The sequence below is a fragment of the Scyliorhinus canicula genome, chromosome 3 (assembly GCF_902713615.1).
Source record: "Scyliorhinus canicula chromosome 3, sScyCan1.1, whole genome shotgun sequence".
NCBI classification, from domain to species: Eukaryota; Metazoa; Chordata; class Chondrichthyes; order Carcharhiniformes; family Scyliorhinidae; genus Scyliorhinus; species Scyliorhinus canicula.
The window spans coordinates 214,982,850-215,054,938 of record NC_052148.1 but is presented as its reverse complement, the minus strand read 5'-3'; positions in this window follow the sequence as shown (position 1 = coordinate 215,054,938).

The following is a 72,089-nucleotide window of genomic DNA, read 5'->3' as shown; positions in this document are numbered from 1 at the left end:
TTGAAAGACAGATGCACTAACAAGTAAAGGTCTTAAACTGTGTATTGACAGATACTGTGCTTGATCCCAAAGGTTTCAAAGGACGAGACAGAGGTCGAAGCCAGGATTGTCAATACCGGAGGAAGAAGGAAGAGAAAGAAGAAGAACAGCAAAATGATGGAAGCCCACTTATTACTGTTTAATGTCATATGTATATGTGTGGAAACAAGACACGTTTCCCCCACAACCCCCACCGTAAATGTTAGTACAGCAAACCCCCAGTGCTCAGCTCTGATCAGCGAGGTTCAGACCTGGTGTACTAAATTCATGACGTGGTACTCCATGTCCTACATAATCGAATCACTGTTGGTGATCGCGATCCTCATCGTCCTAGTGCAGACCCTCAGGTTGAGGAAATGGAAGAGGAGAGCCTCTCGTTCCAGCACCTCACCCATCTATAGAGTGCAATCCCCCATCTTCGGATTCCACCAAACCCCTCAACCCCTCACTGATTACAACACTCTGTAAATAAAATTCAGCCATGTATTATATTGTTCCATACTCGACTGCCGAGTTGGGAAGTGTGATGTTGTGGTGTGAATGGTTAAGGTTTAGAGTGATTAAATGTTTAAGTTAAGGTTAAGGTTAATAGTGATAGGTAGAGGTTCCCAATTGTAGTAATGCATGTCCCTTTTGACATAGGGCCAAGTAGAAATGTTAGTTAAATTTTTTTTTCTCTTCTTCCCATAGTTTAGAACAGAGTAGAACAGGAACTGGCAAGAGGTCAGAACACAAGGAGGCAAAGTACATAGGTGATCCTTCACAATAGTACGATTGTGAGGATCACAAGGAGGGAATGTAGCCATGCTGGCCACGCAAAATGGACACTGAGCCAAACTAAAATGGAAGGCTGCTGGGAAACAGACAGTTCAGCCAGAACAGCAGTCTGCAAAGAGCAGTTTGCATTCTGCAGCAGCAGAAACCAGTTTGGGCTCAGGTGAAAAGACCTTAGCTAGGTGCAAATGGCAAAACGCTTTGCATGCTAATGAGGCCATCAGACTTGAACACCCACACAATAGATACATTTGGTTCTGAATGGACACATTCCAATCAAGACCCAGACATCGAGGCACCAGAAACCTCCGAACAAAAGGACATAAGAAACGCCCCCTCCATCACGGAGACCCCCTCGCATTGGGGAATTAATCCAGTATCGATAAGAAATTGATCCAATAGGTAGAGCCCGCCCGAGAAGAGGGAAGGACAACGGAACCCCTATAAAAGATAGGGACCTCGTGTTGTCCGGTCTGTTAAACCCGTGCTCCGGCCCCGACTGACACCTGGTATCCTGACTCCAGCCGTTGAGCACCAGCCGCCGAAACCGTAAGTTCAACGCTCGCTACGCGATCCAAGCCCACTAGACTCCCAAGTGCCAGAACGCTTGCTGAAGGCTGCAGACAAAACCAGGACGAAGGCCTCGTTCTCTGACCTTGCCTGTTCCTGTTAGATAAGTATTCTGTTTGCTTATGTTTAGTTGTAGCTTAGTCTCTTAGTGTGTGCATGAGTATTTATTATTAACTGTATAATAAATATTGATCGTTTGAACTTTACTAATCGGTGTATCGTCTTTATTACTTTGAACTTGACCTTGGAATACTTGTGACGTTGCCTATACGGCAACTGGCGACTCCAGAGCTAAATAATTACATAGAACAGAGCCTAGCAGTGTTAAGCACACGTCGAACTCGGAGGCGTGTTAATACACTCCAATAAACGCGTTTTACGCCCATAGTAAAACGTGCAACAATACCAGGTGAAGAGATGCAAACGGATGGTTTGGAAGCACCTTGACCATCTCAGGAGCAGGAGGACAGAACAAGGCACACCCCTTCAGAAGAAACGTCTTTCAGCCGCATCCCTTCAGAGGGTTTTATGAACTTTGGGGATGAAGGATATTCTCACCCCACAAGAACGACGGGGATGACCCGATTAATCTCCACATGAACATCATGGTGTGTGAGCTCCCCCATTGAGGAACAGAGTCCGATCAGTCAGCTAGTTAATTCAGTACCCTTAAAGCCCGTCCAGGTAGGAACCTAGCCGCTGGGTAGCGCTGACTGGAACTGTTACTTGTTAATACTTTCCTTTTGAAAATAAACCATCTTTAAGACTCCCCTTTCCAGACCCTTCAATGGCTACTAAAAATATGCTCCGGCCTTGCACCTCCTTTAAATCACCCGGGAGCTTGGAGAGCGTTTCGCTCTCTGTTGCTTTCTCCATGGCAATGCTTTAGCCAATTAGAGTTGACTTGCTGGCTAATCAGCACCCTTTTCTCCTGTGGTATTAATTGTGACTGTTTGAAATTTGGCATTTTTGCATTTGTCCTGACGAGTACAAGATGAAAAGCCTCAGCAACATGTCTCTCTTTTCAGCAATATTCCAGATTTAGTTCCTTTTATTTAATTAATCGTATTTGAATTTCTGAGCTGTCGCAGTGGGATTTGAGTTACTAGTGCTATAACATAATCACTATTGTTCCTAACAGCGGCGGTTAGGAACTCTCAAATAAAGAGCACTACGCTATAAACATTTCACAGAAGGTCAAGAGACACCAGCTGCAATAAATGAGGTTTTACTCTGATGGGGCGATGACAAGTTTAAATATCCAACTGAACTGCTGTTCAAACTTGTGTCTGCTTCCCTCTCAGCTTCCCTCGCCCTGGGAAACCCCTGCTGGAGAGACTAAATTTGGAAGAGAGTTAAAATCAATTTTAAAAAGTCTCACGAATGTCTCCTAATGATCTTAATTGTACAAATAGCTACCTACAGGTTTGCAATGGTTACATTTTTGACTTCAGCAAATATGTTTCTTGCTGCCATCCGAACTGCCTCCATTAAATCTGGGCATGTTGGGCCCAGATTGCAATCCTGGCCCAACCCCCCTCCCCCCACCCCCCAACATTCTTTCAGACCATCCTATCTTCGGAATTAAAATCTACCCCCCCAAGTCTGGCAGTAAATCAGGATTTCAATCACCTAGATTAAGTCCTCGGATGTTTCACCATTGCTAAAGATGGAAGACTTTAATCAAATGTCAGAAAGACAGTCTCCAGCTGATTCACTCAGGTTCACACAAAGGCAATGAGACAGCTCAATATCTTACGAAATGCTGGAGCACGACCCAAAATCTGTACTACATTGCACAATAGCCTGACTTTCAAGGAACACCTTAGCAAGAATGCACTAAAGTAAATTCAAGAAATTAATTAGCAAGTTAACTGGTTTGGAGGGGGTGGGTCAGTGCACAGCAACATTCTGCGATGGTGTGCTAGCCTTTATCAGTAGGGGGATTGAGTTTCGGAGCCACAAGGTCATGCTGCAGCTGTAGAAAACTCTGGTGCGGCCGCTCCTGGAGTACTGTGTGCAGTTCTGGTCACCACATTATAGGAAGGATGTGGAAGCTTTGGAAAGGGTTCAGAGGAGATTTACTAGGATGTTGCCTGGTATGGAGGGAAGGTCTAACGAGGAAAGGCTCAGGGACTTGAGGTTGTTTTCATTAGAGAGGAGAAGGCTGAGAAGTGACTCAATAGAGACATATAAGATAGTCAGAGGGTTAGATAGGGTGGACAGTGAGAGTCTTTTTCCTCGGATGGTGATGACCAACACGAGGGGACATAGCTTTAAATTGAGGGGTGATAGATATAGGACAGATGTCAGAGGCAGTTTCTTTACTCAGAGAGTAGTAGGGGTGTGGAACGCCCTGCCTGCAACAGTAGTAGACTCGCCAAATTTAAGGGCATTTAAGTGGTCACTGGATAAACATATGGATGAAAATGGAATAGTGTAGGTCAGATAGGCTTCAGATGGTTTCACGGGTCGGCGCAACATCGAGGGCCGAAGGGCCCGTACTGCGCTGTAATGTTCTAATGTTCTATGTTCTATTCTTGAAGTGATTTGGATGTTATCTCAATGCCATAATAGGTGACAAGAATACGCTTCATGTTCATGGAGTGACAGAATTAACTATCCAGTTTCCAGTTTGTATGGATGGAGAGTTCTGAGATGTGTAGCAACTGGTTAGAAATTAGCCTTTGTGACCTCCTACTTCAGTGTCCAGTTAGGAGGCCACATTCTTGCAGCTGCATCTGTTGACAAAGGGCTGCCCGGTTTCCTAACAAACTGACACAACTTTCTTCACTCAGCGAGTGAACGGTGGAGCACTTTGAGTGACAAGCTGGACTTTGCAAATGCAGTCAAAATAAATTTCAAGACTCTAACAAAAATATATCCATACAATTGTGGTGTATTAAAAATCAAACTTTAAATAGTGAATTTGTGCTCATGGGAGGTAACCTTGATAAGAAAGGATGCAATAGGTTAATGGAGTACTGTATTTTTAATGAAATCATTTGTTCTGTCTAGATAGTTCCAAGTGATTAGACCTAGCTTTTCAATTATTCATAACGTAAAGAGCAATTAAGTACCATTTTTATGATGCTGTTATCGCTTGATATAAGTGGGTAAACAGTGAAAAATAAATGATAAATGCCAAGAAGGGAAGACTTCAGGAACAAGCCAGTGGTTGATAGAATAGATTAACCAAGGAGACATTTATGGGCCAATTTTAATGAAGCAGCCAAATCAATCAAGCGGATTATCAACTGTGAGCTGCAATAATAAGATATTTAACCACTTGACTAGGGCAGGGGAACCCAGGCAGATGCTTACCTTAAATATTATTGATGAATGGGAGATTGTGGATCGAGGGACTTAAGCCTGTGAACCAGGCACATTCAGGAGTGAGAGAAGGACACAATATGAGGGTGCCTTGGCAAGAAATGTTTTTTTTCTAAATGGAGCTACTGGAATGTTCACGCTGGTTGCAACACTGGTGGTGCAGATAGAAACCTCTGTGCAAAGCAAAAACTCTCAAATCTGCCTTTTTTATTTGTTGCTTGCAGTATGCCCAAGATATTATACTGCTATGTGGTAGGTTTTCTGTTCTGAGAACCTACAATATCCCTACAATATAATGTGCTCAAGACAAGTTTGGCCTATAACTTTTTGACCAACTTGAGCTCTGAGTTTGGGTATGAAATAACACCTTCAGGCTAAAAAAAAGGAAAATCCAAAGATGTTTTAGAAGTATATTAAGGGAAGGAAGGGCGACATGTGATGCAGTGGTTAACGCTGGGACTACTGCGCTGAGGACCTGGGTTCGAATCCCAACCCTGGGTCACTGTCCGTATGGACTTTGCACATTCTCCCCAAGTCTGCATGAGTTTAACCACCACAACCCAAAGATGTGCAGGTTAGTTGGATTGGCCACTCTAAATTGCCCCTTAATTGGAGAAGAAATAATTGGGTACTCAAAATTTATTTAAAAAAATTAATGGCAAGAGGATAACCAGGGAAAAAGTAGGGTCTGTTAGAGACCAAGGTGTAGAAATCAGGAGGGGGACTGTTATGTATTGAACAAATTAACATTGAGAGGGAGGAGGTATTAAGGGCGGCATGGTAGCACTGTGTGACCGGCTTGGGTCACTGTCTGTGTGGAGCCTGCATATTCGCTCGTGTCTGCCTGGATTTCCTCTAGGTGCCCCGGTTTCCTCCCACAAGTCATGAAAGACATTCTTGGAGGTGAATTGGACATTCTGAATTCTCGCTCTGTGTACTCAAACAGGTGCCAGACTATGGCGACTTGGGGATTTTCACAGTAACGTAATTGCAGTGTTAATGTAAGCCTCCTTGTGACATTAATAAAGATGATGATTATTATTATTATTATTAATGGTTTACGTGGGCTTAAATGTGAATAAATTCCAGGGCCCAGATGAGATGTATCCCAGGTTGCTACAGGAGGCAAGGAAGGAGATTACAGAGACCCTGACAATAATTTTTTAATCTTCTTTGGCCACAGGAGAGGTGCCAGAGGACAGGGGGACAGCTAATGTGCTACCATTATTCAAGAAGGACGATAGGAATAAACTAGGAAATTACAAGCCAGTGAGTCTAACTTCAGTGGTAGGAAAACTATTGTAAAACACTCTAAGGGACAGAATTAATCTCCACTTGGGGATAGTCAGCATGGCTTTGTTAAAGGGAGATCATGGTCGGAATTCTCTGCCCATTGGGATTCTCTATTCTGCTGGCAGTCCACCCCCGCCCGTGGGTTTCCCCGGCAGCATGGGATAGTTTTAATGGGAAATCGCATTGACAAGTGGCAGGAGTGTAGAATCCCACTGCCAGCAAATGGAGCACTGCCAAGAAACACATAGCTGGGGGATGGGAGAATCCCACCCCATGTCTTACAAATTTAATTGAAATTTTCGAAGAGGTGATTAGGTGTGTAGATGAGTGTAGTGCAATTGATGTAGTCTACATGGACTTCAGTAAGGCTTTTGACAAGATCTCGGAAGGGAGACTGGTCAAGAAAATAGGATGCCATGGGATCTCGGGCAATTTGGCAAATTGGATCCAAAATTGGCTTAGTAGCAGGCGGCACAGGGTGATGGTCAAAGGTTGTTTTTGTGACGGAAAGCCTGTACAGTCGTGTTGCGTCCCTTTCTGTTTGTAGGGTATATTAATAATATGGATGTGGAAGTAGGAGGTATGAACAGTATGTTTGCAGATGACACAAAAATTGGTGGTGTGGTAAATGGTGAGGAGGAAAGACTTAGAATACAGGACAATATAAATGGGCTGGTTAGATGGACAGAACTGTGGCAAATGCAATTTAACCCTTAAAAAGTCTGAGGCAATGCATTTCGGGAGGACTATCAAGGCAATGTGTAGTAGGACCCTTGGAAGTACAGAGGATCAGAGGGACCTTGGTGTGCATGTCTATAGATCTTTGAAAACACCAGAACAGGTTGATAAGGCAGTAAAGAAGGCATATGGGATACTTGCCAAGGCACAGAATGTAAGAGGAGGGAGGTTATGATGGAGCTGTATAAAATGCTCATTAGGCCACAGCTGGAGTACTGTTTCACCATGGGTATTGCTGCATAAATGTCCTGTTTTAGTTCCATGCCTGGTATAAGAGTGCCATTAACCTTAGTTTTCCAAGACCATCCTTCCCTTCCTCCTCCCCTTCAAATAAAGGTGGCATGCATAATCTACAGAACCTTCCTGATTTCCATTCCATTGGTATAAATGGGTTATAAATTAAACGGGTTCCGAAATGGATGGGTAATCCTTTGCCCCAATTTACTGACCAGATGGTGAAGTTTAAAAATATCCTCACAATTCTGCTGAGATTGCCACAATTCCTATGTTTCTTCAGAGAATGTTAATGAACAGTCGATTGTGGACAACATTAGCACCATGATTACTCTCCAACAGCTGGTCCCTTTGAGGAGAGGGTGTTAGTTGAAGCACGAGCCAACAGAATGTCCCGCCGCCTTATTTAATGAGTGCTGACACACTTTTTAAGTGACAATCAGTTGTTCATTCAGCCTCTGGATGGCCATTCCTAGCACTGATTCAAACACCTTTACCAAAATAGTGTCCTTTGCTAATTGAGGGTGAAAACAGCATTGGGCACCTTGGAGGCTCTTTATTGCCTAAAGTATTGAGATAAAATCAACCTCAGCATGCTACTGGTCACTAACCTTCAACCAGATTGGTTTTCAGGCCATGCAGGTCAAAGGTTGCATGAGCCAATGTTGGGCTTGTCATTAAAATGACATGTGCACCCTCATCATGTCAATGGACATTGCACAGCTATTTAATTTTCGGTCCTGTTCCTTTGGGGTAGGTGGCATCCTAATCCCTGAAGGGGGGCACGGAAGCATGGTGGTTTGCAAAATTGCTTCACAACTCCAGGGTCTCAAGTTCGATTCCCGGCTTGGGTCACTGTCTGTGTGGAGTTTGCACTTTCTCCCTGTGTCTGCGCGGGTTTCCTCCGGGTGCTCCGGTTTCCTCCCATAGTCCAAAGATATGCAGGTTAGGTGGATTGGACATGCTAAATTGCCCTTAGTGTCCAAAAAGTTTAGGTGGGGTTGCTGGGTTATAAGGATGGGTTGGAGGTCTGGGCTTGGGTGGGGTGCTCTTTCCAAGGGCTGTTGCAGACTCGATGGGCCAAATGGCCTCCTTCTGCACTGTAAATTCTATGAAGTAGTCAAATAAAACAGTAGTGGGGGAGTGGGAGACAGTAAGAACACACCACAAGGACCCATCACTCATGCCATCTTAGAACATAGAACATAGAACAGTACAGCACAGAACAGGCCCTTCAGCCCTCGATGTTGTGCCGAGCAATGAATACCCTACTCAAGCCCACATATCCACCCTATACCAGGGTGGATCCCTTATATCCCTGGATCTTATATCCCTTATCCAAATTATTTGTGATGGGCAGGAGGTAGATGAAAATTGGCTCTTAAAACTTTTTTTAAAAATAATTTTAAAAACAATTTAGAGTACCCAATTATTTTTTCCAATTAAGGGGCAATTTAGAGTGTTTAATCTATCTATCCTGCACATCTTTGGGTTGTGGGGGTGAAACCCACGCAGACACGGGGAGAATGTGCAAACTCCACACGGACAGTGACCCAGGGCCGGGATTCGAACCCAGGTCCTCAGCGCCGTAGGCAGCAATGCTAACCACTGTGCCACCGTGCTGCCCGGCTCTTAAAACTTAAATGGCATTTTTGAACAGGGAAATTATGAAAAGCTTAGGAAAATTAAAGGAGAATGTATTTAAAAAGGAGGAAATCAAGCTCTGGGGAAGATAATTAAAGGAATAATTTATTTTGGATTTACATTTTCTCAATTCCCTTTACGAACTGAGGATATTCTTGTCTAAGTAATATCCACGCTTTATATTTTTCTGAGATAAAGCCAGGCATGGTTAAAAGTAGCCTCCCATGTGATCAGAATGTATTTAGATTTGTTTGATTCACTGTGCACAGCTAACAACATGCATTAAAATGTATTCTTTGCATAATAGCACACTCCATGATGAGCTCTTTAGAATATAATTGTCCCAATTCCAAACTCTGAGGAGAAAGCTTTCAGCATGGTATTGCTCACAGCGTGAGCTAGAACATTGGAAAAAAGTTGAAGATCAGGCCCTTTAGACCCTCAAGTTTGTTTCCTTGTTCAATTAGTTCATAGCTTATGTGCAAGACAACTCCATTTCCCACCTTTGTTCCATATTCCTGCATGCACTTATCCAATCAAAAGTCTATTGATCACAAACTTGGGAATTTTAATTGGCCTAAGTGATCACAGCCTTTAGGGAGACGAGTTCCAAATTTTCACACTACATTTTGTGAAAAGGTACTTTCCGATCTCACTTCTGAATGCTCTGTTGTTCTGGACTCCCCAGCAAAGGGAACAATTTGACTGTACGACAAATCCCTTTATCAATCGTAACCTACCCTCATAATTTAACCATTTTAGTGATGTGTGTACATGGGCACCTAAATCCCTATGCTCCTTCGCAGTCCCTGGTCCCTCAACATGAAGAAAATATTCTGATTTGTCTTTTTTACATCCAACGTCGATTAAATGAAGAGAATTGTTTATTTTGACACCCACCCTGAAATCTGACGCTATGTCACTCACTCACACAGCCCACACACAAAAACATTCCAGGAAGGTAGAGTTGAAGAGTATAGTGCAATTTTGCAGGTTGTAAGCAAAATAACAATTCATAATTCACATTACTGTCTTGTTTAGAAAATACACATTGCAGGTCTGATGAAGAAGACATTTTCACTTCTGAAGGGTAGTCTAGGTGAATTCGATAAGAAGGCAAATGGAATTTTGACCTTCATTGCTAGAGGGATGGAGTTTAAGACTAGGGAGGTTATGCTGCAATTGTATAAAGTGTTAGTGAGACCACACCTGGAGTATTGTGTTGAGTTTTGGTCTCCTTACCTGAGAAAGGACGTACTGGCGCTGGAGGGTGCGCAGAGGAAATTCACAAGGTTAATCCCAGAGCTGAAAGGGTTGGATTACGAGGAGAGGTTGAGTAGACCGGGACTGTACTCGTTGGAATTTAGAAGGATGAGGGGGGATCTTATAGAAACATATAAAATTACGAAGGGAATAGATAGGATAGATGCGAGCAGGTTGTTTCCACTGGCAGGTGAAAGCAGAACTGGGGGCATAGCCTCAAAATAAGGGGAAGTAGATTTAGGACTGAGTTTAGGAGGAACTTCTTCACCCAAAGGGTTGTGAATCTATGGAATTCCTTGCCCAGTGAAGCAGTTGAGGCTCCTTCATTAAATGTTTTTTTAGATAAAGATAGATAGTTTTTTTGAAGAATAAAGGGATTAAGGGTTATGGTGCTCAGGCCGGAAAGTGGAGCTGAGTCCACAAAAGATCAGCCATGATCTCATTGGATGGCGGAGCAGGCCTGAAGGGCCATACGGCCTACTCCTGCTCTTAGTTCTTATGTTCTTATGTATGTAATAGCCACAGCCAGATACCAAAGTCATTTTAGGATTTTCTCAAAATGATGGACTTTCAGCAGGTCATAGTTGCTTGTACTCTCTTTACCAGTAGGTTAGTTTGCTGCATTGGTGGACCCAAAATGGAACCAGCTTGGAGACCTTGCAATGTTACAGCCTCTGCTTCTTTTATGGTGTAGCGTTACTGCTGATCCTGTCTCTTATTTTCTTCAATCAGCATTTTTAAAGATTACAAAGAGACAAATATGGATGCCTCATCATGTCATTCCTCCCAGTGGCAGGTCCTATTCCAAAACTGTTGGAGGTCTTGGGCCGATTAGCCACATTCTGGTTTGTTGCTTTATGATTATCTTGAGGTTTGGGGGGTGATGAGGGGGGTGAGTCCAGGTGGGTTAAGACAGTCATGTGCTTTGTTTCAAAAAAGACCCATTCAAATTGGGAATGTCTCTTGCTGGTCTCAAATTATTTGTAAGTAACAACTTTTCATCTGGGATATGCCCTTTTTTCTCTGGTTAATGGTGAGACATTTTTTAAATGCACAAGCCAGGTCATCTGATCTCACAGTGGTCATCTTTGATGACATTGTCATTTAAAAAAATAAAAATAGACAATTTCTAGAGTCTACATTAAATAAAGTTTGTAACTTAAAGGTTATGAATATGATATGTATTTGCTGAGCATAACAGTATTGAACAAGTCATGTTTGTTAATTCATCGGTCCCTTAAGGTAGCAGGGCAGGTGGATACAGTGGTAAAGAAGATATATGGTGTATTTCCCTTTATTAGCTGAGGTTTAGAGTTTAAGACAAAGGAGATGATGCTGGTACTGTATAAATCGTTTGCGAGGCCACAACTAGAGTATTGTCTTCAGTTGCGTAATTCACATTACAGAAGAGATGTGATAACACTGGAAAGGGTGCAGAGGAGATTTACCAGAATGTTGCCTGGACTGGAGAGTTTTACTTATGAAGAGAGTTGGATAGACTGGGGTTGTTTTCCTTGGAGCAGAGGAGATTGAGGAGGTACATGATTGAAATGTATAAAATTATGAGGAGCATAGATAGAGTCGACAGGAAGAAACCTTCCCCCTTGGTAAAGGAATCAGTGACCGGGGACATATATTTAAAATAAGAGGCAAGGGATTTAGAGGGGATCTGAGGAAAAGCCTTTTCACCCAGAGAGTGGAGGGAGTCTGGAACTCGCTGTCTGAATGGGCGATGCAGGCAGACCCTCATAGCATTTAAGAATTATTTAAATGTGCACTAGCAATGCCAAGGCATACAAGGCTATGGGCCAAGTGCTGGAAAATGGGATTAGAATAGTTAGGTGGTTGTTTTTGACCGGTATGACATGATGGGCCGTGAGGCCTTTTCTGCGCTGTGCAGCGCCGGCTCTAGGGTTGCTGGCGCCCCGGGCAAGCTGAACTTCGGCGCCCTTGGGGGGGGCGAGGCCAAGGGGGGGGGCGGGGGCGAGGCCGAGGGGGGGGCGGGGCCGAGGCCGAGGGGGCGAGGAGGGGGGGCGATGTGGGGTGGCCGAGGAGGGGCGGACCCGAGGAGGGGGGGGCCGAGGAGGGGCGGGGCCGAGGAGGGGCGGACCCGAGGGGGGGTGGGGGGGGCGAACACGCGGGGGTGGGGCGGACGGACGCGGGGGGCGGGCGGACCCGAGGGCAGGGCGGGGCGGGGGGGCGGACCCGAGGGGGGCGGACCCGAGGGGGGAACGAGCGGGTGGGGGCGGACCGAGCCGGGGGCCGCCCTGGGGGCGGGCGGCCACCGCGCATGCGCTGGTTGGCACCGGACCAACTGCGCATGCGCGGGACCCAAGTCTGGCGCCCCCGAGCACATGGCGCCCCGGGCAACAGCCCGAGTTGCCGGTGCCTTGAGCCGGCCCTGGCGCTGTGGACCTCTATGGCTCTATCTCTAACTGTGGCAATTTGATATCTCATCCGTGTGCTGGGGCCAATGAAGCTGAGCCTTATCTAATTTTCAACTGACATCTAGATGCATGTATTTGCATTATGGGTTAATAAATAGTTGTTAGAGCACACCAACATTTTTCCTTCTTTCCTGCACTTGGATGTAAGAAGTAACTTTACTTCTATGTTGTCCTTGGGGCATGGGGCGGTGAGTGGGTTAGCCAATGGTGCCAGTTGTTAAAGTGGTTGCCCTAAAATCTGTGTTTATTTATTTTGCATAATTAAAAAAAAGTCTGCAGAACTAATGCAGTGGGTCTTGCAATAAAAGTGTCCCTATGTGGTGGGGAAGGCCTCCCACCAAATCGGTTTGACTATTTATTTTACATGGCATCCTTCGAACTTTTCATTTCAAATGAGAGCTGAGTGCCTGGGTTGCTGCTTGAGCACTTATGTGATTTCCTATAATTTCAGGCATTTCTAAACTTGACATGGAGTTGGTGCACAGATTTAAAATCTTAATGTTTCTTGGTTGCATGGTTCACTCCAGTTTGAATTGCACATGAAATAGCCTTCAACTATTTGGAAAAATTTAACTTGATTGTGTATGGTCCATGCAGCTTTGCACTTTTACATGAAATAGGAAACATTTGAACTTCTGCACGTGAATTGTCGTAAGTAAATACTCTGGTTGTGAGACTTATGCACAGTCGGGGAAGTTGATGATAATGCAAAACTTGAGATATTGGCTTTGTCACCTGTTTAAAACTTTTCATAACTAGCATCCATTAAAATTGTTGAAAGTGTTTAAACAAGTAGCATATCTGCTATTGCTTGATGCATATTATCACTAAATCATAAAATGAGAAAAGAATATGTTAACATATCGGTTGTTACTCATTCATGTGTGTACACCCAATGTGCATAGTGTGTCTTATCCATTTATAGATGCTAGCTGATATGTTGGGTATTTTATATGGATTTCCAGTATTTGCAGTACTTCCATTTTACAACACAAGCCATCTGGATGTACATGTTCGGAGCGAGTGTCAGAATGCGGACAGAATTTTTCCTGACAATATTTGTTATTTTTAACAAAAGTGCCAAGTGCACAGTTGTTGTGTAGGTGTTTCAAAATTTGCCAGCAATATATAACTGCTTATTTTTGACTGAAACATGTATTTTTCAACCCCGTACCTTTTGTGTTCTCCTGGAGTTCCATTATTCACAAATCACACACTGTGCCCTCTCCAAAGGAAAGCAGGGTTGTTCTGCTCTGTTGACCTTCCAGCTGTTGTTAAATTGTGTATCTTAGTTGCCTGAACTTTCACTTTATGCTTCCAGTGAATTAGGTCCCCGCACAAGTGGAAAAATTACCCTTACTGCGTATGAATGCAAAAGTATATTTCATACCAATAATTTAATCCCTCAGTCCCCATGCCAGCTCCAGCAATGCATCCTTCCTCATTGGGCCACTAGCACACTAATCAAGAAAATTCTTCAGAACATTCTTCAGTAACACTTTCCCCTCTCCTCCCTTTACACTTCTACCATTTCGGTCTATATTAGCATATTATGCAACTGCTGTGCTCCTGAATGTCATTCCTGATCCATTTAATCAGTAAAATACTATTTACTGACTCACAAAAAGTGCTGGCTCCCAATCAATCATAGACAAAGCAGTCAGACTCTTTGCCTAAGTCTAACAGACAACCATTCCTTGAATTTGTACAGCACTTTTAACAGAGTAAATCATCCCATCATGCTTTACAGCAATGCAACTCAACTTTTCACTGGGCCACATCAGGGGACATTTGGACAAGGAAATTCTAAGATGCGTCTTCAAGGAGGAAAGAAAAGTAGTTAGTGAGGGAACTCCAGGGCTTTGCTATTGAAGGCATGGCACTAACAGTGGAGCAAATAACATTGGAAATGTACAAGAGACCAAGATTATAGGAGTGTAAAGACCTCAGAGGTCTTTTGGGCTGGAGGAGGTTACAGAGATAGACGGGGCAAAGCCATGGGTAGATTTAACAACAAGGAAGATAATTTTTAAATCAGTTGCATTATGAACAACCAGACATAACAACAATTATTTTTATTAGTGTCACAAGTAGGCTGACATTAACACTGCAATGAAGTTACTGTGAAAAGCCCCTAGTCGTCAAACTACGGCGCCTGTTCGGGTACACTGAGGGAGAATTCAGAATATCCAATTCACCTAACAGCACGTCTTCCGGGACTTGTGGGGGGAAACCGGAGCACCCAGAGGAAACCCATGCAGCCATGGGAAGAATATGCAGACTTCATACAGACAGGGACCCAAGCCGGGAATTGAACCTGGGTCCCTGGCGCTGTGAAGCAACAGTGCTAACCCACAAACTTCTACAAAGTGCTTCTACAAACCATCTGCAGTTCAGTGGCCTCAGTGGTGAAACCCGGATGCTTGTAAAAATTGTCCACGGCAAAGAGAGGTAAGTGCATTCCATGCACTAAGTGCATCCCAGTCATTCAGGCATTGCCGACAATGCATCCACATAGGCAAACACCGCACAGGTGGCATCCACAGTGGAAGCCTTGGGTGCGAGAGTCACGGCCATGGATCAGGATGTCTAACGCCTGTGGCACAGTGTGTGGGCTGTGGCTGAGGCTCAGGACAGGGCAGCCATGTCAGAAGTAGCCATAGCGAAGGCCCATCCGGGGTCCCTCTCCTCCAGTTGCAACCTCGTAACACCCCGGTGTACATGTCCGCAGACGACACCGACTTCTTGTCACTGCTGTCAACGGCAACCTCCACCATCCCAGAGACACTCACCTTGGTTAGGCACTTTAGTGAAGAGGCTCCAGGGACACTATCTGGTGCGCACCACACACATGCAGTAGTACATCAGGTGGAGGTAGGAATCCCTGATGGTCTGGGCAGATGGTCTGAAAGCAGCCCGACCCCAGGAACTAGCTGTCATCCAGACACATCTTGCGATTCTGGAAAGTGCGGTTCCATCAATGTTGGAGATGCAGGTGCAGAGCGGGGCGCTAGATGAGGGGATGTCAGATACCATCCAGTGCCTGCAGGTGCAGTTGATGGAGTCCAGCTGCCTGCAGGTGCAGGAGGCGCTGCCGATAATGCATGTACCCAGGCCAACAATGCGGTGTCGATGCCTTGGGAGCGAAGGTCACGGCCATGGGTCAGGATGCCCAAGGCCTGGGGCACAGTGTGTGGGGTGGTGACTAAGCCTTAGGATAGGGCAGCCATGTGAAAAGTAGCCATGTACTAGGACCACATGGACCTCTCCGTGGACAATGAGAGCATTGGCCTGGTACTGGCTGACCTGAGCCGGATGCAGAGGGTCATTGAACAATCGCTGAGGGATGTGGCACAGTCCCAGAGGGATGTGGCACAGTCCCTGTGCTCCATGGCCGTGAGAATTGAGACCCTGGTAGAGATGAGAGTGAGCCTCCAGGACTGGCAGTGGCAGATGGCGGGGAGCCCCATGGGTTAGGTGGATTGGCCATGCTAAATTGCCCGTAGTGTCCTAATAAAAGTATTGGGGGGGGGGGGGGGGGGGGGTTGTTGGGTTACGGGTGGATACGTGGATTTGAGTAGGGTGATCATGGCTCGGCACAACATTGAGGGCCGAAGGGCCTGTTCTGTGCTGTACTGTTCTATGTTCTATGTTAGGTTCGCTCACATCCCCATCCCAATGAGTATTCCGGGCTTTCTCCAACTCGCTATATCTTTTATGAACCTCTTTAGAAAACCTATAAAACATTCACTCAGAGTGCGTCATTTTCCCACCGCGTTGCACCTGACGCTGATCCGGACGGACCAGGTAAATTGCGGGAAAGGCCCAAATCGAGATTTGAGCCGTGCGTGATCGATTTTGCAATTCACCCGGCCCGCTCCCAATGCTGAGATCCGGATCTCGACCCAAAATGACAGGAAGCTGGACTCCATCAACTGCACCTGCAGGCACTGGATGGTATCTGACATCCCCTCATCTAGCGCCCCGCTCTGCACCTGCATCTCCAACATTGATGGAACCGCACTTTCCAGAATCGCAAGATTTGTCTGGATGACAGCTAGTCCCTGGGGTCGGGCCGCCTTCAGACCATCTGCCCAGACCATCAGGGATTCCTACCTCCACCTGATGTACTACTAATTTGCATTCATTTCAATTTCAAGAGTCATCCGACTCCCCAAAGGGATATCGCGGGGGCGCCATTTAGATCTCGTCTTCAAAAAGGAGAATCTGGTGCAATGGCTACCGAGGGGAAGTGAGGAGGTGAGTAGCCCTTGCCAATGCCTTGGCATTGCAAGTGCACATCTAAAAACTTTGTAAATGTTATGAGGGTCTCTGCCTCCTCCACCCTTTCAGGTAGCGAGTTCCAGACTCCCACCACCCTCTGGGTGAAATATTTCCCCTCACATCCCCTCCAAGCCTCCTGTCCCTTACCTTACTGTGTGGGCAGCACAGTAGCATTATGGTTAGCACAATTGCTTCACAGCTCCAGGGTCCTAGGTTTGATTCCCAGCTGGGTCACTGTCTGTGCGGAGTCTGCACGTTCTCCCCATGTGTGCGTGGGTTTCCTTTGGGTGCTCCGGTTTCCTCCCACAGTCCAAAGATGTGCAGGTTAGGTGGATTGGCCATGATAAATTGCCCTTAGTGTCCGAAATTGCCGTTAGTGTTGGTTGAGTGGGATTAATGGGTTATGGGGATAGGGTGGTGTGGGCTTGGGTAGGGTGCTCTTTCCAAGAGCCGGTGCAGGCTCGATGGGCTGAATGGCCCCCTTCTGCATTTTAAGTGCTATGTACATCTATGTATATCTATGCCCCCAGTCATGGACCCTTCCAATAAAGGAAAATGTCTACTTTATCGATGCTCATCATAATTTAATCGATCTTAATCATGTCCCCCTAAGTCTCCTCTGCTCCACGAAAACAACTCCAGTCTATCCACTCTCTCTTCACAGCTAAAACTCTCCAACAAAGACAACATCCTGGTAAATCTCCTCTGCATCTTTTCCAGTGCTATTGCATCACTCCTGTCATGTGGATTCCAGAACTGCACACAATACTCTAGCTGTGGCCTAACCAATGTTTTATCCAGTTCCAGCATAATATCCCTGCTCTTCATTCTATGCCTCGGCTAGTGAAGTCAAGTATGCCATTTGCCTTCTTAACCACTGTATCCACCTGCTCTGCCACCTTAAGGGGCCGATGTACATGCACACCAATGTCCTTCTGATCCTCAGTGTTTCCCAGGGTTCTGCTGTTTATTTGTATTCCCTTGTCTTGTTTGTCCTGCCCAGGTGCATCACCTCACATTTATCCAGATTGCCTTCCATTTGCCACTGATCAGCCCACCTGACAAGCCCGTCAATACCCTCCTGTAATCAAAGGCTATCCTCTTTATTCACCACCCCACCATTTTTCATAACATCTGCAACCTTACAGATCAACCCTCCTTCATTCATATCTAAATCATTTATATAAACCACAAACAGCATGGACCCAACACTGATCCCTATGGGACCCCACTGAACTCAGGCATCCAGTCAGAAAAACACCCCTCTACCCTCTGCCTCCTGCCACTCAGCCAATTCTGGATCCAATTTGCCAAGTTTCCTTGGGTCCCATGGGCTCTTATCTTCACTATCATTCTCCCATGTGGGACCTTATTAAAAGCCTTGCTGAAGTCCAAATAGACGACGACAAATGCATTTCCCTCATCTACATACCTGGTTACATCTTCGAAAAACTCGATCAAGTTGGTCAGACGTGACCTCCCCTTAACAAAACCATGCTGACTGTTCTTGATTAATCCCTGCCTCTCCAAATGCAGATTAATTCTGTCTCTCAAAATTGCTTCCAATGGTTTCCCCACCACTGAGGTTAGACTGACTGGTCTGTAATTTCCTGGTGTATCTCTCCTTCCCTTCTTGAATAATATTACCACATTGACTATTCTCCAGTCCTCCGGCACCTCTCCTGTAGCCAGAGAGGAATTGAAAATTATTGCCAGCGCCCCTGCTATTTCTTCACTGGCCTCACTCAGCAACCTGAGATACATTTCATCTAGCCCTCGAGATAGTTCTACTTTTAAGCCTGCCAGACCACTCAGAACCTCCTCTCTGTCTACGTTAATTTTTTAATTTTATCACAGTCCTTCTCCCTGATTTCTATATCTATACTGGCCTTTTCACAGGTGAACACCGACACAAAGTATTCATTTAGAACCCCATTTATATCCTCCAGCTCCACACACAAATTACAAATGTTGCCCCTCTCAACCATGTTTCAGTGACAGCAAGGACATCATACCCCCATTTTTAAATTTGTACCCTCAACTCATCTGCCTTGTTCGTCAGACTCCTTGCATTAAAATAAATACCATCCAATCCAATCCAGATATGCTGCAGCTTCTCTCATGACTGTGGGGAGCCTCTAGCTTCACAGCTGAAACTATTTCAAAGGAAGGGTTAGTTGTGACAGCAAATCACACTGCTGAACTTTCAAGTGCCTCCTTGAAGGAACAGGTGCCCTGTCTGAGAGGATGATGAGTGGACTTTGATGCCTGAACAATGCGCCTGTACTCCAGGGGGGTCAGCACCATAGAGGCAGCTGCCAACAATCAAACATGAAAGAGCACTGCCTCATCACTGGAAATCCTCTTGTAGCCAAAGGGTAAGGGCGAAATTCTCCGCACCCGCGGAAAGTCGGCAAACGGTCGTAAAAATCGGGACCGTTTTACGACGGTCGCGAAGGCTTCATTTCCCGACCGATTCACTTCCTGGAAATGGGCTAGCAGCGCGGCCGCGTCAATTACGTGCGTGATGACGACGGAACGCGACGACGACACGAACCCGCCCATGTGACGCCGCCCGACGCCGTAAAAAGGCGCGGGCGACCACAGAATCTGTCGGGCAGGATGTCGGAGCCTAGGCGAGCTGCACCTCGCTTTATTGATGCAGACGTCGAGGCGCTGCTCGATGCCGTGGAGCAGAGGAGGTGCATCATCCGCCCGCGGAGAGGGCATCGCCAACCTGCCAGCACGGTACGCCAGGCCTGGCGTGACGTGGCTGCTGCCGTCAGTGCTGTGGGGCAGACCCCTCGCTCAGCAGAGCAGTGCCGAAAGAAGCTACATGACCTCACCAGGTCTGCCAGGGTAAGTGCCATGAGGGTGCCCCCTAGTCACAACCATCCCTCCCCCTTAACTGCCCGGGGGGGGGGGGGGGGGGGGGGGAGAGGGATTGGGGCAGAGTTATTTGAGGGTGTTTCACAAAGTTGTCACAGACCCAGCGCTCTGGCCCCGAGGAGAGATGCAATCATCTGATGACAACTTGCCCCCCCCCCCCAAACTGTGCCAGTATCAGAACGGACTTCTGATACCTACCGTTTTGTAATGATCTACCTATGTTTCCTCCCCCAACAGGCCAAGGCCGGTCATAACCACCGTGAGCGGCACAAGACTGGAGGGGGTTCGCCCAACATGCACCCCCTCAGCACCTTTGAACAGAGGGCACTGGACCTTGTTGGGGGGTCTGCCACCCGCGATATCGTGCAATGCGAGGTTGGCGGAACTGCAGCAAGTGAGACAACCCTCCCTGACAAACACCCTCCCCCCCCCATCCTCTGTCCCTTCACACACCCTGCCCACTGGGACACCTCCCCATCCTCTGTCCCTTCACACACCCTGCCCACTGGGACCGTCCAGCGGCCTGCCGAGCAAATCGAAATAACCCGTCTCATTCTCTTCCCTAGGACGTGATGCCGAACGACCAGGGCCGTCTGGCTGCAGACGGAGACAGGAATCTGCTGCCACCTCACCCGGGGCCTCACAACAGAGGGTGCCCGATCAGCGGGCAGCCCTATCTGCCCCAACCCAATCTGCGGACCAGGACGCACAGAGGGTTCGAGGTCCACCACCACCACCAGAAATGGCCAGGGACAACCCTCCTGTTGCTGAGCGGCCCCACACCCTGGACGAGGACCTAACCATTGAGAGCGTCGGGCTTGCGGCACTGCTTTCTCCCACCACATCCATCATCCCAGAGATACACACCCCGGCGGGCCTATTCAGTGATGAGTCTCCTGGGGCACAGTCTGGTTGGCACATCACAGATGAGCAGGTACAGCAGGTGGAGGTCGGAGCAACAGAGGGCCCGGACTCGCGGAGGCCAGACCAGGCCCAGGATGTAGCTGGCTCCCAGACGTTTTCGGAGTTCCTGGAGTTTCTCAACCCACCCGCACAGCCGATGCCTCAGGAAACCCAGGGAAACAATGACGGGATGAGCAGTCCCTGCCCCTACCCCCCTCCCACAGCTAGCCCACGCGGGCACGTGATGGAGTGTCAGTGACAAACTCAGCGGCCACCAAGGTGGATGGTTCAGCTATTGCCATGGGTCAGACTCTCTCTAACGATTCTGAGCTCACAGCTCTTCGCAGAGCGGGCTGTCATCATTCCACATGGCACTGATCACACCCGCTGACACAGCCATCAATGTTGTGCCATTCCGTCTGGACCCAGTGATAAGCGTCATGTCGAAGTGGAGCAGTGTACACTGAGGGGGGGGGGGGGGGTGGGTTTGGTGGTGGCAGTTGTGTGGTGACCCTCTGCATGACTAGCGATGCAGGTGGTGGTTGGTGTTCATCGGGGACGTCACATGCGATGCGTGAACCGTGCTGCCACCATGGCGTCGCGTGCCCGCCGTCCTTGCCGGGTCCGTCGTGCCGCCTCCTGGACATCACCAGCACCTGGGTCGTGTCTGCGTGCTGCGCCCGCCACTCCGCCAGCGTCCTCCTCCTCCTCCTCCTCCTCCTCCTCCTCCTCCTCCTCTGTGCTGGCACCACTGCCACTAGCTTCTCCCTCCGCCTCCTGCAACAGGTCATCTCCCCTCTGCATCGCGATGTTGTGCAGCGCACAGCAGACCACTACAATGCGAGCGACCCTGTCGGCCTGGTACTGCAGGGCCCCTCCGGAGCGGTCCAGGCACCTGAATCTCATCTTCAGGAGGCCAAGGCAGCGCTCCACCACACCCCTGGTTGCTGCATGGGCCTCGTTGTATCGTGTTTCCGCATTGGTCTGAGGCCTCCGTATCGGCGTCATCAGCCAAGACCTCAGCGGATAACCCCTGTCACCTAGCAACCAGCCCCTCAGCCGGGGGGGACGTCCCTCAAACATCGCAGGGATGAACGACTGCGCTAGTATGTAGGAGTCATGCACACTCCCTGGGAACCTTGCACAGACGTTCATGAACCTCATGTGGGGGTCGCATACCACCTGGACATTAATGGAGTATGTCCCCCTCCTGTTTGTGAACACGTCCCTGTCCACAGCAGGCGGGCGCATGGGGACGTGAACACAATCGATTGACCCCTGAACCCTCGGTATCCCGGCCACACTGGCAAATCCACGGGCTTGTGAGTCTTGACTTGCTCGGTCCTCGGGAAAGGTGATGTAGCGATCGGCGATGGCATAGAGGGCGTCGGTCACATCCCGGATGCACCTGTGCACCGATGACTGGGAGATCCCAGAGACGTCCCCGCTCGGAGACTGGAAGGAGCCGGTAGCATAGAAGTTCAGAGCGACCGTCACCTTGATGGCTACCGGGATCGCGTGTCCTCCCCCCGTTCCACGTGGGGCGAGGTGCGACAGGAGTTCGCAGATATGTATCACCGTCTGCCTACTCAGCCGGAGTCTTCTCCTGCAGGTGATGTCCGGCATTGTTAGGAAAGAGACCCGGACACGGTACACCCTCGGCTTTGGTCGTCGCCTCTGACGCCGTGGCTGCACCCTCACTCTCTCCTCTTCCTCTTCCTCCTCCTCCTCCTCCTCCCCCCCCCCCCCCCCCATGCTGCTCGACGACTGGCAACTCCTCGGCCCTTCCCTCTGCTGCTGCAGCTGGCCCTGCAGCCACTGCGGGTTGTGGGTGTGGATGCTGCTGCATCTCCAAATCCAGTAGAGCTGCCCCAACCACTGCGCAGAACATAGCCGTTCTGTTCCCATGCATCGTGCTAACCTACAGAAGGGTGGTGGGGGGCAGAGAAACGGGACATGTTAGACGGACGTTAGTCGACACCTCGGCAGCCGCCAGCCATGGGATACCAGTGTGTCCCGGTGGCCTGGTCGCGCTGCTGACACGCGGTCAGCCTAACCCTGGTCACTTCCTGCATCCAACGGCCAGTAAACTATGTCCTCCTCACGGGTGCGTCAGTGGCCTGTGGCCGGAAGCCACAGGGGAACCAGCGGCCGTGTCCTCGTCACCTGCACACCATGGCATGGTGGCAGACATTTTGTTACGGGGTTGGACGGCTCACTCTCTACCTAACCCCCCCCCTCCGTCGCCCCCCACTGCTCCCTCCGTCTCCCCCACTGCCCCCTCCGTCTCCCCCACTGCCCCCTCCGTCTCCCCCACTGCCCCCTCCGTCTCCCCCACTGCCCCCTCCGTCTCCCCCACTGCCCCCTCCGTCTCCCCCACTGCCCCCTCCGTCCCCCCCACCGCCCCCGTTCTGGACCCCCTCCCGTTCCCAGGGATGCCTTCCCCGTTGTGGCCAGACTCGAGCGGTGCGCTGAGCGGTGCGCTGAGCGGTGCGCAGAGTGGTGCCCTGACCTCCTCCAAGCTGTCGTCAGCCAGGCCGACTGGTTGACGAATTTAAAAAGCAGGTGTGTTTCACGACGTCCAAACAGGGCGCCATGACGTCGGGACTTCGGCCCATCCGGGCCGGTGAATAGCGGGGGGGGCTCTCAGTGGCGATTCTGGTCGTGTCAGGGGCGGGAAGGAGGCGTTTGTCGGGAAACGCGACTCCGACAATTTGCGGGGTTCGGAGAATAGCGGGAGGGCGTCGGAACAGCGTCGCCGTAAAAATTTCCGACGCCCGCTATTCTCCGACCCGTCGTGAGTCCGGAGAATCTCGCCCTAAGTGTCTGGATAAGCAGACAGCTGAACACAAGCTCCCTAATGGTGCTGGCAGGGGTCTGGGGTCCAGGGATTTCTGATCTGACCAGGAGTGAGGGAGCAGAGCGAGGTTTGCCAGCACTACTGGTTCACTGGATGCGGCTCCGCTGCCTGAACGGCTCTGGCTGGGCTCAACAGCACAGCCCCAGAGGATCTCCTGCTTTGTGGTGGTCGGCTGTGCCCTCCACAGTTTGGCACAGCAGTGGGGTGACATGCTGGATGAGGAGAAAGAAGAGGAGTAACATGCAACCTCGTCTGAGGAGGAGGAGGTGGAACTGGAGGACGAGCCCGAGGACGAGCCTGAGGTGGAGCCAGAGGATAAAGGTAGTGGCAAGTGTCCCGAAGGCCCTCAGCATCTCCAGATTCTCTTGAGGCGAGGCTGTGTTCGTCAGCTCAACATCTCCCCCTTCTCATCCCCAGCCTCCCCCCAATCACACCGCCACCTCCACGACCATCCTGCTCCCCCCTCCAAGTGTCTGTGTAGCATTAGTCCAGGATGATGGACCTGTGTTGGCAGCGGGTCAATATACAAGACAGAAGAGTGATGACCACTTACTGTGAGAAATGCTCTGGTGCTCCTCATCCTCTGATTAAGTCTATCTCCTGTCAACTTCTGGTGGCAGCTATGGGGTAAGTGGTTGCACATTTGGTGGCACCCGCTTGAGGTGGAATTATTATATCCTTTTTCACCCAATTTAAGGGGTATTTGCTTGTGAAAGGTGCAGGGTCTGGCATTGCAGAGGGTGGAGGAGTCAGCGGGAGAGCATGAAGACCAGCTGGCCTCGCTGGAGGCAGAGATGGTGCTCATGGCAGAGAGCCATAAAAGGTTGAGGGAGAAGGTGGAAAACCTCACGATCCATTCTGGGAAACAGAATCTCCGGATCGTGGGACTGCCTGAAGGGATTGAGGGAACACAGGCCACAATGTATATGGTGAGCATGTTTGAGAAGTTGGTGGGGCAGGGAGTCTGTCAACGACTTCCCGAGGTGAATCGAGCGCACAGGGCGCTGAGGAGGAGACTGAAAGCAATGGAGCCGCCGAAGGCGATGATGGTACGACTGGATAGTTTTCTTGATAAAGAGAAGATTTTGAGGTGGGCGAAGCAAATGAGAAAGCGCACCTGGGAAGGAAACATGCTGAGGATCTACCAGGACCTGGGTGTGAGGTTGGCCAAGCGGCTGGCTGGTTATAATCAAATCAAGGCTGCCCTCTAAAAGAAAGGGGTGACGTTTGGGGTACTGTATCCTGTCCGTCTGTGTGTCACGCACCAGAATCAAGAGTTTATTTTGATATGCCGGAGGTGCCGAGTGAATTTATGAGAGCCCATAGAGTGGGAGGTGTGGAGATACTAAAGTGGGGAAAGTGGGTTTACACGACGGGCAGTTTGTTGTATTTAATGAATATGGGTGCAGAGAGGGTGAGTGTGTTCTTTTTAACTGTTTTTGAGGAATTTCAAGCAGCTGGGGGGAAGGGGTTAGACAGAGGCTTTGAGTTAACTAGTTGGTTGGTTAGTTGGCGGGAGTGAAGTGGGGGACGACCTGTGGAAGGAGTGGGGTGGGGGGGGGGGGGGGGGCTGGTGGTTGGGTTTTCTTCATCTTTGTTTATGGGGGAGAAGGAGGAGGGAGGGGGAGGGATGCTGACATGGGTGGAGTTGATATGGTGCATTTGGTTAAGAGGAGATGGCGGCGGTCACCTTGGTGAGAGCCCGAGGAGGAGCGAGACGTGGACCTTGGGGAGCTGGCTAAATAGGGGTTATGGCTCATCGGTGGGGGGGGGGGGGGGGGGGGGGGGGGGGTAGTGGGTGGGGAAACCCCTCGGTGGGGAGCTCCCCCGTCCCTGTCCATGCCCCAAAGAGTAGCCTGGGGGCCATCGGGCACCCCGAGGGTGAAGGGGGTGATGGGGCCCGTGCCGGTGACTCCAGCAGGGTTGGTTCTGGAACACCACAGCAACTCAGACTCCCCCCTGCCCTGCCACCATCTCTGGTGCATCTAATGAGCAGTGGGCAGAAAAGGGTGCCACCTGGGACACCCGAGCAGGAGCCGGGCCCATCCAGGCCAGGTTGCCCCAGAAGAAGGCTAGTTCGGGGCTAGGCACAAACCTGTATACATATGTTCACCATTTTGCAATAAACACCTGTTCACAATGTTTAAACCTGCCTCGGTGCTCTGTCAGCAGGGTATGAGGGATGGGTTAGCCTGTCTGCAGAGGGGGGCACTGGTGGCAGGGTGGAGATGGGCAGACGTTGGGCTTGGACCAGGGATCCACTTCAGCCATCGCTCATCATCTTGCTCCCCACCCCCATTCCTCCCCATCCCATACACCCCCGCCTTCTCCCACACCATCGTCACCTCCACCACACCTAGGGTTTGGTGGAACCGTGAGATGGACTGGTCATTTCGCAGCAGTGATCACACAGGTGGATGGTGGGAAGTGCTACAGTGGCCAGGACTCAGATGTTGTAAAATGGTGCAGAGCGCCGGAGCTCATCACAGAGCGGGTTGTCATCACCCTCCATCCCATGGACCAAACCCACTGTTATTGCCAATTCAGGTCCCGCACCCCCGCGAGTCAGGTCGGAATCACCGAGAGGGGTGATGCGGCAATGGCAGTCCGTGCTGAGATGCCCTGATCCTGTCACCCATCACCTGGTCACCACCGGCATCCCTCGCTGTCCCTCCTGGGTCTGGCAGAGCTACTCCGCCCCATGGCCCACCCTGCCAGTGGCATGACCAGCAGTCAACGGTCGTGCCTCTGCTTGTCCTACCACCTCGGGAGGGCGGTGTGCTAGTCACCACTGATGTGTATACCGTGTATATATGTGTTTTACGGTAAGGCCCCTATACTACAGGTACAGGGGTAGATCCCTGCCTTCTGGCTCCGTCCAGTAGGTGGAGTATAAATATGTGTGCTTCCCGTACAGCAGCCATTTCGCCAGCTGCTGTAGGAGGCCACACATCCCAGTGTAATAAAGCCTCGATTACATCCTACTCTCGTCTTTGCGTAATTGATAGTGCATCAATTTATTACACTGAGATTTTTCAGAGATGGACCTCTGCATCAAGCTGGATCGCCTGCAGCTGCATCCTCAAGCAGACAATGCCAAAAAAGACTTCAAACAATGGCTAGCCTGTTCTGAAGCGTACATCGGATCTGCGCCAGACACAATCCCTGAATCACAGAAGCTCCAGATCTTTTACACGCGGCTGAGCTCCAACGTCTTTCCTCTCGTCTAGGACGCGCCGAGCAGCGCAGAGGCCATGGCGCTACTGAAGGAAAACTACGTTTAGCGGACTAACAAAATCTACGCCTCTGCATGCGGCGCCAATTTCGCGGTGAGTCGGTAGAAGATTTCTGGCGCGCCCTGCTCCCCCTAGTTAGAGACTGTGACTGTCAGGCCGTTTCGACCATGGAACACTCAAATTTGCTAATGAGAGACACATTTGTTACGGGCATAGGGTCTGACTACATCCGCCAGCGCCTTTTAGAAGGGGCCACGCGCAACCTTGCGGCGACCAAAATATTAGCGGTCTCACTTATGGTCGCATCACGCAACGTTCAGGCCTATGCCCCCGACCCGCGCAGCCCACCCACCCGTGCATCGTGGACTCCGCAAATGGCCGCCCCATCGTGGACCCCATCAGCGACCACCCTCAGCCAGCCCCACGCCTGTGCCACGCGGCAGCCAACCAACCCCGGTGGGCCCAAATGCTACTTCTGTGGGCAGTCAAAACAACCCAGACAGCGCTGCCTGACACGGAGCTCCCTCTGCAAGGTCCGTGGCAAGGAGGGACATTTCACTGCAGTGTGCTAGACCGGCTCAATCGCCGCTATTGCCCAGCACCCCCACATGCGGCCAGTGGGCGCTGCCATCTTCCCATCCTCAGACCACGTGCGGCCAGTGGACCCCGCCGTCTTGCTCGGCTCACAACACGTACGGCCAGGACCAACAGGTGCCGCCATCTTGCCTCCACCACGACACGTGCGTCCTGTGGGTGCCGCCATCTTACCCGACTCAGGACCCCTGCCCGTTGGACACCTCATCAGGCTGCTCATCACCTGCAATCGGCAACGACCAGCCGCATCTCGCCTCGGTCACGATTGACCAGTCTCGACCACACAACCTCGCGACAGCTTCAACTAAAGTGATGGTCAACGGGCACAAAATCTCCTGCCTGCTGGACTCCGGGAGCACTGAGAGCTTCATCCACCCCGATACGGTAAGGCGCTGCTCCCTCCCGGTAACCAGAGAATCCCCCTGGCCTCCGGATCCCACTCCATGGCGAACCGGGGGTACTGCATCGCCACCCTCACTGTCCAGGGCATGGAGTTCAGCGGCTTCCGCATCTATGTCCTCCCCAACCTCTGCGCTGCCTTGCTACTTGGCCTGGACTTCCAATGCAACCTCCAGAGCCTAACCCTGAAATCTGGCAGGCCCCTACCACCCCTTACCATGTGCGGCCTCGCAACCCTTAAGGTCGACCCGCCTTTCCTTTTTGCAAACCTAACCCCGGATTGCAAACCCGTCGCCACCAGGAGCAGACGGTACAGCGCCCAGGACAGGACCCTCATCAGGTCTGAAGTCCAGCGGCTGCTTCGGGAAGGCATCATCGAGGCCCTGGAGAGCCCAAGTGGTAGTGGTCAAAATTGGGAGAAATACAGAATGGTCGTTGACTACAGTCAGACCAACAATCGGTACACCAGCTTGACGCGTACCCCCTCCCACGCATATCTGATATGGTCAATCAGATTGCACAGTACAGGGTCTTCTCGACAGTGGACCTGAAATCTGCCTATCACCAGCTCCCCATCCATAAGGCGGACCACCCATACACTGCGTTCAAAGCAGACGGCCGCCTTTACCACTTTCTTAGGGTCCCCTTCGGCATCACCAATGGGGTCTCGGTCTTCCAACGGGAGATGGACAGAATGGTTGACCGGTACAGACTGCGGGCCACCTTCCCGTACCTGGACAATGTCACCATCTGGGGCCACGATCAGCAGGACCATGACGTCAACCGTTCCAAATTTCTCCACACCACCATTCTTCTCAACCTCACGTATAACATGGAGAAGTGCGTGTTCAGCACAAACCGCTTAGTCATCCTCGGCTATGTGGTCCAGAACGGAGTTCTGGGGCCTGACCCCGATCGCATGCGCCCCCTCATGGAGCTCCCCCTTCCCCACTGCCCCAAGGCCCTCAAACGATGCCTGGGGTTCTTTTCGTATTACGCGCAGTGGGTCCCAAACTATGCGGACAAGGCCGGTCCACTCATTCAATCCACCGTTTTTCCCCCGACAGCCGAGGCTCACCAGGCTCACCAGGCCTTCAACCGTATCAAGGCCGACATCGCAAAGGCCGCAATGCATGTGGTCGACGAGACGCTGCCTTTCCAAGTCGAGAGTGATGCATCAGACGTCACTCTAGCCACCACCCTCAACCAGGCAGGCAGGCCCATGGCATTCTTTTCCCGTACCCTCCATGCTTCCGAAATTCGGCACTCCTCCGTCGAAAAGGAGGCCCAAGCCATCGTAGAAGCTGTGCAACATTGGAGGCATTACTTGGCCGGCAGGAGATTCACTCTCCTCACTGACCAACAGTCGGTTGCCTTCGTGTTTAACAACACACAGCGGGACAAGATCAAAAACGATAAAATCCTGAGATGGAGGATCGAGCTCTCCACCTACAACTACGAGATTTTGTATCACCCCGGTAAGCTCAACGAGTCCCCGGATGCCCTATCCCGAGGTACATGTGCCTGCGCACAAGTGGACCTACTCCGGACCCTGCACGACAATCTCTGTCACCCGGGGGTCACCTGTTTTTACCATTTCATCAAGGCCCGCAACCTGCCCTACTCCATCGAGGAAGTTAGGGCGATCACCAGAGACTACCAGGTCTGCGCAGAGTGTAAACCGCACTTCCACCGGCCAGACCGTGCGCACCTGGTGAAGGCTTCCCACCTCTTTGAATGCCTCAGCATGGACTTCAAAGGGCCCCTCCCCTCCACTGACCGCAACACGTACTTCCTCAGTGTGGTCGATGAATATTCCCAATTCCCCTTCGCCATCCCATGCCCCGACATGACGTCTGCCACCGTCATCAAAGCCCTCAACACCATCTTCACTCTGTTCGGCTTCCCCGCCTACGTCCACAGCGACCGGGGATCCTCATTCATGAGCAATGAGCTGCGCCAGTACCTGCTCAACAAGGGCATTGCCTCGAGCCGGATGACCAGCTACAACCCCAGGGGAAATGGGCAGGTGGAGCGGGAGGATGGGACGGTCTGGAGGGCCGTCCAACTGGCCCTACGGTCCAAAAATCTCCTGACCTCACGCTGGCAGGAGGTCCTCCCCGACGCACTTCACTCCATTCGGTCGCTCCTGTGCACTGCGACTATTGAAACCCCCCATGAACGTCTCCTTGCCTTCCCCAGGACGTCCACCTCCGGGGTTTCGCTCCCAACATAGCTGGCAGCTCCAGGACCCGTTCTCCTCCGTAGACACGTTCAACTCCACAAGGCAGACCCGTTGGTTGAGAGGGTACAGCTACTCCACGCCAACCCGCAGTACGCTTATGTAGCGTATCCCGACGGCCGCTAAGACACAGTCTCCCTCACGGACCTGGCACCAGCTGGTTCCACACACACCCCCCCCGCACCGGTGCCACCCTCCCTTCCCCGGCCGCACCCCACCGCAGCCCCCGCTCTGAGACAATCCGTCCTCCCCTTGCTGCCACCCGCCGCTGAAGATGATTTCGACACGCTCCCAGAGTCACTGAAGACCAAGCCGCTGCCTGAGTCGCCACCAGCACTGCGGCGCTCTCGACGGCAGATCATGGCACCGGATCGCATGAATTTGTAATATTATCTGTAATTTTAAACACAACTTTCTGTATATAGTTCTCCACCACCCCTGCTGGACTCATTTTTAACAGGGGGTGCATGTGGCAGTCACCACTGATGTATATACTGTATATATATGTGTGTTTTACGGTAAGGCCCCTGTACTGCAGGTACGGGGGAAGTTCCCTCCCTGCTGGCTCCGCCCAGTAGGTGGAGTATAAATATGTGTCCTCCCTGTACAGCAGCCATTTTGCCAGCTGCTGTAGGAGGCCACACATATCTGTGTAATAAAGTCTCGATTACATTCTACTCTCGTCTTTGGGTAATTGATAGTGCATCAGGCAACATTACAAAATTATACGGAGTTGAATAATACGGTGGAGGCTTCTGCGTCCACGCTGTGGGAGGCGCTGAAAGCGGTGGTAAGAGGGGAGTTTATATCGATTCCAGCGCACAGGGAGACAACAGAGCGGGCTAAGAGGCTGGGATTGATGGAGGGCATTCTGAGGGTGGACCGGAGAGATTCGGTGGCAACTGACGAGGCATTACTAAAGGAGAGGTGAGGCTTCAGATGGAGTTTGGGCTTGTGTCCACAAGAAATGTGGTGGGACAATTGCATAGAGCCAGAGGGCGGTATCTGTGTGCAGGAACAAAGCAAGCAGGAAGTTGATGAAGCAGGCAGCGGCGAGAGAGATTGGATTGGATTTGTTTATTGTCACGTGTACCCTGGTACAGTGAAAAGTAGTTTTCTGCGTGCAGCTCAAACAGATCAATTAGTACATGAAAAGAAAAGAAAATACATAATAGGGCAAAACAAGGTACACAATGTAAATACATAAACACCGGCATCGGATGAAGCATACAGGAGTGTAATATTAATCAGGTCAGTGAGTGACGAGAGGGGCAGGGTGGTATTGGAGCTGAAGGAGGTGAACGTGGTTTTTGAGGCCTTTTATCACAGGCCATATAACTCGGAGCCTCCAGTGGGGAAAGAAGGGATGAGACGGTTTTTCAGATAGATTGGTGTTCCCGGGGTTTGAGGAGGCAAAGGTGTAAGGGCCGGGGGCCCCGATTGGGCTGAGGGAGATGATGGGTTGTGAGGGGTCGATACAGGTGAGGAAGGCCCCGGGGCCAGATCGGTTTGCAATGGTGAGGGGTGAGCTCCCCCTCACGTTATCTCAGGACTCAATATCGCTCATTATAAAGAAGGACAAAGACCCGGAGCAGTGTGGATCGCATTGCCCTATCTCGCTGTTGAACGTAGATGCAAAATTATTGGAGAAGGTGCTAGCGACGCGGCTAGAGGATTATGTGCCGGGATGATAGGTGAAGACCAGACTGGGTTGGGAAGGGATGGCAGTTGTTGGCGAAAGTATGGAGGCTGCTTAATGTTATTATGATGCCGTTGGAGGGCTGAGAAGTGGAAGTAGTTGTGGCAATGGACTCGAAGAAGGCGTTTGATCGGGTTGAATGGGCGTAACTGTTCAAGGTATTGGGTCAGATCGGGTTTGGGTAGGAGTTTGTGGATTTAGGGTGTGGCTGCAGTATAAGGTGCCTAAGGCGAGTGTTCGGATGAACAAGGTCAGCACAAATTATTTTGGTTTACACCGAGTGACGAGGCAGAGGTGCCCTCTCTCTCTCCGCTCATCTTTGCCCGAGCGATCGAGTCACTGGCAATGGTGCTTAGGGGGTGGAGGGGGATTGAGCTGGGGGGGGGGGGGGGGGGGCTGGTTGAGCACCAAGTTTCTTGGACACAGAAGACCTTGTGTTGTATATTTCACACCCAGTTGGTTGCGTCGATAGAATCATGGGGATTTTGGGGGAGTTTGGCCATTTTTCGGGGTGCAAGCTAAATATGGGGAAAAGTGAGGTGTTCCCAATTAATGCATGGGGACAGGAGAGGAGGCTGGGAGAATTCCCACTCGGTTGGTGGGCGGGTTTTTGCTACCTTGGGGTACAGGTGGCATAGAGTTGGGTCCAGCTGTATAAACTGAAATTGGCACAGTTGGTGGAGGGAATGAAGGTGGATTTTAAGAGATGGGACGTGCTGCCATTGTCTTTTTTTGAGTCGGGTACAGATGGTGAAGTTGACGGTGCTGCCGAAGTTTTTGTTTGTATTCCAAAATCTCCCGATTTTTGTTCCCGAGCCCTTTTTTAGGAAGGTTAGTGGGATGATTTTGATGTTTGTGTGGTCAGGGAACACTCCGTGGGCTCGGAGGGCCTTGTTGGAGAGGGATCATGCGGTGGGCGGTGGGGGGGGTGAACATTGCCGAGCTTGTGGCACAGTGATTAGTACTTAAGACCATAAGACCATAAGACCATAAGACATAGGAGTGGAAGTAAGGCCATTCGGCCCATCGAGTCCACTCCGCCATTCAATCATGGCTGATGGGCATTTCAACTCCACCTCCCAGCATTCTCCCCGTAGCCCTTAATTCCTCGCGACATCAAGAATTTATCTATCTCTGCCTTGAAGCCATTTAGCGTCCCGGCCTCCACTGCACTCTGCGGCAATGAATTCCACAGGCCCACCACTCTCTGGCTGAAGAAATGTCTCCGCATTTCTGTTTTGAATTTACCCCCTCTAATTCTAAGGCTGTGCCCACAGGTCCTCGACTCCTCGCCTAACGGAAACAGTTTCTTTGCGTCCATCCTTTCTAAGCCATGTATTATCTTGTAAGTTTCTATTAGATCTCCCCTTAACCTTCTGAACTCCAATGAATACAATCCCAGGAACGCCAGCCGTTCCTCATATGCTAGACCCGCCATTCCAGGGATCATCCGTGTGAATCTCCGCTGGACACGCTCCAGTGCCAGTATGTCCTTCCTGAGATGTGGGGCCCAAAACTGGACACAGTACTCCAAATGGGGCCTAACCAGAGCCTTATAAAGGCTCAGTAGCACATCGCTGCTTTTATATTCCAACCCTCTTGAGATAAATGACAACATAGCATTCGCTTTCTTAATCACGGATTCAACCTGCATGTTTACCTTTAGGGAATCCTCGACTAGCACTCCCAGATCCCTTTGTACTTTGGCATTATGAATTTTCTCACCGTTTAGAAAGTAGTCTATGCTTGGATTCTTTTTTCCAAAGTGCAAGACCTCACATTTTCTCACGTTGAAATGCATCAGCCATTTCCTGCACCACTCTCCCAAACTGTCTAGATCCTTCTGCAGCCTCCCCACTTCCTCAGCACTACCTGCCTGACCACCTAACTTCGTATCATCAGCAAACTTCGCTAGAATGCCCCCAGTCCCTTCATCCAGATCATTAATATATATGGTGAACAGCTGCGGCCCCAACACTGAACCCTGTGGGACACCGCTGGTCACCGGCTGCCATTCCGAAAAAGAACCTTTTATCCCAACTCTCTGCCTTCTGTCAGACAGCCAATCCTCAACCCATGCCAGTAGCTCACCTCGAACACCATGGGCCCTCACCTTACTCAGCAGCCTCCTGTGTGGCACCTTATCAAAGGCCTTTTGGAAATCCAGATAGACCACATCCACTGGGTTTCCCTGGTCTAACCTACTTGTCACCTCCTCAAAGAATTCTAACAGGTTCGTCAGGCACGACCTCCCCTTACTAAATCCATGTTGACTTGTTCTAATCCGACCCTGCTCTTCCAAGAAATTAGAAATCTCATCCTTAACGATCGATTCTAGAATTTTACCAACAACCGAGGTTAGGCTAATTGGCCTATAATTTTCCATCTTTTGTCTTGATCCTTTCTTGAACAAGGGGGTTACAACAGCGATCTTCCAATCGTCCGGGACTTTCCCTGACTCCAGTGATTTTTGAAAGATCTCAACCAACGCTTCCGCTATTTCTTCAGCCACCTCCCTCAGAACTCTAGGATGTAGCCCATCGGGGCCAGGAGATTTGTCAATTTTAAGACCTTTTAGCTTTTTTAGCACCATCTCTTTTGTAATGGTGGAGGGGGGAGGGAATAGAGGTGGAGGGAGGAGGGAAAAGAGGGGGAGGGGGAGGGAATAGAGGGGGAGGGGGGAGGGAATAGGGGGAGGGGGGAGGGAATAGAGGGGGAGGGGGGAGGGAAAAGAGGGGGGGAGGGAATAGAGGGGGAGGGGGGAGGGAATAGAGGGGGAGGGGGAGGGAATAGAGGGGGAGGGGGAGGGAATAGAGGGGGAGGGGGGAGGGAATAGAGGGGGAGGGGGAGGGAAAAGAGGGGGAGGGGGGAGGGAATAGAGGGGGAGGGGTACGGAATAGAGGGGGAGGGGGGAGGGAATAGAGGGGGAGGGGGGAGGGAATAGAGGGGGAGGGGGGAGGGAATAAAGGGGGAGGGGGAGGGAATAGTACTTGTACTTTGTACTTGTGTCTTACAATTCCAGGGTCTCGGGTTCAATTCTGGTCTCGGGTGACTGTGTGTCGTTTGCACTTTCTCCTCGTGCCTGAGTGGGTTTCCTCCGGGTTCTCCGGTTTCCTCCCACAGTCCAAAGATGTGCAGGTTAGGTGGATTGGCCATGCTAAATTGTCCCTTAGTGTTCGCAAGGTTACGTGGGGTTAATAACTTACGGGGATAGGGTGGAGGCGTGGGCTTAAGGAGGGTGCTCTTTCCAAGGGCTGGTGCAGTCTGGATGAGCTGAATGGCCTTCTTCTGCACTGTAAATTCTATGATCCTATACTGGGCAGCAGATATTGGAATGGCTAGGAAATGGCAATGGAGGAGCAGTCGTTTTGGGGGCGGATGGAGGCGGCCTCATGTAGGGGTACCAGCTTGACGACACTGTTGTTGGCACCCCTTCCATTCTTGCTGGCTAGGTACCCCATGAGACCGGTGGTGGTATCAACACTGAGGGTTTGGAACCAGTGTCGCCAGCACTTTGGATTGCAAGGCGGATCGTTGTGGGTGCCGATTTGCGACAATCATAGATTGATGCCAGCAGGGTTGGATGCCAGGTTCTGGGAACGGCGGCAGCTGGGGATAGAATGCTTTAGGGATTTGTTCATGGTAGAGAGGGTTGATGACCTGAAGGAGCTGGAGGGAATGTACGTTACCAAAGGGGAACAGGTTCAGTTGTCTGCAGGTTTGGGACTTTATAAGGAAGGAGGTGCCATCATTTGTGACGCTGACGCCTCTGGTGTTGCAGGCTCCGAGGATGAAACTGGGGAGCGCAGGGTTGCGGACATGTACAGGGAGCTGATAAAGAGGGAGAAAGTCAGACTCAAGTGGGAGGCGGTTGGGGGCCAGAGTGTGGAGGGAAGCTCTGCGGAGGGTGAATGTGACCTGAGGAAGGAGCAGTGCTCCGAAAGCTGGCGATTACAAACAAACCTGTTGGACTTTAACCTGGTGTTGTAAGACTTCTTACTGTTTAATTTATGGTGGTGCACAGGGTTCACATGACCAAAGACCCTGGGTGCAGGAGGACCCCTGAAAACAGTCTTTCTCCCTCTCCCACTCCTCCTGTAAGCAGTTTGTGCTCCCCTGTTTTGCCTCTGCTTTCACCTGCACTGAACAAGTGGTCTGCCCACAGCAATTGCTGTCAAACTAAGGCCCTGACCAGCACCACTCCCTGTAGACTTCACCAGCTTCAGAGGGCAGCAGGAAATCCACAGTACTTCTGCAAACTCAGCAAGAGCCAGTGGAAATCAATCAGCAACGAACCTAAGAGTAGTTTATGATCTGCTTCAATAGCACCGGAGGAGGCGAGTTGGGAGGCCCATGGTCAGCTGTTAACTGGAGCAGATAATGGCAGGGTTACTCTTAAGTCAGCGTTTTATGGTGTGCCACCTCCACATATTTATGGTGCGCTTTCCTCACGCCCACGCTAATGCCCTCAGCAAAATGGCATGCGACATGGGCCACACCACAATGGTACCCTGTAATGCCAAAACTATGGGCATTCAGAGCCATATTTTGTTGCCTCAATATTATAAGTTATGTACATTAGATTTAAGAAGTGCCCATCTTTATGCTTTGATCCCAATTCCATAAAGGAAACAAGATTCAGCTGCAAATCTTCCATGTACAGCAAATGCCAACATGATGATTAAAAATGCTGCCCTGCATATATTACTGTCCTATATTTAAACTCAGCTCATTTAGAAAGTGAGATGGAAACACCCATCAAACAGCCAGTCTCCTGAAATATTCAGGGCACAAAAGAATGATTGGCCACCCACTGATAAGATTATTCATTTTGAAATCAATTTAAATGCTTTCAGCTACTGAATGAATGTTAATTACAACTAGCAGTTCTTCTGTGGTGGTGCCCATGGTGAGTCAGTGCTTCCTGGATTAAAAATAATTTGGAAAGACATTTTCCACAATGGAAAATAATTCAGGAAGGATGTAAAGCCTGCAGTCAATTCACTATCAGCTTATTTTGCACTACTGGCATTTGCAATTTCACACAAAATGTCTCATACCTGTGTAGTTTGTGATCCAGCGTAACAATGAACTCTCTGGATGGGCTCCTTGAGAACTGCAATCCTTCATTGAATGAGTTGGCTAACGTGACTTGGCTAGATCTCTCATAAAGAGCGATTAGGTTTGCAGATGTCACAGCAGTTATCACGTTCTCCAGGCTGCCCTGTAATGAGTTAGACTCCAGCAGGGCACTGGGCTCCAGCAATATTGTTGTCATTTCCCCACACCTTGGGCTGTAGTGTACGAGGGAGATGTGGGTGAATGATGCAGCAGTCAACTCTTGTCAGGAACACAGACCACAAGGTCTTCCTTTTCAGAAATGGTTTCCATTGGCTCCTGGCTTGCAGGCCTCTGTAGGAAGACATCATCCCTGTCAACTTCAGATGGCATTCTATCACAACCAACTGCAAAGAGGGACAGAAATTGGGCAGTTAGACCTGCCTTACTAAGTATTTTTCAGTGGTCACCAACAAAAGAATATATGTAACCTTTCTATAGAGCCATGAGGAGCAGACTTGTTACCCATGACTACGCAGTCTGAGAGGTCAATGCCCCCCCCCCCCCCCCCACCCAACACCCCCCCCCCCCACCCCCCCACACTCTACCCCATTCACCCCTTTCATCCCAAGCCCTTTGAGGGTCTTACCTGAGGGCTACTGCTGGCTGCATGATACTCATTTCTCTCACGTGGGAGCTGCCTGTGGATGCCCAATTGACATCACCCATAATCCAGTTTCAGGACAACTTCAGGTTTCTCTGTTTGGGCATAAGAGCTTATGCAAAGCTTAGTCTGGGCCTGAAGGTTTTGTCACACTTGTCCGCTGAAAGTGGTTTTTAATATTGCTATGTATTTTTCAATTTCTTCATTAGGTACCCAAAATTCTTTAACCTTGAGTATAGCCTTCTCCTCAAGGGGGAACATGCAGTATTCATGCATTGCTTTGTTCTCCACATCCTCCAGTCATAATCAATCCAGGTTCAAGGATTGGATGGCAGGGACCAAGGATCGATAGCAAGGTCCAATTCAACGACCAAGGACATAAGATGTGAGATTTTGGTGAGCTGGCAATGCATTACAAAATGTGAAACATCGAATGAAAACATTGGCAAGTGCTTTTACCCTATGAGAAACTTGTGGGGCGGGATTCTCTGTCGGCCGATGCTGGAACCGTGAATGCGATTAGGCAGCAAATCAGTTTTGATGCCGAAATCGTGGGGTGCCGGGTTCACGCTAAATCGCAATTCTCCTGTGCCTTGAGAGCGGCGTCAATGTTTCCACTCCGCATGTACAGTAAACACCATTGGTGTATCATTATCAGGCCTGACCCAGTATTCTCTGGGCCTTCCGCGATCCTCTGCCTTTACCAGGCGGAATTCCGACGGTGAGGTTCACTTGTGCTTTAAAAAATCGTGAAACAGGCACCATGGCCGATGAGGGGGAGCCATGATGTGGAGATGCCGGCGTTGGACTGGGGTGAGCACAGTAAGAAGTCTTACAACACCAGGTTAAAGTCCAACAGGTTTGTTTCAAACACGAGCTTTCGGAGCGCAGCTCCTTCTTCAGGTGAATGGAGAGGTATGATCCAGAAACATTTATATAGACAAAGTCAGCGATGCTGGACAATGCTTGGAATGCGAGAATTTTCAGGTAATCAAATCATTACAGATCCAGAGAGAGGGATAATCACAGGTTAAAGAGGTGTAAATTGTCTCAAGGGGGAGAGAAGAGGTACGTAAAGGGGCCAACATCGCCGTAGTTTGCTGACAGTTCTGCCCCTGGCCGGGGGGGGGGGGGGGGGGGGTGTTTCTGCCAGGGCCTGATGGAGTAGCGGCTTGTGGCCAGGAGGTGGGCTGTAGGGTTGGGATGGACAGACATGAAACACCATTGCCTCAGCCCCTAGACAACCATGCAGCTGCACACACTGCTGACCGCCCACTGTGAACTTAGTGGAACAGGTTGTATGGGTGCCCCCCTCCCCGAGGCCGCAACCTTATATACCCTCTGTCCCTAGCCGACCCATCAAAGGGATGGGTGTGTTCCAGTGCAACCAGTGCCATCTCGTTGGCTGGGATAAGTGTGTGTGTGGAGTGGAGTGCTATTATGCGCCTGCAACTTGTCAGCCTCTCAAATGCCAATCCCGACCTCAGTGAATCCAACACAGTTTTTCATTGGAATTGATCGTGTTCCACGTGGTGCCGGTGCTAGCCCCTCAACAGTTGGTGAATTAGTCCAGGTATGGCCTCAGTTTTGCTGTCGTAGAACTCCATGAATCCTGTCCCGGCATCAAAGCTTAGTCTCAGGAATGGTGAATCTGGCCGGTGGTATTCTAAAGGTCAATGCTTCTGGCAAATATCCATGTGTTTCTCTGTGATTCAGTTACTCACTTGAAAGGATCTTTGCTATTCTAGTGAGGTCATTAAATTAATTGACCTTGCAAGGAACTAGGGGCGCGATTCTCCGCAAATGCGGCGAATCGTAAAGGCTGCCGTGAAACTGGCCATGTTTAATTGGCAGCCTCCGCGCCCCCTCCCGGGACCAGATTCTCCCCCCCCCAGGCGCGGCTAGCAGCGGGCCCCATGAAGCACGGCATCGCGGCCTTAGTGACCGTCGCTAAGTCCGCGCGCCAAGCGTCATGCCGGCTGACGACACGATGACGTCAGCCGCGCATGCGCGAGTTGGACGACTCCAACCTTCGCGGGGCCGTCATCTCCCTCGGCCGCCCGCGGACTGATCCTGCGGGGTGGCGGAGGGAGAAAGAGTGCGTCCGTTACGGACCGATCGCGTGGGTACCAATCGCGGGCCCATGGCTGTGGTACTGCCGTGCTAATCGGGGCCCTGGATGCCCAGAACGGGCATGTTGCAACCGTTTTTACGTCGGCAGCAAGCAGGTGTGTTTGCTGCCGTAAAAACGGTGGTAAAGGCCTGGGAACTCGGCCCATCGGCGTGGGGAGAATCGCTGTTCGCCGTAAAAAACGACGAGCAGCGATTCGTGTCGTGGGGCAGCCGTGGGGGGGGGGGTGGAGAATAGCGGGAGGGCGTGAAAAATGTCGGGGACGCCTTCCCGCTATTCTCCGACCCGTCGTGGGCAGCGGAGAATCGCACCCTTGGCTGTTAGAGGGCGGGATTCTTCCCTACCCGACGTGACGGGGGGTCCCGGCGTAGGGGAGTGGCGCCAACCACTCCGGGGTCGGGCCTCACCAAAGGTGGGGAATTCTCCGCACCTTTGGGGGCTAGCCCCACGCCGGAGTGGTTGGCACCAGAAGAGTGGCACAAAAAACCGGCGCCCCTGGCAGCGGGGCTGGCCGAAAGGCTTTCGCCGGTCGGCGCATGCGCTGGCGGCGACGTCACCACCGGCGCATGCGTGATGCGGGTTTCTCTTCCGCTTACGTCATGGAGGAGGCCGTGGTGGCCACGGCAGAGAAAGAGTGCACCCTGGGCACTGACCCGGAGTCTGAGCGGGGGCCCCCGATCGCGGGCCTGGCCACCTTGGGGGCACCCCCCCGGGGTCCGATTGCCCCCGCCCCCCCAGGACCCCGTGGGCCCGCTCGCGCCGCCGATCCCGCCGCCACCAGATGTGGTTCAAATCTCGGCGGCGGGAGAGGCCTCCCAGCGGCGGGACTTCGGCCCATCGCGGGCTGGAGAATCGCCGCAGGGGCCTCGCCGATCGGAGTGGCGTGATTCCCGCCGCCGCCACTTCCCGGGTGGCGGAGAATCTCTGCCACGGCGGGGGCTGGATATTCGGTGGCCCCAGGCGATAATTTCGCCCAGGTTTTTTGAGGAGCCAGTCACAAACATAAATGTCCCTTCCCACATGGCGCTGGTAACTGCTTTTAGCTGGCAGTTCATGAATGACATCCTTCAACTCTCCAACATGGGCCAACAACATTTCTGCATCAGCCTCTGAAAACAAGAAGGATTCCTTTTTTCCTTTGTTAACTTCAACTATTTCAATCCTTCTTTCGAGAGTCTGAGAGCCTGCTTGGCCCTTTAGCTGTGTGGAGCCCTTTGAAGAGGAAAAATGTGTTCTTGTTCTCAACTTTTCTTGAATTTCCCAGGAAAATATCTAGCTTCCTTCTGCTGGGACACTCAATCTTATTTAAACTGGTCATCTCTGATGGCATCAGGCTCCTTAACTTCTTCGGGCGTAGGTCCTGCTCTGTCAGACTTATGCCACTGGAGCAGGGCTGTTGGAATTACCAGGCCAATGTTTTCTTATATGGGCAAAGAGAAATTCTGGGGCGAAATTCTCTGCAGACCGTCGTAACGCCGATTTCCGGCGAACAAAATTGGTGTAGATGACTCCGGCGTGGGGGCCTTCTTTAAGGCCGCTATTCTCCGTTCCCGGAGGGGCCAGCAGCGGACTGACGCGATACGCGTCAGTTTCACCAGCTGCGGAAGTGGTGAGACCCGGCGTTTTTGGGGGGGGGGGGAGGAGGAGGAGAGAGACAGACCGGCATTGGGGGGGGGGGGGAGGAGAGAGACTGACCCGGCGTTTGGGGGGGGGGGAGGAGGAGAGAGACAGACCGGCATTTGGGGGGGGGGGGGGAGGAGGAGAGAGACTGACCCGGCGTTGGGGGGTTTGTGGCGTTGAGTTGAGAGGGGGGGGTTTGCGGTGTTGAGTTGAGGGGGGGGGGTTGGGGTGCTGAGTTGAGAGAGCAGGGCGGTGTTGGAGGGGGGTAGGGGTGGTGAAGGGGGTAGGGGTGGTGAGGGGGGGTTGGGGTAGGGGCAGCGGCGTACAGAAGAGGGGGGCGACGGATGCCCGGGGCCAACGCACCGTCGCCCCCCCCTGCACGCAGCTGCCCCTACCCCAACCCCCTCCCCTCACCACCCCTACCCCCTTCACCACCCCTACCCCCCTCCAACGCCGCACCCCCCCCCACTAACGCCGCACCCCCCCCCCACTAACGGAGGAAGGAAGGGGGGGAGGAGGAAGGGGGGGGGGAGGAGGAAGGAAGGGGGGGAGGAAGGAAGGGGGGAGGAGGAAGGAAGGGGGGGCGGAGGAAGGAGGGGGGAGGAGGAAGGAAGGGGGAGGAGGAAGGAAGGGGGGAGGAGGAGAGAAGGGGGGTGTGGGTACCGGCCTTCAGAGGGAGGGGGGGTGTGGGTACGGCCTCAGAGTGAGGGGGGGGGTGTGGGTACCGGCCTTCAGAGGGAGGGGACGGGGTGTGGGTACCAGCGTTGAGGGTGGGGGGTTGCGGCGTTGAGGGTGGGGGGTTACGGCATTGCGAGAGATGGGGGGGCGGCGTTGGAGGGGGGTAGGGGTGGTGGGGAGGGGGGTAGGGGTGGTGGGGAGGGGGGTAGGGGTGGTGGGGAGGGGGGGTAGGGGTGGTGGGGAGGGGGGTAGGTGTGGTGGGGAGGGGGGGTAGGGGCGTTGGAGGGAGGTAGGGGTGGTGAGGGGGGTGGTTGGGGTAGGGGGCAGCGGCGTACAGAGGGGGGGCGACGGTGCGTTGGCCCCGGGCATCCGTCGCCCCCCCTCTCTGCACGCCGCTGCCCCCAAACCCCCCCCGATGCCGCAACCCCCCCCCGAATGCCGCAACCCCCCCCGATGCCGCAACCCCCCCCCGATGCCGCAACCCCCGCCGATGCCGCAACCCCCCCCCGATGCTACAACCCCTCCCCCGATGCCGCAACCCCCCCCTGATGCCGCCACCCCCCCCTGATGCCGCAACCCACCACCCCCCCCCCCCGACACTGAACGGCGTCGACCATCATCAATGGTTGACGCTGTTTTAAAGCTACTGGATTTTCGCCGACGTGACCCGTGGCCACGTCGGCGGGACTTTGCCTATCCGGGCCGGAGATTTGTGGAAACAAAAATATAATGAAATCCCACCCGGCGCCAGCTGTTTTCAGAGGCTGCCGGCGGGATTTGCATAGCGCCGGTTTTTTGGCCGGTCAGAGAATTAAAAACCCTGCGGGAGCGGGATTAACGCCGCTGCCGGCCGATTCTCCGACCCTGCGTGGGGTCGGAGAATTTCGCCCCTGGTGTTAGAACTTTTCGTGGTCCATTTTCAGCTCATGATGCACAGACAGCGCGCTGAAAGCGGGACAATGAACACAATGATCTGGATTCCTCGGTTCCCTAGCTGCGTGTTTCTAGGAAGCGCACGGTTCCCTGGCAGCGGGATTCTATATTCTCACCACATGTCAATGGGATTTCACATTGAAGCCACTCATGCTGCCTGGAAATCCATATGACAAGAGAATTCTAGCCAATATCAGGCTAACCCGAATAAGTGGCCGACGTGATATAGCTCATCTACCTCAAAATCTCAGAACAATTCCTTCATTCATTTAATGTGTTAAAATGAATTGCTGCCGTTTTCTTTAAATAAGTTAGGATTCAATTTTCATTTCTTGACTGGAAACAAGTACAGCTAAGACCACAGCTCTCAAGCACTGGAGATCGCCTCAGTTTTACAATTCAAAGACACCTCGAAACAAAAGATCCAGCGCAGCTTTAAAAAATTGAGTTAAGTCACTTGTTCTTTTCGGATGCGATTACAGACAAAACATTAGCATTGCTCATGGGAGACAGCTGTAAGGTCGGCCTGTCACTCATTCTGCCCACGTCCGCCCACGCACAGTCTCCAGTGGGAGGAACAGTCAGGCCGCTTATCGCATGCTCCATTAAGCACACCAGTACTTTCACAGCCATGCCACCTTGGCGCTCTACTCTGACATTTCCTATCAAATAAAATTAAGTGGTTTTTTTTTCGATAGAGAATAAAATAATTCTGAGTGCTGAACAAAGGGAATTAACCCTCACGGCCCTAAAGTGATGTGTCAAACATCAGCAAGCAGTTATATCCCAGCAAATTACCTTTAACATTACCCAGCTGGTTTTGTTTAAGTCAGTTAACTCTCCCTGGAATAGCACAGGAATAGACTAATTATTATCCACCAGTGATAACTGAATAGAAGACTTTATGCAATCATATCAATCTTTGCTATTTTAATATAAGCATTAAAATAGAAAATTAATGAATTTGACATGAGCATATTATGTGTGATTATTGTAGCATTCCAGACAGTAATTTCTACCCATTACATTCATAATTAAGGGCATTCTGATAGAACAGTGGCCCTGATTGTACCCTGAAACAATAGTGTGCTGTTGGAGACTGTGGTAAGAGATAAGGGGCTCAATTTTCATCTCAGAGGTGGTCATCACGAGTTGAGTCATTTAATGACGTCATGACCCCAACTCCATCCTATTCACACTATCTTTGTGGTGGAATGGCAGAGGCAGACTGAAGTTGGTGCTCCTATCATTCGGAGGAGGCCCGAGGCAGAAATGGAGGCAGATGAATGCCAAGATGTATCGGTTAAAAGGCACGGTTTCATTCGCAATCGATATCAGCCCGGTTTGATAGATCAACATGAGGTCTTCTAACCAATACCCCTCCAGCACCTTACCTCCTCCATGAACCCTCACCTCCTACCTACTCCCTCACTGCCATATTCTCTCCATACCCATCCCATAGCCACTCCACCACTATCCAATATGTACAGAAATTACAAGCCCTATAATAACACTGGTAAGTCTTGAGATGCTCATAAAAGGAGCATATAGGTATGTGAACCGTAAAAGATTGGTGAAGACAAATGTAGGTCTCTTATCATCAGAAACAAGGGAATGTATAATAGGGGACAAAGAAATGGCTGAACAACTAAACGCATATTTTGGTTCTGTTTTCATAAATGAGGACACAAATCAGACACGCAAAATGTTAGGTTTAGTGAGAGGGAGGAACTGAAGGAGATCAATATTCGTAGAGAAACAATGTTGGTGAAATTGATGGGATTGAAGGCTGATAAATCCCCAGGGCCTGATAATCTACATCCCAACGAATTTATGGAAGTGGCTCTCAAAATAGTGGATGCATTGGTGGGCATCTTCCCAGATTCTACAGACTCTGGAACAGTTCCTGCAGATTGGAGGGTAGCTAGTGTAACTCCACTATTTAAAAAGGGAGGCAGAGAGAAAACAGAAAATTATAGACCAGTAAGCCTGATGTCAGTACTGGGGAAAATTCTTGAATCCATTATTAAAGATTTTATAGCAGAGCACTGAGAAAATAGTGGCAGGATCGGACAGAGTCAGCATGGCTTTATGAAGGGGAAATCATGCTTGACAAATCTACTGGAATTCTTCGAGGATGGAACTGGTAGAGTTGATAAGGGGGAATCAGTGGATGTGGTATATTTGGACTTTCAGAAGGCTTTTGACAAAGTCCAAAAAGTGATTAGTGTGTAAAATTAAAGCACAATGGATTAGGGGTAGTGTATTAAGATGGATAGAAAGCTACTTGGCAGACAGGAAACAAAGAATAGGAATTAACAGGTCTTTTTCAAATTGACAGGCAGTGACTAGTGGGGTACCACAGGGATCGGTGCTGGGGACCCCAGCTATTCACAATATATATTAATGATTTTGATTCGGGAACAAAATATAATATCTCCATATTTGCAGATGACACCACGTTGTGTGGGAGGGTGAGCTGTGAGGAGGATGCAGAGATCCTTCAGTGTGATTTGGACGAGTTGAGTTAGTGGGACAATGAATGGCAGATGCAGTATAATTGCAGTAGAAATGCGAGGTTATCCACTTTAGTAGCAAAAATGAGAAGGTAGACTAATATCTGAATGGCCATAAATTAGGAGAGGGGAATGTGCAATGAGACCTGGGTGTCCTCATGCACCAGTCACTGAAGGTAAGCATGCAGGTACCCCAGGCGATAAAGAAGGCAAATGGTATGTTGGCCTTCATAGTGAGAGGATTCGAGTACAGAAGCTGGGATGTTTCCTGCAATTACACAAGGCCTTGGTGAGGCCACACCTGGAATATTTTTTGCAGTTTTGGTCTCCTGAGTAAGGATGTTCTTGTTTCAGAAGGAGTTTAGCGAAGGTTTACTGATTCCTGGACTGATGTATAAGGAGAGATTGAGTTAGTTATGATTGTTTTCACTCAAATTCAGAAGATTGAGGGGGGATCTCATAGAAGCCTTTCACATTTTAACAGGACTTGACAGGGTAGACGCAGGAAGGATGTTCTCGATGGTGCATGTGTCCAGAACCAGGGGTCACAGTCTGAGGATATGGGGTAGACCATTTAGGACAGAGATGAGGAGACATTTGATCACCCAGAGTCGTTGGCCTGTGGAGTTTGTTACCACAAGACGTTGAGGCCAAAACATTGCTAATTTTCAAGAACCAGTTAGATATAGCACTTAGGGTGAAAGGGATCAAAAGATATGGAGGAAAACGGGATTTGACGACTGAGTTGGATAATCAGCCATGATCACAATGAATGGCGGAGCAGGCTGGAAGGGCCGAATGGCCTCCTCATGCTCCTATTTTCTATGTTCCTGTATTTCTATGTCAAGGGGAGTCAGGAAGTGAGATAGTTACTGCAGAATTCCCAACCTCTGACCTGCTCTTGTGGCCACAGTGTTTATATCGCTGGTCCAATTAAGTTTCTCACAATTTTAACACGCACAGGATGGTGATGATGGGGGTTTCTGGGATATAGGCATTGAACATCAATGGGAGTTGCTGGATTCACTCTGTTGGAGATGGTCATTGCTTGGAACCCACATGATGCAAATGTTGCTTGTCATTTATTAGATCAAGCCTGAATGTTAATCATGTGTGGCTGTGTACAGACACAGACTGCTTCAGTATCTGAGGCTCCACAAATAATACTGAATATTGTACAATAATCAGAGACCTTCACCACTTTTGACCTCAGTGACTGAAGGAAGGTCATTGATCAAGCAGTTGAAGATAGGGTACCATCCTGAGGATCTCCTGCAGTGATATCATGAGGCTGAGATGATTTGCCTTCAACAACCACCAGAAGAACGTTGGTCCCTACAGTGTTTCATCTCCTCTCTTTGCAGGGGGAATACAGTTTATTACAGGATGGAAATCAACTGCACCACAGCAATTGGATTCACCAATCTTATCTGGGAGAGGCACCAAGTCAGATATAAGAATTTTCCAAAAGTTGGTGATGCGGTTGAGGATGCACAAGGTGAAGAACAAAGCCCTAGTAAAGAGTGATGGAGACAGTTGAGGGGACAATAAAAACAAAAAACTTGCACTGATATGATATCTTTAATATAAGAAAATATCCTGAGGTGCTTCACAGATAAGGGGCGGGAATCTCCGGTCTCCCAGTCATGTATTTCTTGGCCGCGCTGGTGGCGGAGTTCTAACTTCCCACCGTTTGTCAATGGGATTTCCCATTGAAACCACTGCACACCGCTGTGAAATCCATTGGCGGGGGTACGCTGTTAGCAAGAAAAGTGAATCCCGGCGGCCTGAGAATTCCAGCCAAGATGTAAAGAAATTGGAGAAACAGGGCGAAAGGGAGGAATTAGGAACTGTGAGCAAACGCTTGGTCATAGGGAAGGTTTTCAAAGATGGGGAATATGGTGCCAAGGCAGAAATATTAGAGATGGATATCCAGAGAGTTAGTCCTCAGTAGCAAGGAGTCTGCAACCAGTGGTCAGAAAAGGAAGGAGAAAGACGTTTAGAATCAGGATGAAGGGGGTGGTTTAGCACACTGGGCTAAATTGCTGGCTTTTAAGGCAGGCCAGCAGCATGGTTCAATTCCCGTACCAGCCTCCCCGAACAAGTGCTAGAATGTGGCGACTAGGGGCTTTTCACAGTAACTTCATTTGAAGCCTTCTTGTGACAATAAGCAATTTTCATTTCATTTTATTTCAGTATGTGCTACACACGTCCTGCATTGATTGAGAATGCAGGCACCTCAAAGATTATCACAATGACGACGGCCAAAATAGACCCCTCTGACTCTAGTCAAGATCCTGATTTCTTGAGAATAACAAAAAAATAAGTGGCATTAATCAGATTATTTAGTCCACCCAATCTCGAGTAACCCATCTTTAAACAATTGAAAGTGACTTTACTAAACTATACGTAAACAATTACAAGTTTCACTGATGTACTTTTGTCAGCTCCTCAGTAATTTATTTGAGTAGTTTTAAATATTGAAAAGTTCTAAAACATGCTGTTAGTGCCCTTGCACATAGAAAGTATGACCCAAATTTTCACTCTCGATTCGGTGTGCACAGAATCAGGAACTTTCCGGATGCTCCAAACCCAACTCAGGAGAAATCTGCCTGAGCAGCCAGCTATCATTCCAGGGAGAATGGGTGTGGACTGGAACCTAGCCTGCCGCCCCAGGAAACAGAAGCTCCTCCATCAACTTTGTGCCAATTTATGCCAGCCCGTGATCACCACTCATCACCCTTTGTCCTTACACATGACAGGCGAACTTACCCATCTTGGTCAGACCTCAGGAGCCATTCTGAGATTAAATAAAATAAAGCTCAACGTATCCGATTACGGACTTCAGTATACACAACACACTCATTCATAAAGTCCATTCAATATATTTCAGGTAATTAATTTCTTATAAAAACTAGTATTAGTATTCCTAGATCAAATCAAAGGCAGCCTTTAAGAAGTTCTCTAAGTCATTAATCAAATAATGACCATACAGGTTCCCCACTGTGATAGTGGTAGGCTGTGGAAACAGTCAAGCAGTACTCATACTATAATGATAGTTCTCAGACTGATGTCAGCACACAGTCCTGAAATTGTAAGCACCTATTTATAACCTGAAAGACATAGCAGGCTGATCTTTATCAAAATTTAAAAGGCAGGGGATTTAAATAACTTTACAGAATGATAGTTCCAGATAATTTATCCACATTTAACACACATTAAGATATACTCTTAAAACTCCCAACAGGATACCTGACCTCTCCAAATAACTCAGTTAGGTTCATACGTTTTCCTCAAATTCATAACTTTCATGAGACTTGTCTCTGAAACTTCGCTGCTGATAGTTGTTGAGCGAAGGCAGCTGCATTTTGAAATATGCCGCTTACTCTGTGAATCGCGTGTGTGCTAAATATATCCCAACCACAATCCCCTCCCACCCCCCGCCCCCACAGCAAAAATGGCGGATGCTGTAAACGGGAATGAGAGAAACGTCTGGATTCGAGGCTCTGACACCATTTTTTGCTAAGACATGGACCCCTGATATCACTGTGAAAACGTGGAACGAGATCTTTAAGAGCTTCTTCAAAGGTGCGCAAATTAATGCAATTAGCAGACATTCAGACCTGTCATTAATGTGATTCAGTGGCCTGGCTTTTTTGGGCAGGACCAGCTTCTTGGTCAATGTTCAAAAATCGCAGAAACTTGAGTTGCACTGGATATAATCTGTGCATGAAATTTCTCCACCTTTTGCACAGGATTGATAAACTTCAAGGGAATTGCGGTGACATTAAACAGCACAACCTAATAAGAATTCCAGGCTAATCTCAGTGATTCTACAGTGTACAATAGGAGGAAGTACAATTTTTGCACCTATTCTGTAACAACTAAAAAACAAACATTTTGTACTGACATTTCTCTTCTATCTCTGTCCTGTACAGGCTTAAAAATTCTGCTCATTAGTCCTTCTGCTGCAAAATCTATATCAGCATCACATCACTGTAGCATGACACAGACATTTTCAGTTAAAGTTCAGATGTCTTTTGATGATTGCCACCCACATTGGGGTAGTCTATATTTACAATCCACAAAAACATTGTGTAACATTTTAGATTGTTGCTTTAATCTATGAAGTGTCTGCAGCAGAAATGATAAATGGACCAGAAAAAAGTATGAGAGAAGAGCAGTCTAGGAAATGAAGAGTGGTTATTACCTAGTACATTAATCTTATCATCCAGTTACATGGTAATAGTAAATATCACAGCACTGCTGGCATATCGCACAATTTTACACTTCCCTAACCCCCTCTCCAAAACTCCCAGACCACTCTCAGGAGTAAAATTCTGGCCTCGGTGGGTTCCATTAGAGGTACACAATCCTTTTGATCGAATTTCTTTCGATATGCTGTCTCCAGGTAATCGAGCATCTTAATGGGAAAATATGCAGTGGCATAATGTCCTGGAATTGTAAGAGTGAATAAATAGGTTTAGAAAAATGAGATAGATCTAACACTCTGCATTAGAGTAAAGAGCACATGCTAGTCAAATGCTTATACCTCAAGGACTTGAATTGGAGCTGAGAGTTGTATTAGAATGCTGTCCCTGTGTTTGCTGTGTTCGAGATGTTTTAGAGGTGTATCAAAGGAGGGTGCTTCTCCAGAGATTTCTCAAGGGTAGTTCCTCGATGCTTGAATCATAAATAAACTATTGTAACATGTCCCTGAATCTCCTGTGGTTAGTTGAAATATGCCCACCACAACAATTTGGCATAGTCGGTCAGATATTTGTATTGGATCATCGGAAAGCCCCTGAAAACAGTTGAATATATTTTATTGACCACCCTGTTAATGCAGCAAGCTTGCCCACGTGACCGAATTGTCATTCTCGAGTCGGGTGTGCACAGAAACAGGAACTTTCCGGATGCTCCAAACCCAACTCAGGAGAAACCTGCCTGAGCAGCCAGCTCTCATTCCAGGGAGAATGGGTGTGGACTGGAACCTGGCCTGCCACCCCAGGAATCAGAGGCTCCTCCATCAACTTTGTAATTGAGTAGCAAAGGAATCCGATATGCTGACGGGGAGATGAGGAGAAGATGCCTCATCGTTCTGGATTTGATGGAAGGTCCTTTGAATACAAAGGTTGGTGGGGTGGAACAAGGGGAACCTTCTCATGCTTCTGCGGGGGAGGAGAAAGGGTGAGGGAAGATTTTCAGGCAAAGGGTGGGACATGGATGAGGTCCATGTCAACCACAAGGGGGAGAAATCCTCAGTTGAGGTAAGAGGAAGACATGTTGGAAGTGCCATTGTGGAAGTAGCATCATCAGAATAGGTGCAGTGGAGATGGAGAAACTGGGAGAATGGAATGACATCCTTACAGGTAGTAGGGGTGAGGAAGTGTAGTTAGGTAGCTATGGGAGTTGGTTAGCTTGTAATGAGTATTAGTAGACAGTCTATCACCAGAAATGGAGTCAGATAAGTCAAGAAAGTGAAGAGAAGTGTTGGCGTTGGACCATAGGAAGTGGAAGAAGAGTGGAAATTGGAAGCAAAATTGATAAATTTGTCCAGTTCTGGATGAGAGCAGGAAGTGGCACCAATATAGTCATTGATGTACTGGAAAAAGAATTGTGGGGGGGAGCCTGAGTAAGACGGGAACAAGGAATATTCCACACATCCAAAAAGACAGGCAAAATTAGCACCTCTGCATGTCCCCAAAGCCAGACCTATTATTTGGATGCAGGGCGACAAGTTAAAGGAGAAATTGTTCGACTGGGTAAGGCAGGCGGTGTTAAAGTATGCTTTTCACAACATGATGTGTTGATTATTGACGACAAACAACTTCCCTGACATTGAAAATTAACCATTGCAAATCTGCAGTTTCATTTTTTAAGTATTAAATGACTAACTGTTCTAAAAGAGAGCATTTATTTTTTCTTTCTATCCCTCAACCAAAATCTTTTTTTCCTTTCAATTTCTTTCTCTGTACCTGACTTAAAATTGAATTCAGCCACTTTAATTTACGCTTCCTTCTCAGTTCTTGCATTGATTATTTCACAGTCCATTAACCTGATTGGTTAAGGGGATAACACATTTGCTTGTCCTGTTTGCCCTGGTCCCAGATACCTTGGGTTGCATTTTCAGGATTGCGACCAAGTGTGGGCCAGAATTCAAAACTGTGGTTCCAGAAATTGTCTTGAGGTCCCGACACCTCCAGGATAGTTTTAAATTTTCAAAGGGTTGGCAGGATGAGGAAGCAGGAAACCCCATTCGCCACCATTAACAACACCTTGAGCTTTTTAATGAGTTTGTTATGAGGTCTGTCTGTTCAAGCTATTGCGCAGCAGTCGGGGTTGCCATGGGGCACAATTAAGTTGCTTTTTTTGAGAATAAAGCAAAGGAGACAGCTAGCACCAGCTGCTCCTAACCTTGTCGCTCATGGCTATTATCCACTACATTTGGACTTCCTGTCCATCTTGTGGTGATATGCTTGTGCACAGTTTTGTATATAGTTAGCGATGTGACCTCCAACCAGCTGGTGGCGATAGAGATCTACCATGTGACTCGAGACACCCGCCAGTCAGTAGTAAGTTGCACAAGAGGGTAGTCGCACTAAGAGTAGCTCCAGGAGAATTCACTGAATTCATCTATTTTGTTACTATCTGTATTATAGTTCGTTAGTTATCTTTCCACGTGTTTATTAATAAATCATTCTACTAGTTAAGGAACCAGATATTCTGTGTGCATCCGTACTACAGCCACAACACAGAACATAACAGGGTACCAAGAGTGTTGAACAATTAAACATAGCAACGGAGAAGACGGGACAAAATCTGCTGAAGAACGAAAAAAGAAAATTCTTCCACCTACCTGATAAACTACAGGCAACTGGAACTCAACACACGGAAAGACTGTGAAGTTAGAGAATGAAGATTTGAAGGCACCACACCTATTTCAAGTCATGGGTAATGTAGATGAAAATTGGCGTGTTTTCAAGCAGCAATTCAGACTCTACGTTGCAGCTCTTGGCCTACAGGCACAGCCTGATGAGAGGCTTATTGCATTGCTGCTCACAGGAGCAGGTCCTCTAGCAATAGAAATATACAACACCTTTGCATTCGACTGCGAAGAGGGCAGCAAGAATTTCCATGAAGTAATAAAATACTTTGATCGGCATTGCTCTCCGAAGAAAAATTTAAGGTTTGAACGTTATATATTTCGTACGCGTACCCAAAAAGCAGGCAAATCTTTTGATTGCTTTTTAACTGACTTGCGGTTGAAGGCGCAGTCATGCAATTTTAGTACTTTGAAGTTATCGATGATCCGCGATCAGATAGTGTTCAGGATATCAAATGATAAGGTGCGTGAGAAGTTATTGAGAGAAGAACTGAAATTAGAAAACGCTATCAATATTTGCCATGCAAGTTAATTAGCTGCCCAGCAGATCAGTACACTCAACCTGAAACATTTTGGCACCAATCTAGAAGAAGATGCCAACTCCATCAGTACTGTGACGCAGTTGAATATGCAACGTCTTAATGTGGGGGGCTATTTTAAGCGGCCGATCGGATCCGCCATTTTATGCCAGCAATGTGGCTATCGACATGGGCCACAGCAATGTCCAGCATTTGGAAAGGCATGTTTCAAATGTGGCCAAACAAATCATTTTGTGAAGCAATGTTTTTCGCGTCCAGCAGTGGACCAAATGGGATCAGTTCATGCAATTGAAGAGATGTCTATTGAAGACCTGTTTTTCGTTGATCTCATTTTGACTAAGGACACAATGAGTCGGAATATGCAGAGTAAAGAAGTCTTACTGACCAGTTGCGGCAATATTGATGGTGATGCTGATACCATCGAAGACAGAAGGACAATTAAAGTGATGCTGAATGACACATTGATCAAATGCAAACTCAACACAGGAGCTAGGTCTAACCTTCTCAGTTTGTCCGGTTTGAACAGGCTGCGTGTTAAACTGAAAGTCATCAATCAAACGAGACTACTGAAAGACTACAATAAGACTGAGATTGTGACACTGGGTGCATGTGAACATGAAGCATGGGTACACAACATAAGACACATCATACCATTTTCCATTGTGGACACGGAACATAAGTCCATCATAGGTCCTGACACGAGTGAGGCTGTCCAGCCAACTAAGCTGGGTCCTTAACCACACTTTGAAAATCTGGTTCCCTGTTTCCTTTCCACAATTTCATCAAATTCCCATCCAGAAATTTAAACATGTAATTTTAAATGTACAAAATTAGGTAACATGCAATGGCAAAGTTGGTTGTCATGTTTACTCCTGGTGTCAGCAGGAGGATCTTCTTTTCCACAACTGGACTATTAATGCCTCAATTAAATGTGTTCATTAATTCTTATTTGAATAAATAAACAATTTCAACAAATGTTAGATCCAAAAACCTGTGTAAATTATTATAGATGACTTGATTAAGTGCCAGATTTTCAGCTCTTTGGTCAATCATATTTGTACTTAACGATTTTATCTAAAAGATACAACACAACTCATAACTTAATCAGTCATATGTGCAGCAATTCTGCAGTTCACATAACATAATTGACCGTAATTCGCTCTTCTTCCCCACTGAGTTGTCAGGGTGAACCTATTAGGGGAGATTTTGCAACTTCATTCTCTCAATGGGAGGCCTCACCCAGTGAAGATATATATTGTAAGTGTGAGCATGCACTGCCCATAATTTTCTGGTCATCCAGTATGGGATCTCAACAGGGGAGGCTCCTCACTGGGAGCATAAGGTCAACAAATTACTTCCATAATTTCATTATACAACTAATAAGCACAGCAGGCTGGAAATGACTGCTGGTATTACAATGAATGCCTGTGCTATTTGTAGGTTAGATCACAATAATATCATGAACAGGATGAACATTTAACCCCTAATTATCATATCCTCCTATCTCACTGCCCGATTACTGTTGGAAAGATGTAGCTTGCCTGTTGAAGCTAATTATTTTGAGGACAATAGCATTCAACTTAAACACTCTCCAGTTTCCATGGTTGTTACCTGGCTTGTCTAATATGTTCCTATCTATACCAACAGGTGAACTGCGACATTGCTGAGTTCCAAACTGGAATCCTTTGCTGTTGTTTAAAACAATAATCCCTCAGAATGGCCAATACTATCAAGGATGAATTTTATATCCATTCTGAATTCCCCAGCGAAGATAGTGGTAGGTCTTCTTGAAGCATTGAAGTCCTGATAATGATGGCACCCAAATGATGGGGTGGATTTTGTCCGGGTGCTCTGGTTTCCTCCCACAGTCCAGGGATGTGCAGGTTGGGTGGACTGACCATGTTAAATTGCCCCTTAGTGTCAAAAGATGTGCATTGTTGGGCAGGGGTGTGGGTTGGGGTGGGTGAGTGGGCCTGGGTGGGGTGCACTTTCAGAGGGACAGTTTGACACAATGGGCCAAAAGGCCTCCTTCTGCCCTGTACAGATTCTGTGGACGTTTCTATGATAAATGGATAAAGCTTGACAACTGCCTGAGAGCAATGAAAAACTTTTTTTTCCTCCACATGTACTGTAACTTACTCTGTATTTCCTGTTCACTCTTGTCCAGGACATGTATAGCAGTAACAAAACAAATCATGCTGGAATATGCAGCAGGCCAGGCAGCATCTGTGGAGAAAGAACCAAAATTAAAGCTTCAGATTCATTGACATTCAAAAGGTAACTATAATAACCCTCACAAGACCCATGGGGACACGTCGATTGACCTCTCCGTAGGAGTCACGGGGCAGAGGTGAGTGCAGTGGTCATCACTAAGGAGAAGGTGCTGCGGAAGTTGACAGATCTCAAGGTGGATAAATCACCCGGACCGGATGGACGACACCCCAGGGTTCTGAAGGAGATAGCTGAAGAGATAATGGAGACATTGATGGTGATCTTTCAGGAATCACTAGAGTCAGCGAGGGTCCCAGAGGACTGGAAATGGCTAATGTAACACCCCTGTTTAAGAAGGAGGGAGAGGGCAGCACAGTGGCACAAGTGGTTAGCACAGTTGCCTCACGGCGCCGAGGTCCCAGGTTCGATCCTGGCTCTGGGTCACTGTCCGTGTGGAGTTTGCACGTTCTCCCCGTGTTTGTGTGGATTTCACCCCCACAACCCAAAGATGTGCAGGTTAGGTGGATTGGCCAAGCTAAATTGTCCCTTAATTGGAAAAAAATGATTAGGTACTTTAAATTTATTTTTTAAAATGAAGGATGAGAATGCGGAGACCTTGGGAGTGCATGGTAAAATAGGACTGACTCAGCATGGCTATGTCAAGGGGAGGTGATGCTTGATAAATCTGTTAGAATTTTTGGAGGAGGTATAAGGAAGTTAGACAAAGGAGAGCCCGTGGACGTGATCTATTTGGACTTCCAGACGGCCTTTGACAAGATGCGGTTCAGGAAGCTGCTAAATAAGATAAGAGGGGCAAGGTACTGGCAGGAATAGAGGATTAGCTGTCTGGCAGAAGGCAGAGAGTGGGGATAAAGGAGTCTTTTTCAGGATGGCAGGAGGTGACCAGTGGTGTTCTGCAGGGGTAAGTGTTGGGACCCCAACTATTCACGATATACATTAACGATCTGGAAGAAGGAACTGAGGGCATTGTTGCTAAGTTTGCAGGTGATACAAAGATATGCAGAGGTACAGTTGAAGCAGAGAGGCTGCAGGCAGACTTGGACAGGCTAGGGGGGTGGGCAAAGAAGTGGCAGGTGGAAGACAATGTGCAAAAGTGTGAGGTTATGCACATTGGTAGGAAGAATAGAGACAGACTATTTTCTAAATGGGGAAAAGCTTCAATAACCTCAAGTACAAATGGATTTAGGAGTCTTAGTTCAGGATTCTCTTAAGGTTAACATACAGGTTCAGTTGGAGTTAGGAAGGCAAATGCAATGTTAGCATTCATTTCCAGAGGGCTCGAATACAAGAGCAGCAATGTACTTCTGAGGCTGTATGAGATTTTGGTCAGGTTCTATTTGGAGTACTGTAAGCAGTTTTGTGCCCCGTATCTAAGGAAGGATGTACTGAGTGACCTAGATAGAGTGGATGTCGAGAGGATGTTTCCATTAGTAGGAGAAAGCCTCAGACTGAAGGGACGATCTCTTAAAATTGAGATGAGGAGAATTTCTTCAGCCAGAGGGTGGTGAATCTATGGAACTCTTGGTCGCAGAAGGCTGTGGAGGCCAAGTCACTTGGTGTCTTTAACACAGAGATAGCTACATTCTTGATTAATAAGGGGATCAGAGGTTACAGGATGAAATCAGGGGAATGGGGATGAGAAGCATATCGGCCTTGGCCGAATGGTGGAGAACACTTGATGGGCCGAATGGCCTAATTCTGCTCCTGTATTTTATGGTCTCATGGGCTCATAGAATTTAATCTCCCCCACTAGTGGGTGGAGGCACGTCCAGCTGAGGCTTGTAAATGTGGCCCAGATTGGGACCGACACTTCCAATAGTCTTGATTGGGATCTGTGAGCTGGAAGCCACGTTGCGGCCTTTACTTTGAACAGAAAAAGACCAGCAGCACGGGTTCAATTCCCGTACCGGCCTCCCTGGATAGGCGCCGGAATGTGGTGACTCGGGGCTTTCACAGTAACTTCATTGAAGCCTACTTGTGACAATGAGTGATTATTTAGGGGTTGGTTTAGCACAGTGGGCTAAACAGCTGATTTGCAATGCAGAACAAGACCAGCAGAGCGGGTTCAACTCCCATACCAGCCTCTCTGAACAGGTGACAGAATGTGGCGACTAGGGGCTTTTCACAGTAACTTAATTGAAGCCTACTTGTGACAATAAGCGATTATTATTATTTTATGTCTCTCTTCAACTAAAAATTACACTCTCTGTGCGCAACCACATTTCCCCCCAAATACATAAAAGACATCAGTTTTCTCTCCAAACATTAAATTGTGAGATGCCTGTGCTCGAACAATTTCTTTGTCCATGCATTTCCTTTGGTGAGATAATTCGTGACTTGAATCCATCCACTTAATTTTAGAGATTACCTTTCTCTCCAGCAGTTGTTTCTGGCCAGCAAGGTCAATATTTAACCTTTTCTCACCTTTTCAAAGAATGTACATTATCCCCCAATGAACGATAATTTACGCAGCATTCAATTGGTATATTCTCATCAGTAGAGCCATTGAACAGAAACTCACTGAAAATATTTGGCAAATTGAATCACACATCCACTGCTTTCACAAGAGCCAATGGTTTCCTGGCCAGAGTACTTTGAACCATCCTTTTTTAATTTCTCAACTTCCCAAGCTAAAGGACAACAATACCCATTCTCACCCATTAGAAATATTATGAAACTAGCCTATTGCTATCAAGAAATCTATCATGTGAAGCATCACCAAAAAATAACTCTATAGCTTCATGTTATTTACAGATGGGAACTTATTTGCTATTTTTTCCCAGATGTAATATTTGCAATGTTTATTTGCTCTTAAAATATCCCATACTTGAGTGTTGCATTCCAGTACTTAATTCCAAACTAGTACTTGCCTAATCTGTGCACACAGTTGGTTTAACAAAGCAATTAAGCTTTGCAATTGTTTCCTCTCTTTAGATGTAAGATCACCCTTCTATGATAACCAATATGATTAACTTCGGTGGTCCAAGACTTGCTAAATATGAATTGCTGATTTAAAGCTATTCCAGGTGCACTTCAATTAATATCTCAATTGTTGGCGGTGATTTTGAGTTTGCACCAGCCGTCAATGCCACCAATGGGGAGAATTGGAAAATGCAGTTCCCTCGGGCGTGATTGAGATTTGCGATTTTCACTGCCCCCTTCACCGATGGACTAACTCGAATCATACTGCAGGAGCCCGGGAATCTCATTTTAATACATTAGCATGTCATTAGCGAGCACTCACTCTGGGTCTTCCCCCCTCACTGAATATTCAGTGGGCATCATTTACAACACGTTTACACAAAGGTGAACCTGGTGGCCTCACCTCTGAGATGGATATCGGAGGTGAGCGCTCAGGTATCTATGAATCTCCAGGGTGTTCAATGCTCAGGGTGCATAGGAGAGAAAGGTGGAGCACAGATAAATTCAACTAGGGTCAGTCTCTAAATCTCAGGGAGAGGGGTGGCTTGCAGGCTTTACCTTCCCTCCATTTTGGGGTGCCCCTTGCTTTACCATCTACTCTAATATCTGCATTGTCCAACCACTCTTCAGTACCCCGAGACACTAAACTTTCTTTAACCTTGTAAATCCAATCTGAAACAACTTTTTCAGTCCAACTCTACCCATGTGATAAAGCATGTTGACTCTTATCTGATACCTCAGAATAAACCCCAAACTCTCCCTGAGTACCTAACTCTTCTGGTTTTGCCTCTCTTATTAGTTTATCCTCAAGTTTATTGGCAGTCATTAAAACCTGACGGTCAGAAGGACATCTACTTCGAGTTACGTTTCTTCGCTGTTCCATGGACTTTATTTTTTTGTTGGTTAATCCATTTATGCTACAACCTCTACTTTCACTTTTCTGACTGTCGGGATGATTAGACTTTAAACTCTCCATCTTGTACTATCCATTGGACTTTCTACAGCTTGTGACAAACAAATCACTTCTATGCCCATTATCAGTACTTGCTGTGCACTTTCCACTCTTTCCTGCTATTCTGCCAGTCCACAAACCTCGCTTTCTGGCCATCATTGTGGACATTCAACCAATATTTAAACTTACCAGTAGCTTTTCTTCCATGCCCGACAATTGTTGAATCCCTCCATTCATTAGAACCCTCTGAAATACATGTCACATACTCTGGGGTAATTGTCCTGTTGATATGATATTTCTATTATGTGTATCATGTTTACTCCCATTAGCACTTGACCCACTGCATTCTGTTTGTCAGGGCTTCCCTCAAAAAAACAGATGACCATTTCAGGTAGAAGGTGTAGTATTTGCCTCTATCAACTGCTCAGAGTCTGAGATATTGGGCGGGATTCTTCGAACCCCCCGCCGGGTCGGAAAATCGCTCGGGGCCGGCATCAATCCCGCCCCCGCCATGTCCCTAATTCTCCGCCACCCGAGATTCGGCGGGGGCGGGAATCGCGCCGCGCCGGTCAGCGGGCCTCCTGCGGTGATTCTCCGGCCCGCGACGGGCCGAAGTCCCGCCGCTGACAAGCCTATCCCGCCAGCGTGGATTAAACCACCTACCTTACCGGCGGGAGCATGCGGCGCGGGCAGGCTCCGGGGTCCTGGGGGGGCGTGGGGCGATCTGACCCCGGGGGGGTGCTCCCACAGTGGCCTGGCCCGCGATCGGGGCCCACCGATCGGCGGGCGGGCCTGTGGCATGGGGGCACTCTTTTTCTTCCACCTTCACCATGGCGGAGGCGGAAGAGACCCCCTCCCCTGCGCATGCGTCGGGATGACGCCAGCAGCCGCTGACGCTCCGGCGCATGCGCGGACTTACGCCGGCTGGCGAAGTCCTTTCGGCCCCGGCTGGCATGGCGCCAAAGGCCGTTCACGCCAAAGGCGGTTCCCTCTCCGCCGTGGGCCTAGCCCCTCAATGTGAGGGCTTGGCCCCTAAAGGTGCAGAGACTTCCGCACCTTTGGGGTGGCCCGATGCCGGAGTGGTTCATGCCACTCCAACACGCCGAGACCCCCCGCCCCGCCGGGTAGGGGAGAATCCCGGCCATTGTTATTAGTTCTGACTAATTGGGTGAAGTGAACTTAACAAATTGATTGCCATGTTTTTTTAAAATAAATTTAGAGTACCCAATAATTTTTTCCAATTGAGGGGCAATTTAGCGTGGCCAATCCACCTACTCTGCACATTTTTGGGTTGTGGGGGCAAAACCCACGCAGACACGGGGAGAATGTGCAAACTCCACACGGACAGTGACCCAGAGCCGGGATCGAACCTGGGACCTCAGCGCCGTGAGGCAGCTGTGCTAACCACTAGGCCACCGTGCTGCCCTTTGATTGCCATGTTAATAGAACATAGAACACACAGTTGGATTGCGGTTGCAGCAAAAATTTGGCATGTTTTGGTAAAAATAATCATACTCACCAGAAGAAATTGATTATTCTTCCAGGAAGAAACAAAGAAGTGCATATTAAACTATTTATCACTAAACAATTCATTAGATTATCTTTCAGTGTTGCTTCATCCCTTCATCAAAATTGTCACAAGTAGATTTTGCCTTTTCGTGTTGCTGTGCTTGTCAAAAAGAGCTATTAAAAGCAGGAATGAATCCCATTACTGTTTCACAGGTGAACAACAGGACAGGTATGGTCCCCAGTGAATTCCTGACATTTTCCGACTGACTTCTTCACAATGAGAAATTAATGCTGGCAAACCGAACAGGTTTGACAGCTTGGAGAAAGATTGCTGTAAATAGACATATTCACTTCTTGAAACATCATTATCTGCGTTTAATGCTGTTCCCGAGAGGTAAAACCCAACTTCAAGTACACTGTTCAATTAGAGTCTTCAATTCTCTGATATTATGGAAATAGATTTTTAGGTAGCTTCATCCTTGTGCAATGCTAAAATTTAAATGGGAGTGTTCTCAAACAGCACAAGGAGAATTTAGGACAAATGATCCAAAATTTGGACATGAGGGTTATGAGCACCCAACCTGGATGAGCTCAAGCTCAAAAAGGATTCAAAGTGACGACAAAGAGAGCATTGGAATCTGGAATTAGCAAAGTCATGTGGAGTTTCAGCAGCAGAAATATAAGATAGATTATGCATAGTAATATAAAATCAGAATACCGCAGGTGGTGGAGATCAGAAATAAATTTTGAAAATGCTAGAATTGCTCACCAGATTGGGCAGCATCTATGGAAAGAGAAAAAAAAAATATTCCAAATCCAATAGGGTTCAGATTGCAGAGAGGTACAAATGTGATGGATCATATGCTGCTACAAAAGTGTGTGTTTGTGGGCTGGGGTTGGGGGAGGGGTGTTGCTATATTTATTTGGTTATAAAAATGGCGGTCAGTATGGTTGCCTTCCTTAATCCTAATTATGTTTGCTTTACAGTCGCCAGGCATCTCTCGATACCGCCACAAGGTTCAAAGCCGAATACTCGTCAAAGAGCCAATACACCAGTTAGTTAGTTCAAAGTCAATACTATTTATTTAACACACAATAATATCTACTCATGCACAAAGTACTTCAAACTAAACTATCTCTAACGCTAACGCCTATACTTAGCTTTGGGTGCCCACTCAGTCAGAGGAACAATGGCCGTTGTTCGGATCTGAGGTTGTTGGGTTCGAAGAGGTACAGGAGAACAGCTAAGGTCATCCGTCTGGTAGCGAGCGTTGACCTTGAACTTACTTGCTTCTGGTGATGCTGGTGGATGGGTCTCCCCGCTTTGAGAGCCAAGTCCAAGAGAGCGATTCTCTCATGGGGGTTCCTTCTTATACCTAGAGAGGCTTCGCCCACTTTTAGGCGGGCCTTAAACTTTGCCCCAATTAATTAGGCCGCTTCTTGATCACTGGTATTGATGTTGACCAATAAAGGGGTGGGTGCCCTGATGGCTGGGCGTGTCTTAGATGGCCGTTGGCCTGGCTTTGTTTGTGCTTTCGGTTTGGGGAACTGGCGCCGGGATGTCTGCAACAGTATCAACTACCTGAGTGTTAGTCCTTTGTTTCTCGGACGGAGATGGGCCATCAATATGCTAATCGACCCAGAGTTTCGATTCCGTCTGGTAACTGCTTCCCGAATATACATTCAGGCACTGTGCCTGCTTGTTTTCCTAACATTGTCCACAGTTCCCTACATTCTTTGCGAGCGTCCATTATGTATTCTGGAAGTGGCCATCCCAGATGGCTACAGAGGGAGTTAGATCGGACAAAGGGAAAGGCGAGGGATAGGTGAGAGAATGGGGAGGGGGGGGGGGGGGGGAGATTAAGTACCAAAGATGTCATGGAACAAAAGGCAATGTGTGTCATAATGGTTATAATAAAGAAAAATTGGGCAGCACGGTGGCCTAGTGGTTAGCACAACCGCCTCACAGCGCTGAGGACCCAGGTTCGATCCCGGCTCTGGGTCACTGTCTGTGTGGAGTTTGCACATTCTCCCCGTGTCTGCGTGGGTTTCGCCCCCACAACCCAAAAAAAATGTGCAGAGTAGGTAGATTGGCCACGCTAAATTGCCCCTTAATTATAAAAAATAATTGGGTAATCTAAATTAAAAAAAAATAATAATAATAAAGAAAAATAGATATCATAGAATCATAGAATTTACAGTGCAGAAGGGGACCATTCGGCCCATTGAGTCTGCAACGGCTCTTTGAAAGCCCACACCTCCACCCTATCCCCGCAACCCAGTAACCCCACCCAACACTAAGGACAATTTTGAACATGAAGGGCAATTTTAGCATGGCCAATCCACCTAACCTGCACATCTTTGGACTGTGGGAGGAAACTGGAGCACCCGGAGGAAACCCACGCACACACGGGGAGAACATGCAAACTCCACACAGACAGTGATCCAAGCTGGGAATCGAACCTGGGACCCTGGAGCTGTGAAGCAATTGTGCTCACCACTATGCTACCATGCTGCCCTGCAAGGTAAGGGTGGCAGATTTGGTCCTTGGGATGAAGGGGCCCAATCAACAATGGTTTCATAGTCACCACTTGACTTTTAATTCCAGATATATTTATTGAATTGAAATTTCACCATCTGCAGTGGCGGGGTTTGAACCTGGGACACCAGAGTATGCTGGATCTCTGGATTAATAGTCTAGTGACAATACCACTAGGCCATCACCTCCCCCCAATGCATAACTATCTCTAAGAAGAAAAATATTGAATGCAATATTAGCAAAATTAGTTGGTGCAACTCAGGACCTCTTTGTGATCTGAGTTTGGTTTTAATGTTCATTCCAAGAGAAAAATATTAAAATTCCATTAGTGGGGAATATCCAATGGCAGAGGATTTTTGCATTTATTTTGGAGAAAATACCTGTTCTAAACTTTCCGAATAACCAGAAGAACCACATTAACAGTGAAATTAGGAACAGGAAAATAAAGAAACATCAACAGACATTATCTGTCAGAAAAAAGAAATTGCTAATCAAGAGCAAAATCTTGGGTTGCTGTGGAATCACATACCTGACTGGTATAATCTTGAGGTAAAACACTACTGGGCAATGACACGTAGCCCATGTTGAGAAATAACTGACTACACTTCGAACCAACAATGAACAAGAAGTGGAAAGCTATATTGAGATATTAATACTACAGGATGCTATGTTACACTGCCATTTGCTCCCTCAACCGACGGTCTCTCAAAGTTCCCCTGACCCACTGCAAGGCTGTTAATGAGGAAATACTAGAAATATGTTCAATCCACAACATCCCCCCCCCCCCCCCCCCTATTAAATCAATCAACATTCAACCAGCAACAACAGACAATACATCAGACGCTTCGGAGGCAGTCATTCTCTGTGCGGCTGTCGGTGAACCTCAGGTGGCTGTCTATCAGTACGTGCTGCAATATCTGTTGTCTTTGGCTTGGTTTGGACATTGACAATGGTCATCTTAACCAGATTCAACATAGTATTCTAAGGTTGACCCGGTGCTCAATTCTCAACTGAGGTACTGCTTTCCCCAATTGGTTCCATTAATGTCAGGTTCTCAGGAAGGTCCGGGTCTCTCAGCACAGCTTGCTTTCAACTCTCTGTTGGCTCTGTCTCTGGCAAATTGCTTCTTGTCACCAAATGTTTACCTGCATGTCTCCTCCTGTGGTATCATCTTGAGTTTGTACAGTGCAGGAGTCCAGTCCTGTCTCTGCTAAAATGGTGGCAGGTATCAACTTTTCACTTGTGGTGTAGTTCCTTGCCAGGATCGTGGTGAAAACGTGAAGTTTCACCTTGTACTTCCACCATAGGACCTGATCCTGCTGCTTTTTCTCAACAATTTATTTTGTCCTGGGTGGTTTTAGCAATTTGAATGCAGAACATAATTGACAATTAACCATTAGCAATGCCAGAGAAACTTGGGTTGTTGAATGCGCAGTATTCCTGTAGATGAGCAGAAATGAGCTCAAACATTTAGACAATTAACTGTATTCTCCGGTTACGTTCAACGAACGTTCCATTGTCTGTAGAAAATGTCCAGCCAGCCCATTTGTGGTCGGATGATAAGGAGCGGACCAGATGTGTTTGTGGTGAATGTGATTCACACTATATATAGTTGCCAATATCACTCCATGTATATATGTTCGTTATCTACCCATTGTAAGTGCAGTTGCACTATCCGACCACCAGGGGGAGTCGCTCTGGGAGTACGCGAGAGTTTGTACTGGGCTCCTCCCTTGGCTCTGCCCAGGACTCCTCCCCCTGGGACCGATTTATAAAGGTCAGTGCCTTAGAGCCAGCCTGCCAGTTCACTTGAAGTTCAACAACGAATAGGCTGGCTCTATTGTAAGTGTATTAAAGCCTCTGTTCAGATCCAACTACACGTGTTCGCTGAATTGATGGTTCCATCAGTGTTGAATTCTGTTTTCCTTCAAATCGTGTGCAAACTCTTGCAAAATTAACTGCGGCCCATTGTCATCATGGGTTGTTCAGGATAACTGAATCTGCTGAGATTTCGCCCAATTTCTCAATTCTTTTCTCCGCTGATGTTGTCTCATGATGGCAACTCCTAGCCATTTCGAGTGAGCATCGACTGGAATGAGAAACACACGCCCTCCAAACGGTCCGCCATAATCAGCATGTACCTGTTGCCAGGCCTCTTCTAGCCATTCCCACAGGTGTAATGGAGCTAATGGTGCACGGTAGTGTGGTGAATGTGATTCACACCAGATTATAACCTGTATATACATGTGCCTATATTGTAAGTGCAGTTGCACTACCTGTCCTCCAGGGGGAGTAGCTCTGGAAATGCTCGAGAGTTGTACGGGACTTCTCCCTTCGCTCCGCCCAGGACTCCTCCCCCGGGAGCTGCTGTATAAAGATCAGTGCCACAGGGTCAGCCGGCCAGTTCACCGAAAGTTCAACGGCTAACAGGCTGGCTCTGTTGTAAGTATATTAAAACCGCTATTCTAATCCTACAAGCACGTGTCCGTTGAATTGTTGGTTCCAACAGGTAGCACAGTTGGTAGCACTGTTGCTTCACAGCTCCAGGGTCCCAGGTTTGATTCCCGACTTGGGTAACTGCCTGTGTGGAGCCTGCATGGGTTTCCTCCGGGTGCTCCAGTTTCCTCCCACATTTCCCAAAAGACGTGGTGTTAGGTCATTTGGATATTCTGAATTCTCCCTCTGTGTACCTGAACAGGTGCTGGAGTGTGACGACTAGAGGCTTTGCACAGTAACTTCATTGCAGTATTTAAGGTAACCCTATTTGTGACAATAAAGATGATTATTATATGGCAGCAGGTACTGCACTTTTGCACAAGGTGAACACATTCCCACCTTCTCCTCGATTTCGGCATCTAGCTCTGGCCACCAAAAATAGCATCTGGCTATTTCCTCTATGCTTACAATACCACAGTGGCCTTTGAATAATTGATTTAATACACATATTCTTAATAATGGTGGAATGATGACTCTCACTCCCCAGAGGATACAACCTGGCTGTGTTGATAATTCAAGTCCTTGAGTGGAATGCAGCTTAAACTCAGGGTTTGCTCCTGAAGTCTTTCCTCGAAGTACCATGTCCATGTCCTCTGACAGTACTGGATCATTCCTGGTATGCTTCTTCGTTTACAATTACAGGAGTGCTATCAATTTGCTTGAAGTAGGAAATGTTTCCACACGAACTGCTTCCCGATTAACTACTTGGTAAGGATAGCCGGGAGAGTCCTTCTGCGTTTACGTGAGGGCTTGATTATGTATGTGTGTGCTGACAAGATCAATGCCCACCTCTACATCCTGCTCGATGCCATTGCTGGAATCCTGGACTGAGGTCCAAGAATCGTCATTAGTAGGCGATGGTCCATCAGTGAAGTGAATTTCCACTCATACAGGAATTGGTAGAATCATTTTACGCAAAAGATTATTCCCAGGACTTCCATCTCTATATGCATTTAATTGCTTTTGGTCCTATTCAAGGTCCTGGACATGATGGCTAATAGCTTCTCTTCATCTGTGAGCCTGATATGAGAAACTACAACCCCAACCCATAATGTTATGCATCACATGCCAGCTGCAGAGGTAGATTTGGATCAAAATGTGTCAGGACTTCTGACTTGAGTAGCACTTCCGTTGTTTGCACGGATGCCACTTTTTATTTTGACACTGTAAATTGTGTAAGGGTTTTAGAATAATCATCAGATTAAGGACAAACCTTCCCATAGTAATCTATGAACCCCAAAAAAGATTGAAGTTGGTTCACATTCTGAGGTGCATGCACCTCGGTAATAGCTTTGACTTTTGAAGGCAACTTGTGCAGTTCTTTGGCGTTGATATCCGATTGAAGATTGGACATTCACATTTGTCCTTTCAGACTCTTAATCTATAATCTTCTCATCTCTGGAGTATAGCATCTAGGTTGCGAGATGTTCTTCCTCATTCTTTCCAGTAACCAAGATGATACCTAAGTAAGCAAATAGAAAATGCTGGAAAATGTCAGCAGGTCTGGCAGCATCTGTAGGGAGAGAAAAGAGCTAACATAAGAACATAAGAACTAGGAGCAGGAGTAGGCCATCTGGCCCCTCGAGCCTGCTCCGCCATTCAATGAGATCATGGCTGATCTTTTGTGGACTCAGCTCCACTTTCCGGCCCGAACACCATAACCCTTAATCCCTTTATTCTTCAAAAAACTATCTATCTTTACCTTAAAAACATGTAATGAAGGAGCCTCAACTGCTTCACTGGGCAAGGAATTCCATAGATTCACAACCCTTGGGTGAAGAAGTTCCTCCTAAACTCAGTTCTAAATCTACTTCCCCTTATTTTGAGGCTATGCCCCCTAGTTCTGCTGTCACCCGCCAGTGGAAACAACCTGCCCGCATCTATCCTATCTATTCCCTTCATAATTTTAAATGTTTCTATATTCTAAGCCTAACGTTTCGAGTCCAGATGACCCTTTGCCAAAGCCCTTTGTTACCTAAAAAATACCAACTACTCTGATTAAAATATGGTCCATAGCTCCTTGGAACAATGTTGGCAGTGAAGTGATGCCAAATGGTAATCTTTTAGATCGAAATAACCCTTTGTGTGTCACACTCATCAAGAACTGTTGTGAATCTGGATCTACGTTCATTTGAAGATATGTTTGACTGAGGTTAATTTTGCTGAAGTGTTGACTTCCAGGCAACTCAGTGATATTCTGGGGGTCAATGTAACAGGCCTTGGTGATGGTTTTCGAGCTCACTCAGGTTAAAATCGGATGCCAATATTGCATGAAAGGCTCAGCCTCTGACAATGGGCGACAGGGGAAGAGAATGGAGTTGGTGGCTGGAAATTGGACTTAGTGATAGAGGCCAAAGACAATGGAGGAAATTTCTATTCACCTGCTACTGGATGTTGGGAGAGCAGTGTGACAAATCAAAGATACAGGAGATGGGACTGAACTCTTTCATTAGCTACCTTCTTTGTAAATGGGATAGCTTGGGTTTACATTGAGGATCAGTCTTATCAGACTATCTGTACCTCTCTCATTACCTGTTTCCTTTACTTGTGGCAGAGTGACCAGTACTGAACACACTATTCCGAGATGCTGAAATAGCCTTGTGCTTTAGAATTGGAGCATATTTTCATTATCAAGTAATTCTATATGTTCATGCTAATGAAGTGATTGTTGACACTTGACCATGCTTTGCACATTGCTCCTGGAAATAAACAGATCTAATGCTTGGTCATAGGCAGAGCCAGTGTTAACATTCCTTTTGTTCCTCAGTAAGATGCACTGCAAATTATTTTAGCCTTGCCTGCACATCATGTTAATGATGTTACATATAACTTAGTCTTTGAGTAATGGAGGAAACTGGCTCGAGTCAAGAATGGATCTAATCAATGGTTTCAGCACATTAAGTATTAAGCATTAAACATTAGATTTCCAATCTTCTGAATATGTTGGAAGAAGCAAGTTAAGTGGTGTCGTGGAAATTATAATAAAGACAAATTCTTCGAGGCTTCGATTCAGGAAATGTATTTGACACAAATATTTGCAGAGAGGCCCATAGCCTGACTAAGTAGCCATTCCACAGTACTCTGAGTTTAACATTTGAAAACCAATATATTTATAGTGTGAAATAAACAACTTTGAAGAGATAAAAACTTGGAACATACTCAAGAAGAAATACAAATGTTTTGCCCTTGGTTTAAAAACAACCCAAGTATGCGTTTTCTTGTCCTTCAGAAGAACAACTTCTTATTATAATAAGGCTGAGTCCAAAATATTAAGCAGGATGTTATTTATGTTACCTGACCTACTTATTTTCATTCAAAAGCAGTGTTAAACTATAGTCCAGCATTTTCCAGCATGCTGTGAAGTGGGCAACTCATTAAGTTCCCTTCCACAAGTAGCAAATGACTTTGGTGTGGATTATGCCCATAGAAATACAACCACCAGGACACGACTCATAGAATCATAGAATTTACAGTGCAGAAGGAGGCCATTCGGCCCATTGAATCTGCACCGGCCCTTGGAAAGATCACCCTAATTAAGCCCACACCTCCACTCTATCCCCATAACCCAGTAACTCCATCTAACCTTTTTAGACACTAAAGTCAATTTTAGCGTGACCAATCCACCTAACCTACATATCTTTGGACTGTGGGAGGAAGCCAGAGCACCCGGAGGAAACCCATGCAGACACGAGGAGAACATACAGATTCCACGCAGACCCAAGCTGGGAATCGATTCTGGGACCCTGGAGCTGTGAAGCAACAGTGCTAACCATTGTGCAACCTACCGCCCGAAGCAAAATGTCTGCTGTTGACAATAGAGCAAACTGAATATAATTTCAGAGTACTGTAAAGGAGGATGTACTTCGCTGGAAACACCGCAAGATAATAGTACCATTTTCTGGACCCAGAATTATTGTACAGTATAAGGCTGCACTGCAGCACACAGTCGTGTGTGTATAGGGAGTATAGTAGGGGGCTAAGGATGCAGACATATGAGGCCCTGGTTTTGAGGAGCATTGTGGAGGAGGTGTTGTTTATCCTTATTGATTGTGGTCTTTGGTTAGGGAGCCGAGGGTCCAGTTACCGAGGGAGGAACCAAGTCCTAGGTTTTGGAGCTTTGATATGAGATTGGCAGGGATTATGGAGTTGAAGGCAGAGCTGTAGTCAATCGATTGGAGTCTGACATAAGAGTCCTCACTGTCAAAATGCTCCATGGATGAATGTAGGACCAGGGAGGTAGCGTCTGCTGTGGACCGGTTGTGGCGGTGTGCAAATTGCAGTGGATCAAGGCATTCTTGGAGTATGGCGTTGATGAGCCACATGACCAACCTCTCGAAGCACTTCATAATGATAGATGTCACAGCCACCGGACAATCGTCATTGAGGCACGTTGCCTGGTTCTTCTTTGGCACCGATATGATGGTGGTCTTCTTGAAGCAGGTGAGAACCTCGGAATGGAGTAGGGAGAGATTGAAGATGTCCACAAACACACCCACCAGGATCTGAGTTCACGGCCAGGGACTCCATCAGGACCCATTGCTTTCCAAGGGTTCACTTTTAAGAAGGCCGATCTGACACTTTGGAGGCTGCGATGCTAGTTATGGGTGTGTCCGAGGCTGTTGAGCAGTTGACAACGGTTTGTTGTTTTCCTGCCCGCAATGAGCATTGAATTCATTGAATTTATCAGGGAGTTTGCTCTATTGCCAGAGATTGTACTCGGGTTTGCTTTGTAACCTGTTATATTTTTTAAGCCTTACCACAACCATAAGAGTCAGTGTTGTTAGCTTAGTCTGGTATTGTCTCTTGGCATCACTGATGGCTTTGTGGATGTCGTATCTAGATTTCCTGTATAGGTCAGGGTCACCTGTCTTGAACCCTTCAAACCTGATCCTCAGTAGAGAGTGAATCTCCTGATTAAACCATAGTTACCGGTTGGGAATTGCGTGTACTACCTTCTTTGGCACGTGACCTTCTACATACTTACTAATCCAGCAGCACAGTAGCATAGTGGTTAGCACTATGGCTTCACAGCGCCAGGGTCCCAGGTTCGATTCTCGGCTTGGGTCACTGTCTGTGCGGAGTCTGCATGTGCTCCCTATATCTATGTGGGTTTCTTCCGGGTGTTCCGGTTTCCTCCCACAAATCCCGAAAGACGTGTTGTTAGGTAATGTGGACATGCAGAATTTTCCCTTGTGCGCCCGAACAGGCGCCGGAATGTGGCATTGAGGGACTTTTCACAATAACTTAATTGCAGTGTTAAGTTAAGCCTACTTGTGACAATAAGAAAGATTATTATTATATGAAGCACTCACCACACCAGCAACAAAAGCATCAGCAATCTGCAAAAGCATTTCTTCAACATCATTAGCTGGTGGCCCATTTGGAACAATGTCACGCATCAGGTCCTGCAACATCTTCTTGCTTCAGATCGAATTGCCTTCTGGACTCATACGTTCCCCCGAGCCTGCTGTTCCAGGATCGAGGTATCTTGGAAAGAATTGTCCTTCTCTCTGGCTACAGAAAAAGAAGGAAACAGCAACAGCAGCCTCTAGGCATCTGCAGCCACCAGCAGGAGCAAGCTGCAAACACAGCCTGCAGCTGTGAACTGGTCTCACAACTAACAAGGCCAATTCATCATCTGTAATAGCCTTCAGCAGTGAAGCTTGAGGCTGGTCACAGTGAAATTGAATTTCAGCATCGAAGGCACAGCAAGGTTCTGTCCTGGAAGTGTTTAGTAGGACAGACAGGCTGAAGTTGCAGCTTGCCCTTTATGGGTCTCCACATTATTTTAAGATGGCCTAAAGGTCTCACAGACTCAAAGCCCCACTTCCCGGCCCAGGGGTGACCCCTGACCTGGAATGCTTCATCCCCCTGACCAAGCCTGATCCCTCTGAGTGGTCCTCCACCCACCCCTCCCGAGAACTGGGGCAGCAGCTCTGGTGGAAATGGAAATTACTGTTCACCTCCTCAGTTCCCCTCAGCAGCCATTGTTCCAGTTTCACCAAAAATCAAACAGTGAGGACATATTGGAACTGTCAAATGTTTCTCCATAAGCTGCACGCAGTTGATCTTTTATATGAAATGCAGGGTGGACTTTTGAAGCCTTTCCTGCCAGTAGGATCTTCAGATCTTGCTGTTGGTGACCCCTTGTGCAAGACACACAAAACCCCTGTGCAGAGGGATCTGGGTGTCCTCGTGCATGAATTGCAGAATACTGGCATGCAGGTACAGCAGGTAATAAGGAAGGCAAATGGAATTCACCTAACAAGCAAGTCGTTCGGACTTGTGGGAGAAAACCGGAGCACCTGTAGGAAACCCATGCAGACACGGGGAGAGCAGCACATCACCCCTGGTTAAACACGCTGGAAGTCAAGGATGTTCAACAGCACCTTGAGCGGCAGTGGAATATGTGGATGGAACTCTGAGAGACAGGGTGAGAGTCACAGTAAGGGTGGCAGTGGGTGGGTGGGGGTGGGAAGGGGGTCTTAAGTGATTTGAATGTCCTGGGATGGAAAGCCTAACAGATTTTCGGTCTTTCTCCTTCTCCAATTACTTTCAGATTGAAAAATATTTGTTGTAGTGGATCCCACAGTGGCTGGCCTCGTGTTGCTGGTGACAACCCAGGAAAGCAGAATCTAGAGAGGTGGCAGGGGTGCCCCACACACACTGAAGGCCCGACTACCTATCAGGCCATGGAGGAACCCAGAGGGAGAGGCCAGCAACAGCCCAAGGTGTACAGGCTTCTTTGGTCTTTTGAGCAGATAACGGACAGCATTGTCATAATACACACCAGTATATCATGGTGCAGACACACACTGATGGACATACACTAGGACCAATCAACATGCACAAACACCGCAACCAATCATCAGTTCGAACACACACACTATAAAGACAGAGGGCATCACTTTTCCCGCTCATTCTGGATGCTGCCTCTCAGAAGTACAAGGGCTCATCAAGTACAGTATAGACT